The following is a 72,089-nucleotide window of genomic DNA, read 5'->3' as shown; positions in this document are numbered from 1 at the left end:
CACTTTAATTCTTGAACCTACTAGAACCATTGTTGAGAGTCACCCACTCTGACATGATCCTGAATATAACCAACCTCCAATGCTCTGTTAGCACATGAACACTCCCAAAGAAGCAACCCGGTGAATTCTTTTCCTTGTACATCATATCCACAATAAGCATAAACTCTGAGTCTTCCCAAAACCTGTACATGAATCGATAAGGCAAAATGTAGCATGCATTCCTCAAGTCCTTTGCTTGAATTACCCCCGATGCTTTCTTTACTTAGTCATAATTAATCTGCCAATGCACCGATAACCAGAAAATAGCACAGGCATGCAACCACGTGACCCAATCGTAGGTTGTGGGCTCCCCTACATAACTTTAAGCTACAATCACATAAATCTAGAACCCACAATGATTCCTCCTTCTCAATTACCATGATCTCGCACCATTAACTCGCCGAATTTCTTGTAATCTCTTGTTAAACTTTTCCTGAATATTCAGAATTATCAGCCACAATCGCACATTCGATCTCATGTTGGGCAGTAAGTAGGACTCTTCATAGAAACTTCATCAAAATCACGCAACTGCTAACATGCTCATAGGAGATAGCCCACATGTGGAATTCCATACCGACATCTTCCAACGACATTGCTCTGGGTACAACTACCACAAAATTAGTAAACCCTCATGAGCCCATGCTCGCTCGCCAACTGTAAGAGTCTGTTCATTCCCCATTAATGTCAACTGAAAGTCCAACAATACGTTCCTAACTTGAAGTCACGTTGCATCCCATAACGATAATCAAGCTTTTACACCCCTCTTCATTCCAAGAAAACTCCTTTTCGTCATATTTAACCTTCCTCAGTACAGTAGCCACTATCCCAAATAAAATCCATAGACCTAGTCGTTGTCCACCATGATCCCCAAATCACTCTAAACTTTCTCAAGGCATGTGTCTATCCTACCATAGAATTCATACGCTACTCTGTCACGCCCATTTCGGCTAAACCATCTCCTTAAGCAACTACTCGACCTCTGTTGTTCATACTTGACCTGCTAGTTATTCAACCACCGCGAGACATCTCTCACCATGTCCTTCCTCCTCCTTTGCTGCCAAAATACTGCCTCAAATTATAATCCATCTTTGTAGCACCCGAACGGATAAATTGCCACCAACTTTGAGCCTCAACAAAGATCATCTCCCTCGAGTCACCAATATTAGAAGCACTGATTTAACTCTAAAGCTGCCATACGTCGCCATCTCTGATAATCGCCGATTAGGCACTGTTCTACAACACCCTGCCCGAAGGCAAATCAAAGGATACCCTAACACCGATGGACCTTAATGCGTTCCAACAAGGACAACGACACCATACCACAAATGAAAAATCCACCACATTCGAAAATACCAAGTCTCGCTACTCCGTCAACAAAGGCCTGAATATCCATAATTCGATTGCCTTTACCCGCCAAAATTAAATGCCGAACCTCTAAACCATGACCCGAGAAATTCTCCTTTCGAGTCATTCACTGTCGCGACAGATAAATGAGCAACCTACCATCCACACCAACACCGCACGATAACAACACATGAACCTCATAATAGACTATACATAACCTCAAAACCGTAGGCAACACTAACATTGGGCAGAAACAACAGAGCGCCCTTCCACAAGGCGACGACAATAGCCCACTCGAATATGCAAGGAGAAACCTACTGCACCACATATGTAGTACAATTACAACTCCTCGATGCCCAATTGATAACAAGCTCTCCGCGTCGTATAAGATTGAGTAGGAAGGAAATGAAGGCATAAGTTGCAATAGAATCAAATAGCACGATGAGGAATCAATAAAGGAGGTGTTCCTAACAGTCTTTCAGCCTCTCGAAGATGAGTACATGTGTCTCTGTACCAATCCACAAGACTCTACTAGACTTGCTCATGGCTCGTGAGACCTAAGTGAACCTAGAACTCTGATACCAAGTTGTCATGACCAAAACCTACTATAGGCCGTGATGATGCCCGACGTCGCCGTTAGGCAAGCCAATGTTGAACTATCATGCTAATTGTTCATTTTATCACTTTTGAAATCATAACTTTTATTAAGTAAAGAAATTTACACATTTAAAATCATGGGTACATACAGAATTAGTAAGGCATAAAAATAAAAGGTAGTGATAATATGCAAATTCGTATACGTTAACTAGAATATCTCAAAACCAAGTGTCATAAGTGCATGAGCATTCACTAAAGAGTAAAATAATAATACAACATCTGTCTAGAATGTAAGTTAGACAGGATAAAGTAAATAATACGATGGGGACTCTGTGGGCTGCAATATGTAGCCTGGAATGCAACTCACCATAAAGTCTCCTGGACAGTTGCGCCTACGCGCCAAGATGACCACCAAATGAACCTGTCAAATCCTGCACATTTAGTGCAGAAGTGTAGCATGAGTACGTAAATCAATGCGTACCCAGTAAGTATCTAGCCTAACCCCGGAGAAGTAGTGACGAGGGGTCGACATCAACACTTACTAGTGATCCAATAAATCAGTATGATAAATCATAAACATATATGAAGCACAACAGTAATAATAGGGTAAAACGGTAACTAACATAATCCTCCAACATTTCTTTTGATGATATCACGTACGACATCACGTACGATTATGACAAGGTCGTACGGCCCGATCTATAATGGTGTGTACACTGTCGAGGGTCGACTGGTGCAAACCAGAGATGCATCTCAATATACTATCGAGGAGTTTGGCCCGATCCACAGGAAAGGAAAAAACTTATCGAATTACGAGTCACGTTCTTACAACACAGGTGCAGGTGCATAAAATAAACATGATTTTTACCGTTTATCAAATATCTTGCCAAACAACTCAAGATAATAAAGCTCGGCCTAATATATTCCCAAATCAAAATTCAATTATAAATTCACTTAATTAAGCTAACATAATGAGTTCAAATAATTCAAATATTTCATGATTAAGTCCTAAGTCTACCCGTACATAAACGTGTTTTTAGCTACATACGGACTCTCGTCACCTCGTGTATACGTAGCACCCATAACTAACAGCACATAACAATTTTAATATTTACGGGGTAGTTTGCCCCTCACAAAGTTAGACAAAAGACTTACCTCGCTCCGAAGTTTCAATAACCGACTTCAATAACTCTCTAACACCTCAACCAATGGCCACCAATCTGAAACTAGTCAAACAACATGCAAATCAATCAAAGTATACTCCAACACTCATAATTAATTAATTTATAACAATTCTCAACTCCGCTCGAAAAGTCAACAAAGTCAACCCTCTAGCTCACGTGCCCGGATTCCAAAAATTCTTGAAGATAATCACTACCCATGACACCACGATCTCAAATATATAATTTATTCCTTATTCCATGTCTAATTTCGTGGTCAAAATCTAAAAATATCATTTCTAGGTTTTCTTCCAAAGATTCCACAATTTCTATCAAATTCCATGTTGAAATCCATATAAAATCCAAGTATTTAACTCACAGCGTGTAGAAATCACTTATCTCATGGTTGATGATGAAAATGGTGCTCCAATGTCATCTCACATGGAAGAAATGAAGTGAAAATGAGCCAAACCCCCATTTTAAAATAACACTACCCAGCCCGACCATCTTTACGAATGCGGCAAGGCCCTCGAGTTCGCGAAGCACTACCAGCTTATGCTCCCAGTTATTCTATGTGAACGCGAGACAAGGCCCGTGAATGCGAAGCTTTATCACCCAACCTATCACGAACGCGATTGTATATTTGCGAACGCGGAGAACAAATTCCTTTACCATGCCAACTTCTCTTACGCGAACACGACCAGGCGATCGCGAATGCGGAGCACCACTGCCCAACACTTCGTGACGTAACTTCCCTATTGCGAACGCGTAGAACAAAAATCCCCCAGCTCAATTCCTTCGTTGTGACTGCGTGAAACCCTTTGTGTTCGCAAAATACAAAACCAGCAACTCATCCAAACTTGGTCCAAAACCATCCCAAAGCACACCCGAGGCCCCCATCCAATCACACCAACAAGTCTCAAAACATAACACGAACCTACTCGAGGCCTCAAATCACACCCAACAATATCAAAAATATGAATCGACAATCAAGATCCTTCTTTCAACTTTCAAACTTTGCCGAGCACATCCAAATTACACTTAAACATTCCGAAATGACGCCAAACTTTACTTGCAAGTCACAAATCATGATACGAACCTATTTAAAGGCTTGAAACCCTAAACGGACATCGATAACATCAAAGTCTACTTCAAATCAAACTTAGGAATTTCTAGAACTCTAAAAATACCAATTTTCCATAATAAGCGCTGAAATGCTCCTGGACCACCCGATACTCCATCCAAAAACACGTTCAAGTCCAAAATCATTATACGAACCTATTGTAATCTTCAAGTCCCAATTCCAAGGTCATTTACTCAAAACGTCAAACCTTAGTCAACTCTTCCAACTTAAAGCTTCCGAATTGGGAATTTTCCTTCTGAATCAACTCCGAACTTCCCGAAATTCAATTCCAACTATGCGTACAAGTCATAAAACATGAAGTGAAGATACTCAAGGCCTCAAACTATCGAACGACGCACTAGATATCAAAGCGATCGGTCAGGCGTTACAGTAATGCTACTGGTACGCTGACCCTCCCCGGCTTGAGTTGTCCGTTAGAGTAAGCTAGTCTAGATACCTTATCCACCAGGAATTAAACTTAGAAAAACAAAATCTCATGCAGGATATCCCTAGTAGGTTCGCTTTATTTACATTATGTGCATTTGACTTAGTGGGGCTCGGCACAGGGGTCGAGTTCTATTTAGGACAGGTAGCTTGTCGAGACCATTATGTTCATGTTATGTGCTACCTCTTATATAATTTAAGAGGCTTGCATGTTGACCGTATTTAAGGTAGATCAGTTGAATGAACAGAGAACATGCTCCCGATTTTTGTACAAATGTAAAAACAAAAAAAAATAGAAAACAACGTGGTCTAGTGCGTATGGCGCTAAAGATTAATTTTCATAAAAATCAAAAAGAGAAAACTTGGTCGATCTTATCGAACTATGCAGGTCTGATTCCCACTACCCGGTGAGATACGTATGCAACTTCCATCGGGTTCGACCCACATTTTTCTATAAAAAAAAAAGCATCAGAATTTGATTGTTTGCGGTAGTCTCATTTTTGCAAAGTAGCAAAGATCATACCATTCTTTCCATGATTCTGGGAGATATTTTTCGAGCTTTGACACGCTTCCAAGAGGGTGAAAATTACTTCAAAGGATGCAACATTTTGTTGCAGATGTGGTTCATAGAGCACCTTTATTATCACCCTATAGTAGTAAATTTCAGTGATCATTGGCAAAATTACATTGGATGTCTGGGGTCGCGAGTTGTAATCTTCCAAAGGGGGTGAAGGCCTGGCGGACATTATTTGGTTCATTGACTGCTGATGGAATCACTTGGAATAATTATTGGTTCCCTTCTGCGTCGTGCATATGTCGACGTATCGCCCACTTTTATACTCATGGGCTTTAGAGGTTTCCAGCCCTACGCTCCCCTACATGTCATGCGCCAATTAGGGAGAGATCAAAAGAGGCCCCACGTTGAGGGCATGCGTCCGTTTGTGTGGGAATTCAAGCGAAATGAACTTCCAAGGGAGTCATATACAAAAAGGTTTGGTTCAGATAGTCGATTTTCCAACTTAGACGAGATGGTAGCCGATCGCTGATCGTGAATGTGGGAAGGTAAGCCTCGCGTACCTTGAGTGGTTTCACAATCAGGTTATCCTAGAGTAAAGGCCAAAAAAACTCCATACAAAATTCATTTGATTGAAAGGAGTAGATTGAGACCAGCGTTAGAGAAACCAGAAGGGAAGTGGCCCAAGAGTACCAATCCTATATTGACATTTTACAAGAAGATAAAAGCATTCTGGAGACAGACATGGACATACAACATGATGATTTCAAGCGGGAAAAGGCTCAGTGGGCACAAGAGAGGAAAGCACTCAAAGCTCAAATTAGACAGAAAAAAGTGATCACGGTAGCTCAACAGTAAGAACAAAGAGAAGCCCAATTCAAGGTGGTCTGTGATCATGAGCAAAGAGGTTTTTCTCCATTAATCCAAGGTCTAATGGATAATATAGGGAGAGTTGATTCAAGTAAGGAGCGCCAGATCACCGAGTTTGAAATAGAAAGGCGTCACTACCAAAAGGTGATTGATAGGTTAGAGGGGGAGTCACTAGAAGTTCGGTGCCAAAGATATATGGCCTTGGAGCGCGAGCATATTGCGCTGGATCTAACCGAAACCCATGGTCAAATTTGGCTCAGGAGCACATTAAGGGAAAGATCCTCGAGGTAGCCACATATACCTCCCGAGCATGCAGGAGTTGCCAGGGAATGATGCCTGAACGATTTCCAGAAGTATCATTGAATGCCGCTCGTCACATATCTGCAAACTTAGAGAGAATATACTACGATATTGGGGGTCAGTCGTAGGAATAAGTGCCTTGACTACAGTGATGCCGGTGGATTCTCCTGCAAAAATCAGAGTCTTCCTTTTAGTTGGCAGTCCACTTTGATTGTTCTTTTGTTGTATTTGAGTCTATAAGGGTATTTTGGTATTTTGAGTCTTGTTGTTTTTCCTTTTTTCTTAAAAAGTCTATTTGAGTCGAATCTAGTCTTGTTTAAATGTTTGTCTTTATGTATTTTTTGTTTTTTAGTCTTGTATCAAAAAAATGAAAATCAATGAAAAAAGATTTTTGTTTTTGTAAATATTAAAAAAAAGAAAAAAAAAATCGGGCATGTCCCTGAACTACGTAAAGATCTGATTCATGTGGCGACATGATACGTAAGCAACCCCAAAAAGGTTCGATCAAAATATTCTTCAATGACTCTTAAATGAGGGATCAAAATGAGGAGAGTGAAAAGAAAAGCAAAAAAAAGACAGAAGAAAACAAGAGCGTAAATAAGCAGCAACCTTATAAACTGGAATGAAACATGAAGCCTTCCAAAAGCATATTAGAGGCGGTGATAATGATAGGAGCATGGCATATTACGTGTGATTCATATCTGCAAAATGCTTAATCCTAACAAATTTGTTGTCTCTCATATAGTAAGCTTAAGGTGGTTGGTTTGTGGTAAAACTGGAAACACATCATTATATCACCAGATCTAAGAGAAAGGTAGCAATGGCTAACAATGATGAAATCGAGTTGGTCAGTAACGACCCCCACGGCCAATCAGTTGAGCAAGAGTCTGAGGAAGTAAGAAGATTGAAACAATAACTATCTGACGTGTATCAGGCTTGGGTCTCCCGTCAGCATCCGCCTCAAGGTCCCTCAGAGGGAACTTCCACTGTACCCCTAACTACTTGATAAAAGTGGAATTTTACCACTTAAACCTTTTTACTTTTGTTTTAGTCCGAAAGTGTTGATTTATGTTCCCAAAAACTAATAAAAGTATGCAAATTGCAGGAATGTTGGATATGTGGGCTCAAATGAAGAAATCCAACTCAAAAAAGAGTGTTCCGACTCACAAGGCAAGAGGGGGTGCAGAAAACTAGAAGTGCGGTCTGCAGAAGTATTTCTACGGCCGCAGAAGCAAGTGTGGATCGCAGAATTCTCTCTGAGGCCGCAAATTTGATGTAGAAGCCCAGAAGTAATTGAAGCAGAAGTGCGGACCGCACACAATATGTGCGGACGCAGAACATGGTTGCACTAACAATAATTCAAAAGGTTCAGAGAGTGCAAAATGGCCAAGACTGAAGCCTTGCCTGAAGGGTGGATAGCACATGAATTGTGCGGTCACAAAAGCTAAATTGCAGCCGTAGATCAAATTGTGCGGCTGGAGAATCCATCCCCTTGTAGACTCAAGCAATTTGCGGACCATACATGAAATTGTGCGGCCGTAGAACCTCCCGAGGGGCATTTTTGTTAGCGAATTTTGAGCCACTATAAATAGATGGGAATCACATTTTAGGTCAAGTTATGAAATTTTCTCAATTGTAGCCATTGTAGTTTACCATTTTAGGAAATGTGTGATCATTTTGGGATAAAAACATCATTGTTTATAATTTAATTTTATATTATGGCTTTAATTAGTGTTTCTTCTTTGTTTTCTTCATTTTCTACTATGAGTATCTGGACATTTATTAGGGTTGTGACCCAACCCTAGGGTGTAAACCTTATGGGTATTTAATATGCTTGTTTATGATTGGGTGTTTGTTATTTAGCCTTGTTCATGCTTTAATTTTAGAATTAATGATTGCAAACATTGATTCATGCCTTTTTGACTTGGTCTTTACTTGAGAAAGAGGGACTTAGTCTTAGAAAACTTGGCTAACAAGAAATTGGGTTGGTTAAGGATTTGACTAGCCTAATTAAAGGGTTTTGAACTAGAGATAGGGAAAATCCGACTTGAGCTCATATCAACTATTTACCTTGATACCCATTTGGGCTTGAAAAAGTCAAATTGGGCAAAATCACTCTATGACCGAGAGGTATTGAGTGGGTAACTTAGAGTTGAGAGCTACAATACACCTCAATCAATAAAACAAGTGTTAATATAATTAACTCATTAGGCGAACACCTAGGCGAAGGTTACATCCCTAGGCTTTTTACCTATTTGAAAACAACCAAAAACAATTAGTCAATCTAGTTTCATTTCTCCAATTGAGCATTGATAATGTAGTTTATAGAAGTAATTTTCAAACCCAACATGATTGGAAGTGTATTTAAGTTGTTCGTCTTCACGCATCAAGTATACACTCTAACACCCATTGTTAGCTCCCTAAGGAAGTCGACCCCGACTCATAGTTGGGTACTATTCTTCCAATGACCTTTTTCACTCATTGTTGAGTGTGGATTTTGACTGGATCACTACTCAACCACTGCTCCCTGCAACGAGCGATCATATTCTACCACCAGGGTATGTTCCAAACTACAGCTTCTCTGCTTCCCCGGGTACCTCTAATGTGCGACCTCCAACAGCACCGGTCAGGAACACCCCTCTCGTCGTGTCTGGCATGTCAGTATATACAATCCTACCACCACGTCTTATGATGAGGAAAAAAAATGAGCCACCATCTCAAGATTATGATGGCCAATGCTACTCTCCAAATATGGCTTTTAGGGTCTCGACTCCATATAACCGGACTCCTCAATACGAGTCACCAGTGGAAATTAAAAAGGCTGCCAAGACGGGTGAGCCGGATGAGATGGCCAGAAAAATAAAAAATCTCGAGCAAAACATAAAGAACATACAAGGACTAGGTGGTCATAAAAGTGTTTCATTCAGTGATCTATGGATGTTCCCTCACATCCATTTACCACCAGGGTTCAAGACCCCTAAATTTGAGAAATATGATGGACACGGAGACTCTATCGCCCACTTGAAAATGTACTGCAACCAGCTGAGGGGTGCAGGAGGGAAAGAAGAGTTGTTGATGGCTTATTTTGGGGATATTCTGGTGGGGGTAGCCTCTGAATGGTTCATTGACCAAGATATCTCCCACTGGCATATTTAGAATGACATGGCCCAGGCCTTCGTCAAACAATTTCAGTATAACTTTTAATTTTGTGACAGATCAAAATTCCTTGTCTAGTATGAAGAAAAAGCCAACTGAAAGCTTTAGAGAGTATGCCATCAAGTTGAGGGAGCAAGAAGCTAGAGTTAAGCCACCCATGGATAACCACGAGTTGATCACTATATTTTTGGAGGCTCAAGATCCTGATTACATCCAAAACATGATGTCTACAATGGGTAGACCTTTTGCAGAAGCGATCAAGATAGGGGAAATGGTCAAAAATGGCCTCAAGACCAGCAGAATTGTAAGTCAGGCTACCTTCAAAGCTACCACCCAAGCAATCCAAAATGGGTCGGGTAGTTTCGCAAATAGAAAGAAGAGAGATGAAGGGTCCATGATGACTTCAGGGTCCAGAGAAGTTCAAAGAGGGGCATCACACCCTTATATGCAAGTTCAGCAGGGGCAGTCCAGCTACCCTCAACATTACTATCCCCCACCAAGTCCTCAATACTCTATGGGCACACCATAGTATATAGTGTTAATGCCTAATCTTATGCTTGGCCTCCCAATAAACAAGTACGGGCACAAGCTCCAAGGATCCCCCGACCTCAGTAGCAAAATTTTTGGACACCCTACAATGCTCGTCCCAGGCAGGATTATGGTCGAGAGCAGAGGCCGGTGGAAAAATTCACTCCATTGGCTGAATAAAACTCTAGTCTATTCCAGAAGTTGAAGCAGATGGGCGTAATTGGACCCATTTTAGACAGGAATCACATTTTTAGGTCAAGTTACAAAGTTTTCTCAGCTGTAGCCGTTGTAGTTTACCATCTGAGGATATGTGTGATCATTTTGGGATAAAAACATCATTGTTTATCATTTTAATTTTATATTATGGCTTTAATTAGTATTTCTTCTTTGTTTTCTTCATTTTCTACTATGAGTATCTAGACATTTATTAGGGTTGTGATCTAACCCTAGGGTGTAAACCTTATGGGTATTTTATATGCTTATTTATGATTGGGTGTTTGTTATTTAGCCTTGTTCATGCTTTAATTTTAGAATTAATGGTTGCAAACATTGATTCATGCCTTTTTGACTTGGTCTTTACTTGACAAAGAGGGACCTAATCTTGGAAAACTTGGCTAACAAGAAATTGGGCTGGTTAAGGATTTGACTAGCCTAATTAAAGGGTTTGAACTAGAGATAGGGAAAATCCGACTTGAACTCATATCAACGATTTAGCTTGATACCCATTTGGTCTTGAGAAAGCCAAATTGAGCAAAATTACTCTATGAACGAGAGTTATTGAGTAGGTACCTTAGAGTTGAGAGCTATAATATACCCCAATCAATAAAATAAGTGTTAATGTAATTAACACATTCGGCGAACACCTAGGTAAAGGTTACATCCCCAGGCTTTCTAAATATTTGAAAACAACCAAAAATAATTAGTCAATCTCTAGTTTTATTTCTCTAATTGAGCATTGATAGTGTAGTTTGTAGAAGTAATCTGCAAAACCAAGGTGATTGGAAGTGTATTTAAGTTGTTTCGTCTTCACGCATCAAGCATATACTCTAACACCCATTGTTAGCTCCCTGAGAAAATCGACCCCAACTCATAGTTGGGTATTATTCTTCCAACGAACTCTTCCACTCATTGTTGAGTGTGGATTGGGAGTGGATCAATTGGTGGCATTGTTGCCGGGGAGTTAAAACGGGTTTAGCTATATATTTGAGTGTGATTTTGGAATATCTTTTTCCCTTCCGTGTTACTAATTTTCTTAAGAAATTGTACGTACAAACATGGAAAACAATGAGCTCGGAAATTTGACTTTGGGGGAATTAGACGGTGAGGAGGAACAAGTAGATGAGGTACCTCAAGTGCCACAAAGAAGAGGCTGGGGACCACAAAACCCCCACCTTCCAACCCCACCTCTACCATATCCACCACAAGCATCTCCACACCGGATATTACCCAATGAAGGTTATGCTAGTGCAATAGTCCTCCCCCGTATTAGGGCAAACAACTTTCAAATCACTAATGTGATGCTCACTTTGCTTGAGCAACGAGATTTCTTTACCGGTGCTCCAACTCAAAATGCTTACAAACATTTGATAGTCTTTGTGGATACATGTTGAGAGAGCAAGCAAACTAATGTATCTGAGGATGAATTGAGGCTGAGGATTTTTCCCTTCTCTATACGGGGAAAAGCTTTAGATTGGTTGAAATGATTGTCGAACCATGCAATTCACACTTAGGATGAGTTGGCGGCCAAGTTCATTGCTAAGTTTTTCTCTCCCGGGAACATGGATACACTTCGAGATGAGTTCTTAGCATTCAAACAAGAGCCGAATGAAACACTACACAAAATATGGGAGCGCTATAGAACAACGGTTAAAGAATGTCCCAACAACGATATGACAAAAAACATATTGCAACAAACCTTTTATCTCGGGATTAACACAACCAAACAATGTGTAGTTAATCAACTAGTCGGTGGAAACTTTATGACTATGCCTTATGCGGAGGCGTGTGAAATATTAGATTAGATGGAGGAAACATTGTCGGCTTGGCAATCCCGGGCCAATATCCCACAAGGTGATCCAAATATGATCCACCTCCACAAAGAATTGCAAGACCATAAGTAAGCCATTGCCGAATTGACCACTATTATGACTCAACTAACAAAGGCTCAACTAAATCAAGTGCAAGCCCCTAAGCAAGTTCATGCTATGGAGGGAGTGAATGTTTTGGTGAAAAGTAAAAGGACTAAGGGTCCAAAAGTGCAAACTCGTGGAGAACTATGTGCAAGATGATGACGGTTTTGACCAAGATGATTCTTACAATGAGCAAGAGGAGGAAGTGCAATATGTGAAATATTTTCAAAGTCAAAGAAACAACTTTCAAGGCCCAAATCAACAACAATGAGCACAAAATAATCATGGCAACTAGAGTTCTAACAATCAAGGGAATTGGCATAACAACAAAAATCAAGGAAATTGGAGTGGAAACAACCAAGGAAATTGGGAGGCAACAACCAAGGAAATTGGGGTAATAATCAAGGCAACCGGGGGTCGGGTTTTCAAAGCCCCCAATGTATCAACAACCAATCAACCGACCTCTTTATTCTTCCCATGGTTCAAGTTCTTCAAACAATGAGATGAGACGTACTGAGAATATGTCCAAAAAAATGATGAAAAAGAATGCCGATTCGGATGCCCAACTTGCCTCACACAACACATTAATCTGCAACCAAGAAGTTCAAATGGGGCAAATCTCTCAAACTCTAAATTCTCATCCCAAGGGTGCACTACCAAGTAACACGGTGGTAAACCCAAAGGGTGGTAACAATACGGTGTATGCTATAGCGGTTATTACAAAAAGTGGAAGAGGTGAGAATGCACCCACCTCAAGTGGATGGCGACTTATTGATGATGACCAAGCAATTTAAGAGGAAGAGATCCCGAACAATATTGTTCAACCAAATGAGGAAATACGGATTGACTTTGATGATAGTGTGGAAGAGACTCAAGAGGGGGTGAACCCGTATAGGAAACACATCATTGACATAACGGAGCTCTTGTGCAAAAGGCAAAGGCACCATTTCCTAAGCCTCCAACTTTGTGCCGAGTTTGATAAACCTCTTTGTGATCTTGGGGAAAGTATAAATTTGATGTGCTATTCGGTTTTCAAGACTTTGGGGATTGGCCAACCAAGATCCACTTCTATGAGATTGCAAATGGCCGATCGTACCATGAAAGGTCGTTGGGTGTGATTGAAGATGTTTTGGTCCGGAGTGATAAATTCATTCTTCCGGTGGATTTTGTCATTCTAGATTGTGAATTTGATTATAAAGTGCCAATTATTTTTGGGAGACCTTTCCTTGCTACGGGTAAGGCTCGTTGTGATGTTGAAGCCGGAGAACTCACTTTTCGGTTTGGTAATGAAAATATGGTATTCCATGTGTGCAAGTCCATGCGGCAACCAAATAACAATGATGTGTGTTATTTTGTGGATTTGGTGACTAATGTCATTATTGATGATACAAGTGCTACTATCAATGTTGGTGATATGTTGGAAGTCGTCTTGCTCAACTTTGATGATGACAAGATGGATGGTTTCATGAAATGTTTGAACTCTTTGCAAGGAATTGGGTCGTACAACTATGAACCTCAAAAATTATCTTTGGATCTTGAAAATAGGAAGACTCCTCCTACAAAGCCTTCTATTGAAGATCCACCTACCTTGGAGTTAAGGTCATTGCCTCCACACCTTAGGTATGAATTTCTTGTCCCTTGTTCTACTTTACCAGTTATTTTTTCCTCTTGTTTGACTAACGTGTAGATAGATTCCGCATTGGCGGTGTCACAAAAGAGGAAGAAGGCTATTGGGTGGACCTTGGCGGATATTCGGTGTATAAGCCCCACCTTTTGAATGCATAAGATCAAGTTGGAGGATGGATCTAAACCATCTATTGTACATCAAAGAAGACTCAATGAGTCTATGCAAGAAGTTGTCAAGAAGGAGATTATCAAGTGGTGGGATGCCGGGGTTGTCTACCCCATCTCCGATAGTTCATGGACTTCTCCGGTTCAATGTGTACCAAAGAAGGGAGCATGACGATGGTTACCAATGATAAGAATTAATTGATTCCTACGTGAACAGTGACCGGTTGGAGGGTGTGTATGGATTATCGCAAGCTCAACAAAGTAACAAGGAAGGATCACTTTCCACTTCCTTTCATAGATCAAATGCTTGATAGATTGGCCGTCCCTATTGTCTATTTCTTTCTTGATGGGTACTCGGGCTACAACCAAATTCCCATTACCCCAGAAGATCAAGAGAAAAAAACCTTTACATGTCCCTATGGTACGTTTGCTTTCAAGTGGATGCCATTTGGTTTGTGCAATGCACCGGCGACTTTTCAACGGTGTATGATGGCTATTTTCACGGACATGGTGGAGAACTACCTTGAAGTTTTCATGGATGACTTCTCAGTTGTTGGGGATTCTTTTGATGATTGTCTTGAATATTTGGACAAAGTGCTGGGTAGATATGACGAAACCAACTTGGTACTCAATAGGGAGAAATGCCATTTCATGATTGAGGGAGGTATTTCCCTTGGCCATAAAATCTCAAGAAATGGAACTGAAGTTGACAAGGAAAAGATTGAGGTGATTTCTAAGCTTCCACCCCAACTTCGGTGAAGGGTATTTGGAGTTTCCTAGGCTATGCGGATTTTTACCGGTGCTTTATTAAAGATTTCTCTAAAGTGGTGAACCCGTTGGGCAAGCTCCTTGAGAAGGTTTCCAAGTTCAATTTCAATGATGATTTCATAATATCTTTTGAATTGTTGAAGCTCAAGTTGACAACTACTCCCATAATCACCGCTCCAAATTGGAGTGTGCCTTTTGAACTCACGGGTGATGCAAGTGACGTAGAGGTTGGGGCTGTTTTGGAGAAACATATCAATAAGATTTTTCATCCGATCTACTATGCTAGTAAGACCATAAATAGTGGACAAGTCTACTATACCGTTATGGAGAAAGATCTCCTTGCTATTGTGTTTGCAATTAAGAAGTTCCGCCCGTACTTGATAGGTGCAAAAGTTATTGTCCATACGGACCATGCGGCACTTCGATATCTTATGAGCAAAAAGGACTCCAAAGCTCGGTTGATGATATGGATACTCTTGTTACAAGAATTTGATATTGACATCCAAGATAGTAAAGGTAGTGAAAACCAAGTGGCAGACCACTTGTCTCGTTTAGAGGAGGAGGGAGGCCACATGATGGCCTTGAAATTAATGACTCAATTCCCGATGAGCAAATTTTGGCAATTTCAATGAAAGAGGTACCATGGTTCACGGACTTGGCAAATTTTCTTGTGTGTGAAATCATTCCGGATGAGTTCTGTTCAAGCCAAAGGAAGAAGCTCAAAAGGGATTGTCAAGATTATTATTGGGATGAACCATACCTTTTTCGGATTTGTACGTATGGGGTGATTAGGAGGTGTGTACCGGAAGAAGAACAAGGTGATATACTTGGGGCTTCTTATTTTTCGCCATATGGTGGTCATCATGGTGGAGCAAGAACGGCGGCCAAAGTGCTTAGTTGTGGTTTCTATTGGCCTACTACTTACAAGTATGCTAATGAGTTGGGGAAAATATTTGATGAATGTCAACGGGCCAGTGGAATCTCAAATAAAAATGAAATGCCTCTCACAACCATTTTGGAGATTGATATTTTTTATGTTTGGGACATTGACTCCATTGTCCCTTTTGTGAGTTCTTGTGGAAATACCTACATCTTGGTCACGGTGGATTATGTGTCCAAATGGGTTGAGGCCTGCTTTATCCAACAATGACACGAGAAGTGTAGTGGCCTTATTGAAGAAGAATATTTTCACAAGATTTGGCACTCCACGTGCAATCATAAGCGATGGGGGGTCACACTATTGCAACAAAGCCTTTGACACTTTACTTAACAAGTATGGTATTACTTACAAGGTCACGACTCTCTATCACCCACAATCTAGTAGGCAAGTGGAAGTCTCCAACGGAGAGATAAAGAGCATCTTGCCTAAAAAGGTGAATGCTAATCGGACGGATTGGTCCAAGAAGCTTGATGATGCGTTATGGGCTTATCGGACGGCTTACAAAACACCTATCGAAATGTCTCCATACCGGTTGGTGTTCAAGAAATCTTGTCATCTTCCAGTGGAACTATAGCACAAGGCAATGTGGGCTCTAAATAAATTGAATCTTAATTGGTATATAGACGTTAACTTGAGGGTTTCACTTTTGAATGAATTGGATGAGTTCCGGTACCATGCATATGCGAGTTCGTTCTTGTACAAAGAAAAGAATAAATATCTTCATGACAAATACATTTGGAACAAAGATTTCAAGGTGGGCGATCTTATATTGTTGTTCAACTCAAGGTTGAGAATGTTTTCCGGGAAGCTAAAATCCAAGTGGAGTGGTCCATTTGAAAATTATTGGTGTGACACTTTTTGGTGTATTAGACTTAAAGAACAAAAACAATGAAGTATTCTGAGTCAATGATCACCAGGTGAAGCACTACTTGGGCAAGGTTGGAGATAGCCACGTGGTGGCGGTCATTTACATCACTTGAGGGTATTTTGCATCGTGTCGCGATGTTAAATCAAACGTATCTTAGGAGGCAACCCAAGTTCTTTTCCTTTTCTTTTGTAGTTAGGTGTTATTTGTGCTCTAACTTGATTTGAAGTGTGCTACAGGGTTGAGTGTGACTTGCAAGAAAGGTGAACTAAAAAATGGCTAAGTATTCAACGATCTGCGAACCTCACTTTATTTGTGTGGACCGCACATTTTTGTGTGCCACGGAATGAGGGCATTCGCGGCCGCACATTTCTCATGCGGACTGCACAATTGGATTCTTGCAAAAGTGTAAAAATGTTAACTCTCTGAAGTTTGATCCTGTCAGTGTGGAGGCTAATGTGAGACTGCAAGAGAAAATTTGCGGCCGCACCCAAAAATGTGTCGACCACACATTTTGATCAGAGACGGCTGACCCAGGTGACAGAGTGCAGACCGCACATGGAAATCTGCGGTCGCACTCGTCCCTTTTCCTTCTTAGGATTTTTAGTATAAATAAGAAACTTGAGTTTATTTTACACTTTTCCCTCTCCTAAAAATCATATCTGCAAGTTTCTTGAAAATATTTCACTGCCCTCACTCACAACCACCTGCGCTTATATACCCAATGCACTCACTCTATCGAGTATGCTTCATTTCATATTAAATTTTTGTGTTAGTTTAATTTTTAAAATTTTAGTTTCTTTATAGGCCATTTGTTATTAGAATTCATCTATGTGTCCATGTGGGTTAGATTTGAACTAGGCAGTTGATAATACAGGCTATCATGGTACATTTACTTTCAAGCGGATGCCATTTGGTTTGTGCAATGCACCGGTAAATTTTCAACGGTGTATGATGGCTATTTTTGCGGACATGGTGGAGGACTACCTTGAAGTTTTCATGGATGACTTCTCGGTGGTTGGGTATTCTTTTGATGATTTTCTGGAAAATTTGGATAAAGTGTTGGGTAGATGTGACAAAACCAACTTGGTACTCAATTGTGAGAAATGCCATTTCATGGTTGAGGAAGGTATTTCGCTTGGCCATAAAATCTCAAGAAATGGAATTGAAGTTGATAAGGAAAATATTGAGGTGATTTCTAAGCTTCCACCCCCAACTTCGGTGAAGGGTATTCGGAGTTTCCTAGGCCACGCGGGTTTTTACCAGTGCTTTATCAAAGATTTCTCTAAAGTGGTGAACCCGTTGGGCAAGATGCTTGATAAGGATGCCAAGTTCAATTTCAATGATGATTGCATGAGAGCTTTTGAATTGTTGAAGCTCAAGTTGAAAACTACTCCCATCATCACCGCTCCAAATTGGAGTGTGCCTTTTGAACTCGTGGGTAATGCAAGTGACGTAGCGGGTGGGGCTGTTTTGGGGCAACGTATCAACAAGATTTTCCATCCGGTCTACTATGCTAGTAAGACCATGAATAGTGCCCAAGTCAAATAAAGTCAAATTGGGCAAAATCACTCTATAACCGAGAGGTATTGAGTGGGTAACTTAGAGTTGAGAGCTATAATACACCTCAATCAATAAAACAAGTGTTAACATAATTAACCCATTAGGTGAATACCTAGGCGAAGGTTACATCCCTAGGCTTTTTACCTATTAGAAAACAACCAAAAATAATTAGTTAATCTCTAGTTTCATTTCTCTAATTGAGCATTGATAATGTAGTTTATAGAAGTAATTTGCAAAACTAACATGATTGGAAGTGTATTTAAGTTTTTCATCTTCACGCATCAAGTATACACTCTAGCACCCATTGTTAGCTCCCTGAGGAAATTGACCCCGACTCATAGTTGGGTACTATTCTACCAATGACCTTTTCCACTCATTGTTGAGTGTGGATTGGGAGTGGATCACTACTCAACCACTACTCCCTGCAACGAGCGATCATATTCTACCACCAGGGTATGTGCCAAACTACAGCTTCTCTGCTGCCCCTAGTACCTCAAATGTGTGACCTCCAACAGCACCGGTCAGGAACACCCCTCTCGTCGTGTCTAGCATGTCAGTATATATAATATCGCCACCACCTCCTATGACGAGGCCAAACAACGAGCCACCATCTCAAGATTATGATGTCCAATACTACTCTTCAAATATGGCTTTCAGGGTCTCGGGTCCATACAATCGGACTCCTCAGTACGAGTCACCAGTGGAAATTGAAAAGGCTGCCAAGACGGGTGTTCCAGATAAGATGGCCAAAAAAATGAGAAGTCTCTAGCAAAACATAAAGAACATACAAGGACTAGTGGTCACAAAAGTGTTTCATTCAGTGATCTATAGATGTTCCTTCACATCCATTTACCACCAGGGTTTAAGACCCCAAAATTTGAGAAATATGATGGACACGGCGACTCTATCACCCACTTGAAAAGGTACTACAACCAGTTAAGGGGTGCAGGAGGAAAAGAAGAGTTTCTAATGGCTTATTTTGGGGATAGTCTTGTGGGGGTAGCCTCTAAATGGTTCATTGACCAAGATATCTCCCACTGGCATGTTTAGGACGACATGGCTCAGGCCTTCATCAAACAATTTTAGTATAACTATTAATTTTGTGCCAGATCAAAATTCCCTGTCTAATATGAAGAAAAAGCAGACTGAAAGCTTTAGAGTGTATGCCATCAAGTTAAGGGAGCAAGTAGCTAGAGTTAAGCCACCCATGGATAACCACGAGTTGATCACTATTTTTTTGGAGGCTCAAGATATTACATCTAAAACATGATGTCTGCAATGGGTAAACCTTTTACAGAAGCGATCAACATAGGGGAAATGATCGAAAATTGCCTCAAGACTGGCAGAATTGTAAGTCATGCTGCCTTCAAAGCTACCACCAAAGCAATCCAAAATGGGTCGGGAAGTTTCACAAATAGAAAGAAGAAAGATGAAGGGTCCATGATGACTTCAGGGTCCAGAGAAGTTTAGAGAGGGGCATCACACCCTTATATGCAAGTTCAGTATGGGCAGTCCAGCTACCCTCAACATTACTATCCCTCACCAATTCCTCAATACTCTATGGGCCCACCATAGTACATAGTGTTTAATTCCCAATCTTATGCTCGACCTCCCAATCAACAAGTACGAGCGCCAGCTCCAAGGATCCCCAAACCTCAGCAGCAAAATTTCTGGGCACCCTACAATGCTCGTCCCAGGAAGGATTATGGTCGAGAGCAGAGGCGAGTGGAAAAATTCACTCCATTGGCTAAATCATACTCTAGTCTGCTCTAGAAGTTGAAGCAGATGGGCGTGATTGGACCCATCGCTCCCCACCATATGCATCTCGATTCACATGGATTTCAAGAAAATGCTAGATGTAAATATCATTCAGGTGCCCTGGGGCATATCACTGATGACTGTTGGACTTTGAAAAGAGCCATAGAAAGACTCATTGCTAAAACATTGATTGTAGTGATAAATACCCTCCTAATATAACAAACAACCCGTTACCAGCACACAATGATGTTCATTTTATGGGAATAATTGGCCGAGATCAAGAATAAAAGTCGGTTGGTCGAGTAGAAATGATAGTGGGAATGATTCAAGAAGTTACAGGACTGGAAGTAAGTCCAAGCCGAGATCTGCCGTTAATTGTGAAAGGCGCATAGAGCTCATAGAAAGCAACTTTATTTGTTTCAAAAATCTTAAGGTTGGAAGTCTGCTCCAGTGTTCCAAGCACAAGGTTGTATGTCCTGGGAGGCTACCTCGTCATGAGGCAGAATCAAGGTGGTACAAAAGGTATAACAAGGTCGATCATAATCAAACCCATCGTGCAACCCCGTGTGACAAACACAAAAACCATTCCTTGGAACTACAACAAAACTATGGTGACCTACAAAGGCAAGGAAATCATAGAAGAAGTGGGGGAAACTAGAGGTTTGGCTAGATCGGGGAGGTGTTACTCTACAGAAGAGTTGAGGAAGGTCAAGCAAATCAAAGAAGGCCAAATGCCAATAAAGAAATCAGTCATTGAAGAAGAGGCGGAAGAGTTATTGAACAAGATAAAAGTTCAGGATTACTCAATCATTGATCAGTTGAGAAAGACTCACGCTCAAATCTCTCTGCAATCTTTGCTCATACGTTCAGAAAATCATGCTCATGTACTAATCAAGATCCTTAACGAGGCACATGTCTCAGAGAAGACCACAATGAATCATTTAGAGAAGATGGCCAATAAATTTTTAAGGTAAACAGAATCTCCATTACTAATGATGAACTCCCCGAGGAGGGGGCCGGGAACAATAGGGCTTTGCACCTGACTGTCAAATGTGAGGAGCACTATGTAAAGAAAGTCATGGTTGATGGAGGCTCAAGTGTAGATGTATGCCCTCTCTCTACTTATCAAAGCATGAAAATCAATACAGACAGAATCCGACCCAGCAATTTCCGCATCCTATCTTTTGATGGCTCAGCGAGAGATACCACTGGGGAGATCCACCTCACCATGACAATTGGGACGGTTGATTTTGAAATTTTCTTCCAAGTAGTAGACATGAAAACTTCTTATAACTTTTTTCTTGGAAGGCCATGGATCCATATGGCTCAAGCTGTGCCATCCACCTTGCATCAGATGCTCAAGTTCGAACATCACAGGCAATAAATTATTGTTCACGGAGAAGGCAAGTCATCCATTTATAAAGACCCGTTAATCCTGTGTATTGAGGCCAATGAAGGGTATGAGTCCATTGTCTATCAGGCTTTTGAAGTGGTTGATATGGACCATGTTGAGGAAGGAAATCCCATTCTGCATCCTCGTCTTTCCGCCATATCTTTAATGGTGGCTGCACTTAAGCTGAGACAAGGTTATGAGCTAGGAAAAGGCTTGGGGGCATCATTGTAAGGAATTTCAAAACCCATTTCTCCATTCAGTAACACGGGTACTTTTGGTTGAGGCTTCAGGCCAACACAAGCGGACAAAGACAAAGCTAATCACCGCAAAAGGCATGGGTGGGCCTTGAAGAAACCGATCCCTCGCATTTTTACACTTTTGTCCAACCACCACTCCAAGAGGGTCAAAATTCCTCGGCGCAGGAAAACATTGATAAAATTCACCATGGCCTCAGCAAGATGTTTTCTGAAGTGAATATGATCCAGTCTGGTAAAGGCACTAGTCGTGCCGATATGCAACTAATTGGACCAGACACCATGCTCAACAATTGGGAAGCAACTCCTCTCCCCACAAGGAAGGAATCTTGGTAGTTTGCTTTTACGGCTTCTTTTTATATTTGGATTACTTCCAGGGTTGTAATCCAAACATCTCAGTATGGTTGCTTTGTTTGATTTTAACCCTTCTATCCTTTCAAATTCAATAAAAATGCAGTTCAGTTCCTTATGTAGTTCTCTATCTTTTCCTTTTTTCCTTTTTCTAATTCCTGCCATTTTGTTTCCATATTAGTTTTATTAATGTCGGCTTTAATAACATGACATGCATGCGGAATTCACGCCTAGATCTTAAAAAATTATTTAATTTCAAAATAATGCATCAAGAGGTTGAATATGATAAAGATGAGGTTATTGAGGAAATAAAAAAGAATTGGAACAATTTGAAAATAAGCCTAAGCTCAACCTCAATGAAACTTAGATGATTAATATCGGAAGTCATAAAGAAGTTAGAGAAATAAAGATAAGCATTCACACTGAATAAAAAATCAGAGATGCCTTGATTTAACTTTTATTTGAATATAGAGATGTGTTGGGTTGGTCTTATCATGATATGCCGGGTTTAAGTACTGATCTAGTGGTTCATAAGCTTCTCGCGTATTCTGATTTTCTACCAATTTAACAGAAGCAACGAAAATTATAAAACGGACATGAGTGATAAAATCAAAGAGGAAATAATAAAGCAATTGAGCTCCAATGTAGTCACAGAGTCGTCTGATACACCACTTAGGTGGCAAATGATGTGCCTGTGCCAAAGAAGGATGGAAACATAAGAGTATGTGTTGACATAGAGACTTGAATGAAGCAAGTCCAAAGGATAATTTTCCTCTACCAAATATCCACATACTTGTAGATAATTGCGCTAAGCACGAGATACAATCTTTCGTAGATTGCTATGCTGGGTACCACCAGATTCTAATGGATGAGGATGATGCATAAAAGATCGCTTTCACCACTCCATAGGGTACATATTGTTATAGGGTCATGATATTTGGTTTGAAGAATGCAGGGGCAACTTACATGAGAGCCATGACCATCATTTTTCATGGCATGATGCATAAAGAGATTGAAGTATATGTCGATGATGTCATCATAAAGTCAAAGACACAGGTTGATCATGTGCGCGATTTGAAAAAGTTCTTTGAACGACTGCAAAGATACGACCTTAAGGTCAATCCAGCCAAATGTGTATTTGGGGCTTCGTCTGGGAAACTCCTCGATTTTATTGTCAGCTGGAGAGGCATCGAATTGGATCCATCTAAGATAAAGTCCATTTGAGATTTTCCACCCCCGAAGAACAAAATTGAAGTCATGAGATTGCTCAGTAGGTTGAACTACATTAGTAGGTTCATTGCTCAGCTCACAACCACATGCGAGCCCATCTTTAAGTTGCTGAAAAAAGATGTTGCTATCAAGTGGATGGAATATTGCTAAAAAGCTTTAACAAGATCAAAGACTATCTGTCCAAACCCCCTGTATTGGTCCCACTCGAGCCTGGTAGGCCTTTATTTTTATATCTATCAGTGATGGATAATTCCTTTGGATGTGTTCTGGGTCATCATGATGCGACATGCAAAAAGGAACAAGCAATCTAGTATTTGAGCAAGAAATTCACCAATTATGAGGTCAAGTATACCTTGTTGGAGAGAAAATGTTGTGCTCTGACTTGGGTTGCTCAGAATCTTAGCCATTATCTTTTGGCCTACACTAATTACCTCATATCCAAAATGGATCCTTTGAAGTACATCTTCCAAAAGCCAATGCCCACCGGCAAACTCGCAAAATGGCAAATTCTGCTAACACAGTTCGACATCGTCTATGTCACTCGCACCGCAATGAAAGCACAGGCTTTGGCAGATCATTTGGCAGAGAATCCAGTTGATGATGATTACAAGCCACTAAGCACGTACTTCCCAGATGAAGAGGTCAACTTAATAGAGGAAGTAGTTCCGGACGACAGTCATGTATGGAAAATGTATGTTGATGGGATTGTCAATATCAAAGGAGTTAGGATCGGGGCAATCCTTATCTCACATATTGGACAACATTACCCTGCAACGGCGCCCGTCTTTGATTTTTCTGTACCAATAATATGGCAGAATATGAGGCTTGTATCATGGGTATGACAATGTCCCTCGATCTGGACGTGAATGAGCTATTGGTTATGGGAGATTCTAACTTGCTTATCCGGCAATCCCAAGGCAAATGGGAGACTAGAGATATCAAGCTTATTCCATATAGACAATGTGTGCAAGACCTTAGCAAAAGATTCAAATCCACTAAGTTCAGGTACATTCCCAGGTTTCACAACGAGCTAATCAATGCCTTGGATACTTTAGCCTCGATGCTTCCTTATCCAAGCAACACTCATATTGATCCACTAGAAATCCATGTTCAGAATCAACACGGTTACTGCAATATAATTGATATAGAACCAGATGGTGAACCATCGTATCATAACATAAAATGATTCCTGAAAACAAGGGAATACCCACAACATGCCAAAGGATATCAAAAAAGAACTATAAGGCGGCTTGCCGGTGGTTTCTTCCTGAATGGGGAAATTTTGTATAAAAGGACCCCAGATTTGAACTTGTTGAGATGCGTAGATTCCATAGAAACTGAACGGATCATGAGTGAAGTGCATTCGGGAGTATGTGGACCTCACACGAATGGATATGTTTTGGCGAAGAAGATTCTACGGGCAGGATACTATTGGCTTACTATGGAGCGAGATTGCTTTAGTTTTGTTCGCAAGTGTCACCAATGCCATATTCATAGAGAACTGATTCACTCGCCTTCGTCGGAGTTGTACCCCATGTCTTCTCCTTGGCCTTTCGTTGCTTGGGGAATGGATGTTATTGGGCGAATCGAGCCAAAGGCTTCAAATAGGCATAGATTCATTTTTGTCGCCATTGATTGCTTCACCAAGTGGGTAGAGGCTGTCACTTTCAGAGCAGTCACCAAGAAAGCGGTGGTAGAGTTTGTTCATTCCAAAATCATCTATCGCTTTAGTATCCCGAAGACCATTATCATTAACAACACAACCAATCTAGATAGTCATTTGATGAAGGAGGTATGCGTGTAATTTAAAATTTTACATTGCCATTCTACCCCTTATCGACAAAAAGCCAATGGAGTCATTGAAACGACAAACAAGAACATCAAGAAGATTCTCAGGAAGATGATCCAAGGGTCCAGGCAGCGGCATGAAAAGTTACCTTTTGCTCTTTTTGGGATACCGCACGACTGCTCACACATCTTTTGGTGCAACTCCTTATCTGTTGGTATATAGAACGGAAGTTATAATATCGGCTAAAGTCAAAATTCCCTCTCTCTCCGAATCATGGTGGAATCAGAGATTGAAGACACTGAGTGGGTCAAGACCCGATTAGAACAACTAATGTTGATTGATGAAAAATGGCTAGCAGTAGTGTGTTTTGACCAGTTATACCAGCAAAGAATGGCACGCGCTTATAACAAGAAAGTACGCCCAAGGAATTTTGAGGTATACCAAATCGTTTTGAAAAACATCCTTTCGCACCAGGTAGAAGCTAAACGAAAGTTCGCCCTGAACTGCCAAGGACCCTATATCATCAAGAAAGTGTTACCAAAAGGGGCCTTGCACTTGGTAGAAGAAGAAGGACGGTTACCGGACATGACTGTTAATGCAGATGCAGTCAAAAAATATTATGTTTAATATATACCCACAGCGGAACTTTCATGCATGGTTTTCTTGGATCGAGATGACGAAGGCTATAATTACTCACTATCCCAAATAGATGTCACCCTTTTGTTAACCCTTTTGACCCGTATTTGTCTTTTTTGTTTTTCCTCTTTATGGAACTTGTGTCCTTGTAAAAGCAAAAACAAAAAAAAACAAAACAAAACAAAAAAAATATCAAACAACAAGTCTTCTGAGTCAGTGAACTACATTTGACCTGATTTCAAAAAGGATACGTAGGCAACCCTACCCTGGGTTCAGTCCCATCATAACAAAAAACCAATATCCCCGATACTCCAAAACTGGGGCAGAAGTTTGTTTTATTAGTTACGGTCTCTCTGTAAAAATTGTTCCCAAAAGTTATAATTCAGTTCAAGTTTCTTTTTACCTTTTTCCGTTAAGACCTTCTAATCGATCTACGAAAATGTTGAAGTCACCATGCTAAGGTTTTGGACAACCTACCGCACGCAGTATATTAGTCAAAAAAAAAAAGAAATGAGAGAGTCTTATCAGTGAAAACCCATATGGGCACCATAAGGCGAAGGTGAGTAGAGAAATGAGAGAGGTCAGTTAGCGAAAAAATGCAAAGGGCGCTACTGGCCGAACAAGGGTCTTCAATGATCCGGCATGAGCACAACCAAGAACTCGGTTTCAAGATGAACGTTTGCAATAGATTTTGAGAATTAGAGAGCTCAGATGGATCACGCGTACATTCCAAAATGCATGTTATGATTCATTAAAGTCGGCATATACCTCCAGATAAGTCTCCTTATTCCTCTCCCCGAAAGGAACATCTTTTGTTTGAACACAGTTCTTTTTCACTTTCAATTATTCTACTATTTTTACCCATTATTGCTTTAAGTCCCTTTTGGTATAATCTTGCATCAAAATAAAAGCAAAGAAATGGCTACAAAACTAGCTACAATTTTCCCATAATACCGAGCACAATTTGGAGCATATACAGCATTGACAAAAGCATGAATCCATATGTGATCTCTTTTGATAAGCCGAACAAAGTGTCTCAAAGAAACCGAAATGTCGCCCAAGCAAGACTTGCTTCATTGGGAGAAGTTGATAAGCACTACGGACACAAACTTGTACTAAGTGCAGGACAACTAAGCTTGATTTTAAAGGACAAATTGCCCTGCCTTAGGGACAAGAGTTTGCGATACCATGTACATCCGAGTATGAAACAGCCGGGGGCAACGTCGGAAAGTCAAGGTCTCCAGAAAGCGATACAGAGTATCTGAGCACCTAGGTACCACACTGACAGAATTAGTTCTTCGACAGTGGAGTTGTCGTGAATTCAAACTACTCAGGGCATCAAGGCCATAAACCGACCTCCACTTTGAAAACTCATAATTTTTTCTTCGTTTGAAGTAGAAACAAAGCAGTGCAGAATGGCAATTCTTAAAGGATGAATATAACCAAAAGTAAGTTCCTCAAAATCTCCTTTTTTTTAGCATGCATCACTATTGTTCATACCTCCCATTTTCGTAGCTTAACTAAGGTAGAACTTTTTCGCCTGGAAGGCTCCAAATCATATTTTCGGATAGAAGTACTCTTTGTTCAAGTTGTTTTACGTAGTTTAACTCAGGTAGAACATTTTTGCCTAGGGGGATCTAGCTCATATTTCTGGGTAGAAGTACTCTTCGCTCAAGCTGTTTTACGTAGCGTTACTAAGGTAGAACCTTTTCGCCGGGATCCAGCTCATATTTCCGGGTAGAAGTACTCTTCACTCAGGTTGTTTTACGTAGCTTAACTCATGTAGAACCTTTTTGCCTAGGGGGATCCAGCTCATATTTTCGGATAGAAGTACTCTTCACTCAGGTTGTTTTACGTAGTTTACCTCAAGTAGAACCTTTTTGCCTAGAGGGATTCAGCACTTTATCAATAATACAGAGCGCCAACCTCTGATTATGTTTTCTTTCAGTAATACTGGGTACCAACCCCTGGTTACATTTTCTTTCAGTAATACAGAGTACCAACCCCTGGTTATATTTTCTTTCAATAATACAGGGTACCAACACCTGGTTACAATTTCTTTCAGTAATACAGGGTACCAACCCATGGTTACATTTTCTTTGAGTAATACAGGATACTAACCCCTGGTTACATTTTCTTTCAGTAATATAGTGTACCAACCCCTGGTTATATTCCTCTCAGTGGTATAGGGCGCCAATTCCTGGTTACATTTTTCTTCAGTAATACAAGGTACCATCCTCGAGTTGTGTTCTCTCTCTTTAATACAGGGTACCACCCACTGGTTGCATATCATCTTGGTAACATAAGGTACACAACCCCTTTTTATAAATTTTCTCTCTCTTAGCTAGTTTTTACTATTGTCTTTTCCTTTCTTTCATTAAATTAGATAGTTTATAACTTTCTCTAATATCTCACAAATTTTCCTAGTGCATACTGGGCAGAAAATTTTATTTGTTTTGTGCGTCTTTGATGGTTTTGCATCCCCCCCCCCCCCCCGCCTCTGTATAGCACATGTGACGATTAAAGCTTACAATTTCAATCCTCATCAGAAGACAGAAGTCTTTCAATCACAAACTAGTTGGAGTTAACTTTGATAATATGTCGACAACCCAGCTTATCAAGATTCATCTTCTCAATTTCGGATCAAGAAAGCAAGTGACTGAGATTGAGTCATAATCTTTTCTTCAAAGAGAAATCAAGATCCAATCTTCAGGCCGACATAAGCGAGCAAGTCAAGAATCAAGACTTGACTCCATAAGGCACGTAAATAGAAATTTTGTAACCCTTAGTTTTCAGAAATATGAAGTTCTCTTCTCTTTTCCTTTTGATGTAATAAAAAAGCAGCAAATAACGGTAACAGCAACAACAACAGTCTTAACTCTAGTGTTAGTAGTCCTAGCTACCAATTGTTTCCAGAACTACACTGACATGATTCCTTTATAGCCAAGGATATGTAGGCAACCTCGGAGGCAAGGTTCGATCACCTTTTTCAAAAATGCATTCGTTAGAGTCATATGTGAGCAAAATAAGTCATGACATTCACTATCTTTGCACGAAAACTCTCTATGTTCTCGAACAAAGAGGGGCAGCTGTAAATGCCTAATTTTTTTTTTCTTTTTATTCTCTTAGATTATGACTTTAATTCTATTGTGTGTGTATTTGTGTGTTTTAGGATTAGATTATAGTTAATAATTTGATAAGGGGGTTATGGGGATTTGGTCTTGTCATTTTAAGGCAAAAATTGGCATAAAATCGATAGCCCAAAGAATCAGACCCACCCAGCTCAAGGCCCCAACTGGACGCCTCAAAATGATGTCATTTTAGTTAGTTTACTAAGATTCAATCTCAGTCATTCAAGCATCGTTGATCCAACGGCTCAAGATCAATAAACACCTAGATACCCGAATTTCTCCCCATTTCCATTATTACTCTCCCAATTTCTCCTCTCTCCCCACTTTCTTTCTATCTGTTGCCTCCTCTCATCTCCACGGTGGCGCCTCCGCGGGAAATCTCCACACGATGATGGCACGCGTCCAAACACCATAAAATTTACATCGTTCTCTTTCTCTCTTTATCCTCTATACCAATCTGAACCCCAAATCCCCATAACCACTCTCAATCTCCATAAATGTAAGCCTAACCTAAACCCTAGCCGCCGCACACCACCTCAAAACTCCAAAAATTTTACACCCCACTCTCCGCTTACTTTCCTCTACCCGATTTCACGACCCAAGCTCTGCACCACACCAGCCAGCCACCCCACTGCCGCTACCTCACCACCGCTGAGCCTCTGTTTCAGCATGAACATGACCCCGTAGCCTCTCTTTCTCTTTGACATAGTGCTGGAATCAACTTTGTTTCGCCAAAGTTTGTGTTTTTCGGCAATTGTCATCAAGAAAAAAAGGCGTGGAGCTCGATTCACCATCTAGTTATGTTGTACTACTTCTTTGAAGCTCGAGCATTTCGGTAAAACCCTAATCTTTTCCTCCGTATTTTTGATTTACTGTTTCAATGGTATTTGATTGTAGTTTTCTGTTTAATTTAAATTATGTTAGTGGTCATCTTAGTGTAACGCTTAATGTAGTTTTTATTTTGATTAGCAATAAAGATAAGGTTTCAATTTATGTTATATGTTTATGCTTTTTCCTAATTATGTAATTCGTGTTTTTGATTTTGTTAAATTATGATAGTTGTTCTAGTTTAGTTTCAACAAACACTAACTCATATCGATTCTTGTTGTTTAAAGTTTAGCTAGTATCGGTTAATTACTGTTTGTTCGGTCTTGATTATCACTTTGGTTTAGTTACTATGAGTTTAGTTAGTTTGATATTCTGATCAGTTCATAACCAATTCCTTGTTAAGTTGTTACTTATAATTGAGTTTATGTTTTCAAATGGGTCGTTTGATTTCAAATTGCTTTTTGAGTTGAAGTGTAGTTAATCTAGTTGTTACTTAGCAAATTATGTTTGTCTGTTTGGTTTATAACTTAAGTCTAGTCATATGGTTGCTTGTGTTTTGCTTTAAAAACATAGGGTGGTACTGTTATTTGGTTAAAAGCTGAAGATTAGTTAGTTTAATAATGTATTTGGATACATTAGCAGCTTACCTTTTAGTGCTAGAGTGGCTAAAAGTACCCATTCATCCCATGCTTCTGCCACAATTGTTGAGAAGACTGCCCTTTTCCCTTTTGGACAGTCCTTGAACAGTCTTTTAGCACACAAAAGTAAGTCTTTTGGGCAGGTATTTGGTAACAAAGTTAGTCCTTTTGGACATACTTTTGGTAAACCAAAATTTTTTCAAAAGGTGCTTTTATTTCTTACTTAAGAGCTCATTCTCACACACTCTGACAGACGGAGAGAACATCTTTACACTCTAAGAAAGACACAACTAAATAGAGTAAAAAGGCATCAGTTGAACATCAAAGAAAGCTGAAAAACTGAAAGCTTTGGGAGTGATCTTCTAAGTGTATAATCTTTGAGAAAACAAAAGATCTTTTTTTTATCTTCTGGAATTACATAGTTACTAGCCTCCAGTGCTTCTTGCTGGGTTTTCTAGGAAATTCTTGGGTTCTGCTACTGCTGAATTGTTGTTGCTTCCACTGTTAGTTCTGCTTGTTGGTTCCAAGTAGCTTTGATATCAAAAGATTTTCTTGTTGTTTCTTTCTCGAAATTATGCAACAAGGTATTTTGTTAACCTCTATATGACCGTTGTGATAAAAATGAATGAGAATCGTGATGTTTTGGATGTTTACTTTCACCGTGTGACATGTTCTTTAGCTTAATGTATGCAAATATGGTTGTCCGTATGTTTGGAATCTAAGTTGTGGAAGTTTTAGATAACTGTTATTGTTTCAAAGCTTAGAGACGTACATGATATATCTCTTTTGATCATGAATATTGATGCTTATCAAATCTGACCATCCTCAATCGGCTTAATAATTTCGATCCATAGACAAAAGTGGTTATGCTTGTCGAATATAGCTGTTCAAATAATCAAAATGGAACTATTTTCAGCTATGCCTTAAACTAAGTTTTGTCCAAATGTGTGAAAGTTTTAAGTAATTTTTGTTTCATTTAAGTTCATTCTTCTTTACTGTCATCTCGCTTCGACAGTGTTCGAAGCCGCGTTTCAATTTTTCATGTTTTGTTATTTTCTCTTTGGATTACTTCATTTATTCTCGTGAAGGTATAGTTTTGATTTAGGCATTTTGTGAGTTTGAAGTGATGCCTTCAATGATTAGGTGTTCTTATTTGATTGTTTCTTGCTAGGTTATAGGTTAATTAACAAATTGATAGGACATAATTTCAATTCACTTAAATGTCAAGTAGTTGAAAGAAGATCCATGTTTGCCTTGTTAATTAGGACTTAAATCTAGGAAATAGGACTTGTTAATTAAGAGTTGAATCTGAAAACTGGAAGAATTTAAAGTTTGTGGGCCCATATGATTCTTAATTGACTTTTGTCTTTAGTTTGTGTCCTTTCAATATTATTAATTAATTTAATTTTAGTACCAATAATTGATTGTTTGTTTGTGCTCTTAGTCTCTCGTGAGACTTACAATGGGGGCAAGTACTGGGCAAAATAAAATGTTAGGCCCAAAAACAATAACCAGCAGTTGGCCCAATGGCCATTTAATTTTAAAAGGGGCCAACAGCCTAGTACCAAAACGGGTCAGCTTTTCCAAAACAAGTGAGCTGGCCCATCATTGATTCTCCATATCCTTTTTAATAATAAAAATCCAAAAACTTAGTTTATTGTTTAATTAATTTTAAACGCTAGGCAACTAGTAGGCGTGCTTTAACTTTTTCATTCACGGACTCGCTTGCGTAGCGTGATGGTTAACATTCAATTAATTCAATAATCTTATACCATATCCAATAACTTTAATTAATATCTAATTTAATTAATCCCTAGTTATAATCGCAGATTCACTTGCGTAGCGCGATAGTAACATTTTTTCAAAATTAATTTTCTCAAGCACAAATATAGTAATTTCTCAAAACTACTACAAATAATTGATTCATGATTTCGGATTTGCTTGCGAGGCGGGATTATGATAAGTTAATTATTTTTATTTTTGATCACGCATTCGCTTGCGTAGCGTGGTGATGACAATATAATATTGTCCAAATAATTCTTTAATATTTCTAATAATCGACACTAAAAAAGGACATAGGTAAAACATGAAAAATTAAATAAATTACAGTTTATCCAAAATTAACTCAAGCCAAGTTTAAGTCAATCAAGCGACCGTGTTAGAACCACGGGATTCGGGGAGTGCCTCACACCTTCTCCCTGGTCAATAGAATCCTTACCCAGTCTCATGTTCTCTCAAACCAATAATAATAATAATAAGTCAAATCTTCCTTTGAATAGAGATTCAAATAAAATGTGACTTGGAATACCCAAAAATCAATTCCAAGTGGCGACTCTAAACATTAAAACAATCTCTATTTCAAAAAATGACACTTCAATTGAAAAAACTCTTTAACCCACAACAATCCATAATATATATCTTTTGGGGGTAAAAAGGGGTGTGACACTCATCAAGAATCACACGCAAAGAACTCGTTCCATATATTTTAAGCATGATTAGCAACATTAGAGGCAAGACGGAAAGAAAATTTCTTGGATGATGTAGCAAACAAGGTGATGAAATATAAAAAAGAAAAAAAATTATATACACACACACACACACACACACACACACACACACACACACACAAGATTCCAAAAATCTAAGCAAAAGGGACCATTTTCAAAGGGTATGGTCGAAATTCATTAAAATCAAATAGATCAGTCAATATACAAAATTTGAGGAAGATTGGAGGTGATTTGGACTTATTTGGTATCAAAATTCGTAATTAAATCAAGTTTAGAAAATTCTTCTGCGACACTTGTATCAAACACGTATCACGCATGTATCTCACACACATGTATACATGGATATATATGTGATACATATTTGATACAAATATGATACATATGTGATACACAAATGATACACAATGTGATACACATATCATCTTTTTCCATGTTCATCTTCTACTTCGGATTTTCAATTCAAACCACCTCAAAACTCTACCAAATCATCCCAAAACTGAGATTTAAACTCCTTATGATGTATCCAATCTATTTCAACATCACTCACTCAAAAAAAATTGATATTGTTTTGGCTACAAATAGCTAATTGCTAATATTGATAATATTTTATGAATTGGCTAATTTTTATATTAGCTTACTTGTGAGACGACATAACTGATAATTTTTCTAAGAAGTACTATAAATTATAACTCTGATCATGTTATTGTGAAAAAAATATATTTTAGAATACTAATCAAAACTCAAGTAATTTAAATTTTGAGAACCGTAAAGGGAAAGACAACTTGGGACAGAGGGAGAGAAGTAGATTAAAACAATTAAATGGGTCGTAGCATATGTAATTGGCTAATTGGGTTGGCCTTGTCTGGAAGTAGCTATAAATAGACTTTAGATATGAAAATTTGTATTTATACGAAGAGGTCAAGCAAGATCTGCTGCTAGGGCTTGTTTTGTTTCAACGAAGATTGTTGTGCGCTAATGGCTTTCCGTCTTGGAGGGTGGGTAGGTTTCAGCCTAAATTTTTTATCTATTTGAGGACTTATTCTTAAAATATAAATTATTATTTTTTTGCTTTTTAATGGTTTGGACAGAAGACAATTCGTTGCTGGTACTGGTAGGGTTTTTCTCGGAGCACCAACACAGATAAGGTATATGGGCGGCGTGGTCAGAATTTTTATTGTTATTATTATTACGGAGAAGTACCAAATATTTCCCTGTACTATTGAAAAATGGCTAAATATACTCTTTGTTATACTTTGGGTCTAAATATACCCCTGCTGTTATACTTTGACACAAATATACCCCTCATTTTAACAAAAAGGCCACATGCCATCATCTTATTAGTCTATTTTAAACTATCCCCTAATTAATTAAAATTCAACCTATAATATGATATTCAATTAAAAGACCCATACCTGATACCCAAAAATTACTCTACTTTATTGACATAAACATTCAACACAAAAAAAAAATTGGAGTACTAAGTGTATGGGTCAAAATCTGCTTCCATTAAGATTTAACACGAAGCGGTACCGTGGAAAGCGATATGGACGAGGTCGATTAGTAGAAAATGAGACTCGTAGCCGAAGAGTTAATAACGGCCGAGGTCGAGTATGAAGGGTAGTACTAACAACTAGTTTTCGTAGTAGAATATTCTCTTGAATATTCTATGGTGTATGTACTTTTAGGGTTGATTGAAGAATGTCTCATATAAATAGAAAAGGAGATAGGGAAGAAAGGGGGATTTTTTGGGCGCTGAGAAAAACACCATTTGTAAGACATACACTCTCTCTAAATAAAAGACAACTATTACCTTTCTAAAGAGATTGAATGATCTATTATTCCACACTTTTTCTGTTAGATCTGAGAAAAGTCCCAACATTCTAGTACTGGTCTTTCATTCATTATTGTCAGAAAGAAGAATCACCCACTTTTAGCAATATTGGGTGAATCATTCTCCTTATTTACTTTAATGTCATTTATTGCTATTGATTACTCAATATTCCCCCATCATCAAGGATCTTGGAACATTAAACGCACACTACATTTACTCTTCTCCCAATACTGTTCTTGCGTTATCTGTGTCAATCAATTATAGATCTGAAGTTATTATCATCAACTAGGTTTAAGTCCTTAATTTTATTAAATTAATTAGTTTAATCAAACGTCTACTTTTCTTGGTTAAACAATTTGGCGTCGTCTGTGGGGATTCTCTAGTTAAATCTTTAGTTTCTTCTAGATCTATAACTGGCACAATTCAAAAAAAAATCCTACTTCCTTGTACACCCAGATCTGACATGGCAGGTAAGGGAGAAGAAAGGATGAAGGCAGTGGCCGATCTCACTACCAACCTCTTAAACGCCATCAATGAGGTCTCCGAAACATAAGGCGAAGACATAACGCCTAACACCTCTCCCCGACGAAGTGGATCACCCCTCCCTCACGGCAGGATCACAGCATCCCATGGTAAAGGAGTTTCCACGTCCATAGCGGAAGAGGCGGTGAAGAAGCTACTCAAGGCCTGGCTGACAAACACGCTGACCGGCATCCTCAACAAGCCCACTCAAGAGGCAGTTAAAGAAAATGCAAGGACTTGCATTGCACCAGCAACGACCAAGAAACACGGCCCTCCCCCTTCAGTAACAGGTATCACTCATAATATCAATAATGCATGTAACAACACCCTCACGGCCATTCTGAGAAAAATGGAAGAAATGGAAAATGAAACCAAAATGCTTCGGGATCAAATGAGAGAACACCAAGAAAGAGTTGACAAAATACCGGGTGCCCCAAAACTCTTGCCAAAAAGAGACGCCGGTCGGTTCGTCGAGCAACCCTACAGTGATGAAGTTGCCCCACATGCCATACCTAAGACTAAGACGTTCAAGATGTTACCTTATCGGAAAATTTGTGACGGTACGACCAACCCCGAAAATCATGTAACTCACTATGTCACTGCGGTAAAAGGCAATAATCTCGCCAAATAACAAGTCTCCTCCATCTTGTTGAAAAAGTTCAGCGAGACACTTATCGGAGGAGCATTAACTTGATATTCACAGTTGCTCGCGTGCTCCATTGAAATATTCAAAGATATGGACGAAAGTTCATAACGGCCCATGCTGGGGCTAAAAAGGCTGAGGCAAGAGTGAACGATATATTTGCCATCAAACAATCACCCGGAGAGATATTGAGGGACTTCCTCGCTCGATTCAACATAGTAAGGATGACCTTACCGAATGTATCGGAAGGAATGGTTGTAGCAGCTTTCCAGAACGGGCTGAACAGGAATGGCTCAAGGGCGAACAGAAAACTACTAAGTCGGCTTATGAAATATTCTCCAACCACCTGGGATTAAATACACAGCGCCTATTGTGCTGAGGTCTGTGCCGACGAGGACAACCTGAATGGACCAACCCATCGATTGACCTCGGTACAAGTCGAAACCAGAAATTATCGAAGAAATGATGCCAGGAGAGACCTTGCAGCTCCACGATCCAACCGAGAAAGGCATTAGCCATATGTCAGAAGCGCCATTATACCCCTCCCCCCTCCCCGGCCACAAAGAGGGCCCATCTAGGCCAAGGACAGGGTCTCACTGGAACGAGAAAGGTATGCCCCCTTTACTATCCACTCACAATTTTTGTGTGTCACCCTCAGAAATAGTCTATGTATTGGAGAAGCTCGGACCAAAAGTAAAGTGGCCACAAAAGATGAGGTCAGATCCAAGCACTAGAAAATCAAACGCCCTCTGCGAGTTCCACCAAGAGCGAGGTCACAAAACTGAGGACTGCATCGCCCTAAGACAGGAGGTCGTGAACATGCTTCATCAAGGACACCTCAAAGAATTGTTGAGCGGCCGAGGAAGGACAAACTTTGCCCGAAGACGTGAACAACACCATGGACCGCCGAAACTACTTTCACTGACGCGCACCATTCAAATGAGCATCGGGGGCGGCGACGACGTTTTGATCAACAGCGTAAAGCTCGCCACAACCCACAAGCTCAAATGGTCAATCACTCATGAACGGTACGACGAACTCAAAGAAAGTATCATCTTCGTTAAGTTAGATGCCCACGGTTTGGTTTTCCCTCACTATGATGTCCTTGTAATCACTTTAAAAATATTAGATACATATGTAAGATGCATTATGGTGGACGATGGGAGCGGCGCATGCATTGTCCATCCTCGAGTACTTGCACAAATAAGACTCAAGGATAAGATAGTACCGTGCTACATCACGCTAACAGGTTTTAATAATGCAGTTGAACGAACATCCGGGGAAATCACACTCCCCGTCCTGACAGGCGACGTCACTCTGGAAACCACATTCCACATCATGGACCATGATACGGCGTACAACACCATAATAGGTCGACCTTGGATACACTCCATGAGAGTTATCCCCTCCAGCTTGTACTAAGTTATCAAATTTCCAACCCCATGGGGAGTATTCAGCATACGAGGAGAACAACGCACATCTCGAGAATGCTATCGCATCACCCAGGATTGTGCATATACCCGACAAATGAAGGGAAAAGCAGAGGATGCATAGCAATTAACAATGTCGAGGTCGAGCTGTGATGAAAAAACGGACGTCATCAGAGATCCCAAAATAATAGACGCCATAGGATCAACTGTAGAAGACCTCGACCCCGCTCAACTTGATGATAACGGCCACAGCAAGATAGCCTACGTCGGCCGCAAGCTTCAAGAACTAGGTAAATTCCATAAATTCTTAACTACTAATGCGGACTTGTTCGCTTTTTCCCATGCAGACATGCTAGGTATCCCGAAGGAGGTCGCCATACACAGGTTGAATGTCAACTCGTTCCACCCCTGGTAAGGCAGGTTAGGCGGAAGTTCAATTTCATAATAAACGATGCAGTCCGTGAGGAGGTCGAAAAATTGTTAAAAAACGGCTCCATCAGGGAATCAAAATATCCCCAATGGGTTGCCAATGTGGTCATGGTAAAAAAGAAGAACGGAAAGTGGCGGATGTGCGTAGACTTTACGGATTTAAACAAAGCGTGCCCCAAAGATTCATTCTCGCTACCTTACATTGACCAGCTAATTGACGCAACAGTCGGACATGAACTGCTGAGCTTCTTAGATTCCTACTCGGGCTACAATCAGATCCTTATGGAAGAGGAGGACCAGGAGAATACCACCTTCATCACCCATCAAGGAACGTACTGTTACAGGGTGATGCCCTTCAGACTAAAAAATGCGGGGGCAACATATCAAAGGTTGGTGACCAAAATGTTCAAAAACCAACTCAGCAAGACCATGGAAGTCTACATAGACGACATTTTGGTCAAGTCCAAAAAGAAAGAAGATCACATCGACCACCTGAAAGAGGCCTTTGACATACTCAGGTGGTATGGGATGAAATTGAACCCTGAGAAGTGTTCGTTCGGCGTAACTTCAGGAAACTTCCTGAGCTTCCTAGTATCACAAAGAGGCATCGAGGTCAATCCCGACCAAATCAAACCCATTGAGGAAATACCAGAACACTTAACCAGCAAAAAACAGGTTTAGAAACTAACCGGTCGCATCGCCGCATTGTCGAGATTCATCTCACGATCATCTGATAGATGTCACAAGTTTTTCGGCATGCTTAAGAAGGACAACGGGCTCGTATGGATATCCGAGTGCGTCCAAGCCTTAAAGGAGTTAAAAGCCTACCTATCATCGCCATCTTTGCTTGCCAAAGCAAAACCATAGGAACGTCTGCTCGTCTACCTTGTCGTATCTGAAGTAGCGGTGAATGCAGTCCTCGTATGAGAAGACAAAGGTACGCAATCCCGCATCTACTACATTAGAAAAACCTTAATCGACGCCGATATGCGGTACCCCCACCTCGAAAAACTGGCACTGACTTTGGTCATAGCTTCGCGAAAGCTTAGGCCCTACTTCCAGTGCCACCCCATCTTAGTAGTCACAACTTCCCCCTTGAGAAGTATTCTACATAAGCTCAAGCTATCGGGAAGATTGGCTAAATGGGCTATAGAATTGAGTGAGCATGATATCACGTATCAACCACGGACTACGATAAAATCACAAGTCCTTGCTGACTTCAGCGCAAAAATAATGCATGATGTAGAAAAAGAAGCCACCCACGCTTCCCAGCAAACACAAGATCAATGGATTTTGTACACTGATGGCACCTCCAATGCGTCAGGGTCCGGACTGGGACTCGTACTCAAGGTCCCGACAGGCGAAGTAATTTGCCAATCCATAAGGTGCCCATAGATGACTAACAATGAGGCCAAGCATAAGGCCGTGATTGCAGGATTAAGGCTAGCGCTCAAGTACGGAGCAAAGCGGGTCATCCTACGTTGTGACTCGCAGCTCGTCGTCAACCAAGTCACAGGGACTTTCCAGATAAAAGAACAAAGGATGCAAAAGTACCAAGCCGAAATTTGCAAATTACTGTCCGAATTTGATGAATGTCAGTTCGACCAAATCCCTCGAGCACAAAACAACGAAGCTGATGGCCTCGCCAAATTAGCGGCAGCAACTAAAAGCATAATCGGAGAAGGAAATGTGGTCACCCTCCTCCACTCATCGATAGATTAAATTTGAGGTAAGGACTATAAATCTAACATGGGACTGGCGCAACCGTATTGTTACATACTTGCAGGATGGCGTACTCCCATATGATAAAAAGGAAGCCAAGAAGCTCTGGATGCAAGCGGCCAGGTACATCATCATTCACAATAACCTATACAAAAGGACGTATGGGGGCCCCTAGCGAAATGCTTAGGCCCGAATCAGATGCGGCGCGTCCTAGAATAAGTCTACGAAGGCCACTGCGGAGCTCACTCAAGCAATTGAGCTCTGATCAGATGTCTCATACGGGTAAGTTACTACTGGCCTACCATGAAAAAAGAGGCCACAGACTTCGTAAAAAAATGCGAACAATGCCAAAAATACGCCCCAATGATCCATCAAGTGGGCGAACATATCCACTCAGTCACCTCCCATTGGCCTTTCATCAAATGGGGAATGGACATCGTCGGCCCCCTCCCTGCGAAGCGAGGTAACGTACGATTTCTTTTGGTTTTAACATACTATTTTTCACAATGGGTAGAAGCAGGAGCATTCGCCCAAATACGCGAACAGGAAGTAATCGCCTTCATATGGAATAACATTGTGTGCCGCTGCGGCCTCCCCGAAGAGATCAGTTGCGACAACGGACCCCAATTTACTGGAAAAAAGGTCGCCAAATTTTTCTAGAAGTGGCATATCAAAAGAATACTCTCCACACCATACCACCCCATGGGCAACGAGCAAGCAAAATCCTCTAATAAATCAATACTGAACATCATGAAGAAAAAACTTGAGGACGCCAAGGGATTATGGTCGGATTTGTTACCAGAAGTGCTTTGGGCCTATCGTACAACGCCAAAGACAAGTACAGGAGAGACACCCTACTCTTTAGTCTATGAGACTAATGCGGTAATACCAGTCAAAGTCGGAGAACCCAGTTTGCGATACTCCCATGAGAGCGGGCCAAGGAACGATGAAAGCAGAAGGCAAGAGCTCGATGAAGTCGAAGAGTGGAGAGATATGGCCTACATAAGGATGGTAGCCCAAAAGCAATAGGCAGAGCTCTATTATAACAAAAGGCCAAGATCATACTACTCAAAGTCGGGGACTACGTGCTCAAGGCCAAAGCACAAGCAAGTAAAGACCCGCGGGAAGGCAAACTAGGGACGACTTGGGACGGCCCATACAAAATCATGGTAGCAGCAAATAAAGGGTCATTACAACTAGAAACAATGGAAGGAATACTACTGCTAAACAACTGGAATGTCGCCCGCCTCAAGTACTTCAACTTTAAAGAAAAAGCGTCCTCCAAGCCGCACTCTTTTTCCCTCACTTGAGTTTTGTCCCAATTGGGTTTTCTCTAGGAGGTTTTTAACGAGGCGACAAGGGAGACACTTCCAAGTCGAAATGCGAACGGAAAGAGACACCGGATGGTTAGTTTATTGCCCAACCTCTCAACACGTCTCCAGGTCACCCAATGAAGGGACTAGATAGACTGGGACTAGAATGTCAGCCCGAAAAACATGTAAATTTCTCCAAGTATGAGCAAAACACTAATGTATGAAGTCCGCCCATGTTCTCGCTAGAGCAACATCGCCTCAATATCTACCCGGCCTCTGGCCACAATTAAGTAAATCACATTCTACCTCGTTCGAATTACATTCAACCTCGTTCGAATTAACTTACATTCGACCTCGTTTGAATTAACTCACATTCGACCTCGTTCCAATTAACTTGCATTTGACCTCGTTCGAATTACATTTGACCTCGTTCGAATTAACTTACATTCGACCTCATTCGAATTAACTTGCATTTGACCTCGCTCGAATTACATTTGACCTCGTTCGAATTAACTTACATTCGACCTCATTCGAATTAACTTGCATTTGACCTCGCTCAAACCAACTCACAATCGACCTCGCTCGAACCAACTCAATACTGGTTACATTCGACCTCGCTCAAATTAACACCTACTAATCTACGACCATGGCCAAAACCAAATTTTTATGATTAAAACGACATCTCTTACTTCAAATATATTCCTTACAAAGGCTAAAACAGAAGCCAGCAAAAGTATGTACAAGAATTACAAGCAAAAGAAAGAAAAACAACTACGTGCTACCTAACTTAGCAGCACCATCTCCCCCTGTTTCTCCATCTTCGCCGTCGGGATACTCATCGTCGTACCAGGCATCCTGCTCAATCCTTTTCCACGCCTTCCTCAGTATCACCATCTTGTGGTGTGGCGGGGCTATAGCCACAAGCAAACAGAGCTTTACGTGCCTTAGCACGTGCATTTGCTAAGTCGGCTTCTGAAATACCCCGTCCCCATAAGATCCATGAATATGTCCAGCTGGGCCTCAGCGTGAATCCATTCCTCATATAGATCCCGAGGAACATCAAGAAAAGCAGTACGGGAGGAGGACGGATGCGCAAATAACTGTGCCTTTTCGGCCTCGAGGGCAACAACTTGATCACTAAGGTCCGCAGTCTCCTTTTCTAACTCCCCAATCCTCTCATCAAGTCGCTCCTCTCTGAGCCTAGCCGTCTCCATGGCGCAATCACGTTCAGAATGAATAACGCGGATTGCGTCCTCTAAAGTTGTAGCTCTACGCGTAGCTGATAACTGGGCTGACTCTGCCTTTTCCAGATTCGCTGCCTTCTCGATGACCTCACCACTCAAAATGGCCGCTCAAAGTTGACACTCCTCCAGCTCGGCACGCAGCAAGACCACTTGGGCCTAAAGGTCGGCGCACTGGGCCTCAACCACCCTACTCACCTCGAGCTCCTCCTCTTGTCCTTCAACGCCCCCTCGAGCTCACTACATTTTCCGATGACCCTCACCAATTCATCATCCTTCTCCTTTAGCTCGTTTTGGAGGTCCCGGAAGTTGCTACTACCACCAAGTCGCCGGCAAAGCTCACGGTGCTTATCATGATATTTGCAATATTTTCGCTCCATCTTTTGGAAGATAGCCTTATGCCTCTCCTCTCGGTGGGAACTTTCAATCTCCAGGATCACGGTCTGAAAAGAAAGCCAGGGCGAGTAAGAACAAAGTCAAAATCAACATAAAATGAACTAAGGAAACAGAATACCAAACATACCCTAAGAGCAAGGCCGGCTATGCTCTTCGACAAAGTGGAATCCTTCAGCTTCTCGAGGGTCCTACCCTCCACATCGGAATAGAGTAGACCAAAAGAAGGGACCACGTCCTCTGTATCAACTAATAGGTCCCGGTCCAAAGAGGTCGTAATGGTCTGCGTGCACCCTTCCTACCTCACCTCAAGCCGGGTAAGTCCTTCCCCCATCATCCTAACTTCTTCAGCGTCCATATCGGAGCCCGTCTCATAATTCTCTTCGGCAACACTTTTGCCCTTGTTGTCAACCCGAGAGGAAGGGTCCTCAGATTGTAAAGAGATCGATGTCTCACCCCCTTGTAAGGCATCGGGTATTCGCGCCGACGATCCTTTAAAACCCGTTCCGGCCTCAATGAGCAACATACATCCCTCGGCCCCCGACTGCGGCGGGATCGTGGACGGCTTCTCGGCATCAACTCTGAGATTTATGGTCGTCGTTTCTCTGATGACGAAGTTGTCCATCACCGAACTTCCCATGCGGACACTTCTTTTTTCGATACCGACAGATCGCCTCTTGGCGAAATAGATTATCATCAGTTGACGACGATCCTTCCTCATCGTCCTCGCCAACTAGATGATGTAGAGGCGAAGTTGAAACAGCCATCGCAGTAGTCGACGACCAAGCAGGTCTCACCGCATCAATAGGAACAGAAATGGCCTTCCTCTTATGGAATACCGGAGCATGAGCTTTTCGCCTCTTCGAAGACCCTCCTCCTGAAAAAGTGATTAGAACGGCAACTATCAAATCCATGGCGAACACTCGACCATAAATCCAGGATGGCATAAGTAAAAAGTCACTATATGAACGGACAAACTCACTGGTCGCTAAAAGCTTAGGCCCGAACTTCTGGAAAAAGGCTGGCCACCCATGAATCCCCACTGTGTGGGGCAAGATCTGGCTAACCCATTCGTGAATATCCACGACCAAAGGAGGGGGATTGGTCTCAGTTGAAGGTGAAAAAGACAGAACGGTTAGACTATGACTAGAACGAGCAAAATGAGCACTTGGTGAAAATACTTACGAGCATAATTCCACACCTCAGAAAATCCATTTGCATTCTCCACCACGTCCTCAGTCTTGACAAAGAAGTAATTAAACCTAAATCGACGATTTGATTTATCGTTCATCTTTACTACCAAGCTTTTGCCTCCACAGTGACGAAGGTGCAATATCGTCCCTCTATAGAAACTCAGAATGAAAAGGTGCATCAGGTGGTAAAGAGAGACCCTGCGGCCAGCCAATTCCGCATACTTTGTCACCATGAGGATGAGCTTGTAGATATAAGGAGAAAGTTGAGCCGGGCAGACGCTGTAGTAGTGGCAGAACTCCTTTGCCAGTGGGAGAATGGGAAAAGAGTAACCCACATAGAATGGATATGCATAGAACGCACAATATCCAGGGCGATGAATCTGCACCACATCATGTCCTGCCGGGACCAGATCGATATGTACCGGAATTTTGAACTTCGCCCTGAAATTAGCAAGGGCAGTCACGTCCATCTGAGACTCTACGGCCTCAGGGTCATCCTCGGGTAGTTTTGAGAAGTCAGTTCTAGACTTATCGATACGGGCAAAGGAGTAGGGTTAGGTATCTCCCCAGAACTGGAAGACACATTAACCATTTTTGTTTATAAATAGAGAGGGTGCAAATGCAGAAGAGTCGAGTAGCAGGAACCACCAAAATCGGTGAAGGCACAAGTATGAAGTAAGGTCAAGAAAGCAGATATTCTGATTGAGGAAGAAGAGGATATGAAAATCTGATTTATAAAAAGCAAAGAGTGAACCTAAGGGCTGAATATCCCTATTTATAAGAGTTAGGTCTTCAATATCGAGGAAGCAAACCGCAATTGCCCAGCTCAAAAATCAAAGCGGTAGAGGCACGGGAAACGATACAAGGTATCGGGAAGACGCGTAATAATAACGCATGATGACATGACGTCACTATGAAACGACGTGACCCTAGGTTGTGGATCATAAAAGGCCACGTTTCCATCCCGTCTGAAGTGCTACTACTCGACTTGCTCGCATAAAACTTCTCAACCCTAATAGACAGAACCCGCTCATCGACGTCGCCCAGGGCCGACATCAATAAGCGGAGGGACTAACTGTATGGGTCAAAATCTGCTTCCATTAAGATTTGACACGAAGCGGTACTGTGAAAAGCTATATGGACGAGGTCGATTAGTAGAAAATGAGACTCGTAGCCGAAGAGTTAATAACGGCCGAAGTCGAGTATGAAGGGTAGTACTAACAACTAGTTTTCGTAGTAGAATATTCTCTTGAATATTCTATGGTGTATGTACTTTTAGGGTTGATTGAAGAATGTCTCATATAAATAGAAAAAGAGATAGGGAAGAAAGGGGGATTTTTTGGGCGCTGAAAAAAACACCATTTGTAAGACATACACTCTCTCTAAATAAAAGACAACTATTACCTTTCTAAAGAGATTGAATGATCTATTATTCCACACTTTTTCTGTTAGATCTGAGAAAAGTCCCAACATTCTAGTACTGGTCTTTCATTCATTATTGTCAGAAAGAAGAATCACCCACTTCAAGCAATATTGGGTGAATCATTCTCCTTATTTACTTTAATGTCATTTATTGCTATTTATTATTCAATATTCCCCCATCATCAAGGATCTTGGAACATTGAACGCACACAACATTTATTCTTCTCCCAATACTGCTCTTGCATTATCTGTGTTAATCAATTATAAATCTGAAGTTATTATCATCAACTAGGTTTAGCCCCTTCATTTTATTAATTTAATTAGTTTAATCAAACGTCTACTTTTCTTGGTTAAACACTAAGCTGCCACCATAACAGCAAGTAATTGACATATGTTGGATTATAAATGCACAGTAATTAAAAGTCGACATTGATTGATTTCCTTCTTTGCTCTGAATCGTAAGCTGAACTTTCTTTCATATGTTTATAGCATGCAAGTTCAGTTAAAAGGACACATGTTAGCCATTTTGATGGCTTTCGTTTACTACAACCAAAAAGATTCAAAATTAAACTAATGTTTCTTTGGTTTCTATTATGGAGTATTCTTTAGACGTGAAAGAGGAAGAGGGGAAAAAAGAATAAAAAAAGGAAGGAGCGAAGTTGCCCAGAGGAAAAAAAAAATGGGAGGAGTGTGCGAAGAAGAAGAAGAAGAAGGGAGCAAAACGTTCATTTTAATTGGATTTATGAGTATGGATCTTTAATTGGATATCAGGTTATGAGTTGGATTTTAATAAATTATGGATAGTTAAAAATAAACGAATATGGTGATTACAGGTGTCCCTACGTTAAAATGAGGGGTATATTTAGGCAAAAGTATAACGGAAGGTGTATATTTGAACCCAAAATTTAACGAGGAATATATTTGACCATTTTTCTATAATACATGGGTATATTTGACCCTTTTTCGTTATTATTATTATTATTCCTTTGACACAATTGAACGTTTCGTGTCTTGTTGATTCCGAATTAGGGGATACTGCCAGCAAGTTTCTCCCACTCGCAGTCGCAGAGGTGGTTATCCCCTTGAGGGTAAATTTTGTGAACCTACTTTGTTTAATTTTCCCTTCAAATTTCAGATCCCACACTCTCATGTCTCTGGCCCTTTCAGTTAAAGCTTTCTGTAACGGGATTATCGCAGTTGCGTTTCCATGTAGGTCGGCCGGTTTATTTTAAATTTATATCATATTAATTTTTCGGTTATTCTATTATGTATTATGTATAAACAAAATTAAATTTTTCGAAACCATCCCGATCATGTCGGTTTCTCTTCGGTATCGGTATCGATACGGTTCGGTTAATTTTCGGGGTTTTTTAGTATCATGTAAAAGTCACTAGTAGAAGAAGAATGCAATAACATACGTACTTTTATAGGACTTATCAAAACTCTCTAAATATTTTTTAATATGAAAGAAGACCAAAATATAGATTCATCAACTATTCTAAAGCAGCGTAAAAGAAACTAAGCAAATACAAAAAATATAAATCACACGAGTGAAAAGATATTAACGAAGTTGAGACATAGATTAAATATTCAAAAAGATAAATCTGAATCATATGAAAGGAAACATATTCAATAAATTGTAGTTTGCTACTCATAATCGCTAAAATACCTTGTGTCTTGCTAGTAATATGCTGGAAATAATTTAATTTCGATAGGAGTAGCATAGTAAGTTTGTGAATTAGGATTTTGAGTTTAATTACTTGTTGGCTTGTAACTATTTTCATAGTTCGAAAGCCTAAGAAAAAATGATGCATTATTATTTTTAAACTTAATATATAAATATATTTTTCACATGTAAATTTATTCGATAAGGTTCGGTATTTTTTCGATTTATTTCATAAAATAAAAAATCTACCCTAATTATCGGTACGGTTATAAATTTATATAAAAACCTACGTGTCACGACCCCAAATTCCCTCCGTAGGATGTCGTGATGGCACCTAGTCTCTAAGACTAGGTAAGCCTATCAATGTGGAATAACAATAGAAATCTAAAATAAATAAATTTGTAAATTCACATAATTACAACTCCCAAAATCCGGTAGAAATAAGTCACAAGCTTCTAAGGATTTATCCTCATTATCTCTATATATCAGAGTCTAAAGAAAATAAGGAAGCAACATAATAAGGATAGAAGGGGACTCCGGAGTCTGCAGACGTTGGGATATACCTCAAAGTCTCCTCGTACGGCTAATTCACTGACGCCTGGTCTGATAAGATGTACCTGGATCTGCACAAAAAGATGTACAGAAGCGTAGTATGAGTACACCACAGCGGTACCCAGTAAGTGTCAAGCCTAACCTCGGTAAAATAGTGACGGGGTCAGATCAGGCCCTACTGGAATAATAAAAGATAGGGAGAAAAGTTTAACAATATAATAACAATAATGACAATGGGGATAAATCAAGTAAGTAGTATGTCACAATTTAATTACACAGAATAAGGGCAATTAACACCTCGCGGAAGGAAAACAGAAATTTACAACTTTAAGAAAAATACCAAAAATAATCAAAGACAATGCAGCCATAAAGAAATATCAACAAGGGCACTCCCGAGGTACCGCCTCGTAGTCCCAAATCATAAATAAATTCACAATATCTCATTTCCTTATATCACCGCGGGAGCCTTCACATTAAATTTTAAAGAAAATATTTTTTCCGAAATAGCATCCCGCGTCCTTATCACAATGCATGACTTCTAGTAGTTCCTCTACTAGCCACGCGTATCAAGCAATCCTTATTTCACCGCATGCGTTTCAACACCATGACCTTATACCACCGCATGCGTATCAATATCACAATATATCACAATTTACACCTCAAGTGCCCAAATATTTCAACTTGCCAAAATAAATCAACAACAATATTTTTCCACAATAAAGAGCTCACGGCTCATGCCAAAATAAATCAACAACAATATTTTTCATAATAAAGAGCTCACGACTCCATCACAATGAGTACGAAAATCTCACAAAATATTCAGCAAAATAATATTTCATAAATTTAACACCTTGTCTAAATATCAAATTTTTAAATGTAAAATACTTTATTTTTAATAATATTTAAATTAAGAAATTCATCCTTCAAGTAATGCACAGAACAAAAGAAATAGAATTTCAACTAAACAGGTAAAACACTTAGCAGGAACAGGTCAGTCAAATTTAAAATACGAAAATATATTAATGATGATAAATATAACATAATAAAATAATATAATTAATATGCAACACTGCTCTATACAATTTAAAGACATAATCTTCCATATTTAGCCAGTGTACACACTCGTCACCTCGTGTACACGACTTTTAACACATTAATATTTTCATATCAATACCAATCCTAAGGGAAATTTCCCTCACATAAGGTTAGACAAGTCACTTACCTCAAACCACGCTCAATCAATCAAGTAGTATGTATTTTCCTCAATTTTTTGACTCCGATCGGCTCGAATCTAGTCATAATTAATTCGATTAAATCAATACAAATTATAGGAATAAATTCCATATGAAAATATAATTTTTCTAACAAAATTCAAAATTTAACCCAAAAATCGCTCGTGGGGCCCACATCTCGGAATCCGATGAAACTCACAAAATTCGATAACTCATTCAATTATGAATCCAACCATACTAGTTTCACTCAAATCCAATTTCGAATCGACATCGAAATCTCAAAAATTCGTTTTATGAGACTTCTACAATTTTCTCTAAATTTCCATCTCAAAAACACTAATTAAATGATGAAAACAATAATATATTCGTGTATATTGACCAAATCCGAGTTAGAATCACTTGCCCCAATATTTATCCTTGAAAATCTCTCAAAATTCGCCTCTTCCCAAGCTCCAAATTGTCAAAAATGGAAAATGGGACAAAGACCCCGTTTTATAACTTAAAGTCTATGTCGAGGCGCTACCCTAGATTTTCTGCCCTCGATTTCCTGACCTCGATTTCCTGCCTTCGATTTCCTCACCTCGATTTTCTGACTTCGATTTCCTGCCCTCGATTTTTTGACCTCGATTTTTGACATATGAAGGAAACCAGATCAACCAAAAAAAACCCAGCAAACTCAACTTCAATAGTCTCCCAATTTCAATTCTTGATCCGTTAACCATCTGAAACTCATCCGAGGCCCTCGGGACCTCAACCAAATATATCAACAAGTCCCAAAATATCATACGAACTTAGTTGAAACCTCAAATCACATAAAACAACGCTAAAACCACGAATCATACCCCAATTCAAGCTTAAGGAACTTAAGAATTTCCAACATTTCACATTCGATGCCGAAACCTACCAAATCAAGTCTGATTGACCTCAAATTTTGCACACGAGTCATAAATGACATAACGGAGCTATAAAAATTTTCAGAACTGGACTTCGACCCCGATATCCAAAAGTCAACTCCTCGGTCAAACTTCCCAAAAATTCAACTTTCGTCATTTCAAGCCAAATTCCACTACGGACTTAAAAAAAAATTCGAACACGTTCCTAAGTCCAAAATCACCATACGGAGCTATTGGAATCATCAAAACTCTATTACGGGGTCGTTTACACATAAGTTGACATTCGGTCACTATTTCAACTTAAACTTTAAACCTTGGAACTAAGTGTTCCAATTCATTCCTAAAACCTCACCGGACCCAAACTAATCACCCCGGCAAGTCACATAACAAATGTAAAGCATAAATTGAGCAGTAAATGGGGTTATAAGTCTCAAAACGACCGGTCGGGTCGTTACATTCTCCCCCTCTAAAACAAACATTCGTCCTCGAACTATTCGGTCGGTTTAGTCGTTTTTAAATATTCATTGACACCCCTACCTACATGTACTGGTGCGTATCTCAACCTTGCATGGATTTTGTCAAAAAAGATTTTAAAAAAACGTGAAAATCAAAATATATGCGATTTTTTGTTTACCTTGATTCTCTTGTTATAGTAAGTGGTTATCAAACTTGGAAGATTTTTTCACTGACTGTCTTTCCTACAAGGAGTCTTTTCTCTTCTGAAACACTTATTCTTACTTTTTTTGCAGGGCACAATGGGAGATGATGAATATCAATGAGTAAGTTATACCTTCTCAGTTTGTTTTTTTTTAAATGTAATAAGTACGTACTTATTAATCACAAAACAGCAGTAAGAGGAGCTGAGGTTGCTGTATGTGAAAGCAAAAAAAGAACAGAATTGTATAACTTGAAGTAACTCTATGAGATATGAAATAGTGTTCTGCCGCTTTTGTCCAGTCCAGATCTATACCAACTTCTCAAAAGATCGTGTTGCCCCTAATGTTCACAAAATTCATGAAAAGCTTCCACAGTTGAGCTGTGAAGTGCAAACTCTAGGAGAAATCCTGAGTGATTTCCACAAATTCTGGATCAAACATGCATTCTTGACTGCAATCCAAGCAATAAGATTTGGAAATTGATCTTTTAAGTACTATGTCCGTTCAAACTTTCATTCCAAACTAAAACCTTTTTTTCAATTCCAAAATTTGATGTCTGAGTGTACCCGGAAATTGAACTGCCACCATGTCTGATGTATCTCCCGAAGTTTTTTCAGGAGCAATAATATTCAAACGCGTAGGCACTGAATATCCACTTCCTGAAGATATAACCTTCCATCTTTGTCACTGCTAGAGGTTGCCGAGAACCAAAGGAGTACCTTCTTGATGAAATGTTTTTGTCCCTCCAACCATTCATAATGTTCTTCTAAATCTTAAAAAAGGTCACTAGTGTTATAAGTTTTGTTACCAACAATGAAGAAAATATATCTATGCATGTTTTCATCAATTACTTAAAGAAATGGTTGAATGGAAAATCCTAGAGAACTTAGTATTTATCTTGGTTCTAGTGCTCCCTAATCTGATAGTTTTATGCTGGGAAACTAGTAGTTTTGCCTGCTTTTCAATGTCTGCTGAGTAGGTCTTGTTTTAATATGAACTTAGTATTTATCCTACCCGTATTGACTCTTTAATTCACTTTGATCTTTTTCTCTAGCTCTTATATTGAGCCTCCTTAAAGTCCATGGAGATTGAAGAGGAGATGAAGCAGACTTGCAAATGATTGGTTCAGTACTTTGGGATGTAGGCTTGTCTCGTACGAAAATATTTTCTTGTATTTATGCCTACTTGGTTATGGTCATCACTCATCACTGAGATACTTGCTGTAATTTAAACTTATAATATACCCTACTTGGTTCATCGATAGAGATCTACTTCTTGTTGTCCCTTTTTAAGTTTAAACTTTAAGTTGAACCTATCAAAAGAAAGTTTGAACTTTAGATGATTTCTAAAAGCACAAAGAAGCACTAGGGTCTTGGCGGCATGAAGCGAGAAGTGAAATGAACATTTTCTCGAAGTGAAGCCTACAATTGCACCAAATTAGAAAATGCAAAAAACATGTACCATAATAATTAAATGGTAGTTAGAGTAGCTAGTTTTAAACATGTAATATATGATAATGTTGTTATTATGTTTACTCTTCAAAGTTGGAAGGAGTTTGGATTTCATTGCTTAAAGCAATGAATCAGTTTTTTCTAATTACCCCGAGCTTTCCAAGAAAAAGAGCATGGAATTTCACACGTTGCAAGTTGCATTGAGAACAAGGGACTGATCCAGTACTGTGCTACTGCTTTGACCTAGGATTCTTTCCCTCACATGGAATTCTGAATTGAAAAACTGAAACTTTCAAGAAAGGAGATTATAAGACATCACATTTTGTGGCAAAGAGCCCATTCGATGGCATCCGCGCCCGCTCGTGTTGGGTTGAGAAAAGATATACATAAAGTTTTTAGTAGCTTGAGTTATACTTTGGTCAGTATTGAGGTGAAAATGTGAAAATGGGATAGGCATGAATGTGTCCTAGAGGTCGGTTGGAATTTATGTTTGCCTTGTTCTTCTACATAAACAGATTGTAGGAAGGGATCTCAAATTACGGAATCAACAAGTAATCAAACTAGATAGACAACTAGGAATTTAGATTGGATCAGAGATACGTAAGTCCTCAGTTCCGCTGCTGCTATTACTATCACTAGCCTCATTAGCCTTTGAAATTAACTGCTTTTTTCCCTTCCTTTATGTCATCTCTGTTTTTCTTTTTTTAATTAAAGTTGTAGTAGACAAGTTTGTATGTAAGGGGTCAGAAAAATGAAAAGAAACTCCTTTTATTTCCTAGTATGGGGAGGATAAATTTCACTAATAATCATACTTACTTTTTTTCACCAAAGTCATATAACTTTATTTTTTCACACAAAAAATCATATTTTTTCCACAAAAGTCATATAACTTTGTTTTCTCACACAAAAATTATAAAACTTTCACTAACTCACATAAAAATCATAGAGGTCGGAAAACAAAATTTTCCGGCACTATTTTCTTACTTTACGTTTTTTTATTTTTTATTTTCAGTCTAATTAATAATTACCCAATTAAAATATAAAAAATATGAGTATATTTTTAGCCCTCCCAAAAATAATAGCCGATAAAATATTTTATATATATGTGTGTATTATGTACATATAACATACACATTCTATATATATTTTGTCTAGCAAATGCAATTAGTTTCGACCGGTCAGTTAATTTTATATTTTTTCCTTAAAATAGGAATGACCCAACCCAGCCTGACCCAATAACCATATACGCAAGTTAAAATAATACGAAAAGTTAATTCTTCCCCCACAAAAAACTTAGTTCGGAATGCATGAGATTTTAACATAAAAATAAAGAAATAAAACGTATAATTAGAGAGCACTTGAAATAAAAATGCTATCAATTTGAATAAAAATCTTGAAAAAAGAAGAAGATAGAAGTATCATGTTTTGAAGAATTTACTATTCACTTTTAGTATTATTTTAATTTTTATATATGAGTATTGGGTCGGGTGGGCCAGGTCGAGTTGGGTACTATTAAAACATGGCAATGAGTCGCTACTTGGTACTATTAATAATATTTTCTATGTTTAATGCTTTGTAAATGTGAAGTTTGCAATCTATAGATCTAATTAGGGAACGTCTTGTTAAGAGTATAATTCGCGGAAAATAACGATTTTTTCCATTGCGATGTATTCAACCAATTCCAAATTTCTTTTCATCTAAATTTTCTGTCATCTCACATCGTTCTCAATCTTCATGAAAGATAGGTAGAATACTATGTAAGAGCATTTTATTTATCATACTCTAGTTATATTAAAAGCACGAAAACTTTTAGAAAAAATATTGTTCACCTTTTTTATTCCTTACAAATGTATTTTATATTGGATAAAATTATAATTTATGTTACTTTTCTAATATTTAGGGGTTTGAAATCAACTAAAATTTTGATTATTAAATTTTTTCTTATTTAAATTATGTAAAAAATCCTAATATTTAGAATTTAAAACTTATAAAAATTTAACTTAAATAGATCTTGTGTCCTCCAACAAGGGTTTTGCATCCAAGGTACGAAATTTTCATACTAAAATCGGTTCCCCAACAAGGGGTTTAGCATCCTAGGTATGACCAAATGAATAGTTAGAATGTTTTATCTCCCAACTAAATTAGTAAATTCTCAAATTTTCTCGCCTAATCCGAAATGATCCAAACTGTTAAAAACTAATATAAATAAATATAGGTATAAATATATATTTAAAAAAAATCATTCAACAATTAGAACAAACAACTACGAAAATATTTACTTACAACTTGTTTGGATGGTTGTTAACTATTATATTGTATCGTATTATTACTTTAAATACAATATTTGTTTTGATTGTTACTTAAATTTTATTGTATCGTATCGTTAAATTCGTCGTTACGTAACGACGAAATGTGTCACTATATGTCACGACCCCAATTTTTCTCCGTAGGATGTCGTGACGGCACCCAGTCTCTAAGACTAGGTAAGCCTAATACTTACTAAATAATTTGAATAATTCAACCATCAAATGAAAAATACAAGATAAAAATCTTATACAAATTACAAATCCCAAAACCGGTGGTACAAGTCATAAGCTCTACTGAGTTTGCTAGAAAATCCCTAAATACAACTGTTCAGATGGAATTAAACAGTATAATAAAACTATCAGAAGGTGATTCTGAGGCCTGCGAACGCGACGACAGGTTTACCTTGAGTCTCCACAGCTCGACCAGCCAGCTAATAATCAACAACAACCGAGGCACCTGGATCTGCACAAAAATGTGCAGAAGTGTAGTATGAGTACACCACAGCGGTACCCAATAAGTATCAAGACTAACCTCGGTAGAGTAGTGACGAGGGACAGTCAAGACACCTATCGGAATAAACAACCTAAACAAGTATATAGATGAACTAACAGAGAAACAATATTGATATAAAGCTAAGCAGGATAAGGAATACAAGACAATACTTGCAATGATACACTAGTAACAACAATATTCAACAGGAAGCAGTCAGGTAATAATGTTGTAGAGTAACTAATCACAGTCTAAGTTCGGGGAAACCAAATAAAGGGAAAACCAACAACAACTCAATAAGGACAACCACTTTCATAATAGATTTGTCCAAGGATTTCCACGAAGTACCGAACCTCATAATCACAGCTCACGGGTCCCAATTCATGAACCCTAATCACTTGGCATCTTGTGCCCATATTTCAACTCATAACCACACGGACGACTCACGTGTCAATAGAACAATTCTCACACAGAAGGCAAGAAGACGAGAGTACGTATAATGGTTAATGTCGTCAGGGTTTATCTTTTAAAATCGATATGGGTGATTTAACTACGTGTATGCTTGTGCAAGTGTTCTACCATAATTCTAGTCAACAAATATGAGTGAAGTCAATGAATGGCACATAACTAACGATCACCACAAAATGTACGGTGTAACAGAAGTACCAATGAAGTTTGAAGCAGCAACCAGCACAACAAGATTAACTACACAGAGTTGAACAAATAGTGCAACACGGAGGAAAATAATTAATAGTATGCTAAGAAAAATAATAATCAAAGATAAGCACACAGAAAAGGAGAAATGACAATAATAGCACTCCGGAGGTACCACCTCGTAGTCTCAAATTGTAAAATGAATCACAACTTTCCTTATATCACTGCGGGAGCCTTTATATATAGTTTTTAAAAATTATTTTTCCGAAATAGTATCCCGCATTTTAGCCCACCTTATCACACGGCATGGCTTCTGGTAGTTTCCCTACTAGCCACACGTTTCAAGCCCACCTTATCTCACTGCATGCGTTTCAACACCCAGACCTTATACCACCGCATGCGTATCAATAACAACAGCACGGCAGAAACCTCGTGCAACACAATAACAACCGCACGACAGAAACCTCATCCAACACAATAACAATTCTCTCAACAAAACACGTAGGCCAAAAACATAATAACTCAAATAAATGACTTTCACCATATGTGCCCACATGCCACAACATTTTCTCAAAACAGTTTCAATATCACAACCACGTATAGCCCTCGGCTCAACAATACTGAATACAACAACAACAACAACAACAATAACACAAGAATACGGCAAGTAAATCAACACAAGAACTTCAGAACACAAAGAAACGGAAGAACAAATTCACAGAGAAAGACACAACAGGGAAATAATAGTCTCAACAAGAATAATTCAACAAGGGAGAAGTAATGTGTAATAATGATTCCACGAAAGTACAATTCGACAACAAGAGAGATAGCATGAATCAATGACCCCAAATAAGAATATGTCAACAATGAAAAGGGTAACAAACTTCCATTAAGGCTAAGCAATTACGTAAGAGATAATAATGATTTCAATTAAGGTTTAAGCAATTACGGAAAGATAACAATGATTTAAATTAAGGTTAAGTAATTATGAAAAGATAGCATGACGATAAAAGAGGTAAAAACTTCAGTTAAGGCACATAAGAGTTTAATCGACAATAAGGGTAGAACATGAAGCAATTAATTCCAATTAAGACATGTAAGGGTGAATTTAGTGAATGAGGAATTTAACATGACAAAACAACTTCATATTTAATGGACATAAGAACCTAAGAGCACTAGACGGTCAAATTTCAATAAATAAGTCTGGGCACGTATTCGTCACCTCGCGTACTCGGCCATCACATGACACAATTAGCACAAAAGACTTGAATCATAAAGGGTAGTTCCCCCACACAAAGTTAGGCAAGATACTTGCCTCAACCCACGCTCAATCAATCAATTAGAAGGACTTTCCCTCGATTATCCAACTCTAAACGGCTCGAATCTAGCCAAAATAATTTCATACTTTAAATATAACTATAGGAAACTAATTTAAATAATGAAATAGTGATCTTAGCTAAGAATTAAAAAAATGCTCTAAAAAGTCGACCTGGTCCCGCGTCTCGGAACCCGACCAAAAATTACAAAAATCGAACACCCATTTGATATTGATTCCAACCATACAAGAATTACACAAATCCGATACCAAAATCTCGCTCAAATCCCCAAAATTCGGCCTAAGAACTTTTCTCCATTTTCCCCAATTTTTCAACCCAAATCACTAATTAAATGATGAAATCAAAGACATAAACATGGAATTTAACCAAAACTAAGTAAGAATCACTTACCCTAATTATTTCTTTGAAAATCTCTCCAAGAATCGCCTCCAGCCGAGCTCCCAAAATCAGATTTGTGAAATAAACTCAAACCCCCGTCTTGAAATATTTAAGTTCTGTCCAGACGACCCTTCATCGCGATCGCGAAAATTGCCTCGCGATCGCGAAGCACAGCTCAGTTGCCCAGAAATTTAAGCCTACACGAACGTGTAAATACACATGCAAACGCGGACCATTGCCTCCTCAGACCTATGCGATCACGTCCCTCTTCACGCGGTCGCGAAGAACAACGGGTGAACTCAACTGCTGCTTCACTTCTTCTACGCAAGCGACCTTTCCCACGCGTTCGCGATGCTCAGACTCCTCTAGCTTACGCGTTGCATGCCCTAACTGGCGATCGCATAGAAAAAGCTTCCCAATTGCCCCAAATAGCCTACACGATCGCGGACCTTCCCTCGCGATCGCGGACAAGGAAATAAGATACGGGCACCAAAAAAACTTCTGCACATCCCCAAGTCCAAAAATCGATCTGTTAACCATCTGAAAATCACCCAAGGCCCCCCGGGACCTCAACCAAGTATACCAACAAGTCCTAAAACACGATACAAACTTAGTCGAGCCTTCAAATCACATCAAACAACACTAAAATCATGAATCGTGCATCGATTCAAGCCTAAAGAACTTAATAACTTTTAACTTCTACATTCGATGCCGAACCCTATCAACTTAAGTCTAATTGACCTCAAATTTTACATACAAGTCATAAATAACATAAAGGATCTAATCCAACTCTCGAAATCGAAATCTGACCCAATATCACCAAAGTCCACTCTCGATCAAACCTCTTAACCTTCCAAAATTTTAATTTTTTCAATGTTCGCCAAAATGCATCAAATTACCCCACGGACCTCCAAATCCAAATCCGGACGGACGTCTAAGTCCAAAATCACCATACAAAGCTATTTCAATCATCAAAATACTATTTCGGAGTCGTCTACACAAAAGTCAAATTCCGGTCAACTCTTTTCATTTAAGTTTCAAAATATAAGAATTATTTTTTCAATTAAATCATGAATCATCTAAAAACCAATCTCGACCACGTACGCAAGTCATAATACACATTATGAAGCTTCTCGAGACCTTAAGCCGCCGAACGGGGCGCTAATTCCCAAAACGACCGATCGAGTCGTTACATTTTATGTAACGACCGATTTGGTACAGTGGTCGGTTACCTTGTCTTTTTCTCTCAATCTCACCCTTCATTATTATTAAATAATATTATTTTATCATTTACCCTACCTTTTTATATAATAATTTTACCCTGTATCATAAATTTTCTTTATAATATTGCAAGTTTATTTTTCATATTGTTGGTGCGTGATATCATGAAACAACAGCAAACGATACAATCTATCCAAACATTATATTCATCAAACGATACAGTACAGTATAATACAATATAATATGATACATTATGAAATAATATGTAGCAACCATCCAAACAAGCTGTTAAAGTAGTATAAAAGAAGAAGAAAAATATTCTTGTTCTTCTTATTCTTCTTCCCTTATTTCCCTCCTCCTCCTCCTCTTCTTCTTCCTTTCTCTTTGATCTTCACCATTTGAAACTAGAATTCTTTAAAATTTGCATAAGCTTATATTAAGAAAATTAATCAAAAATAAATAAATATTTTCTTTGATATTGAACATAAATAATTAAGTATTTGAATTAACGAATTAGTACAAGTATCCAATTTTATGCTCTTCCTAATTCATCGTATAAGTAAAATTATTTTTTAAGTTGACACAAATCTTAGATTAGAGTACATAAATTTATTAGACTATTGGCGATCAAAGAAATGAGAAGATAGAGCAAAATCGATTAATGTATTTCTATTTCTATTATATAGAAAAAGGAAGATGGTCGACCAAGGGCATATATGTTATTTCATTAAAGCTGTTACACCCGACCCCTAAATAACGACTGGTAAGTTTGGATATAGTACAGCCAATCTGCCGCCGACGCGGATGAGGGCAAGGGGTGGCTACACGTTTCAGCAGACTTGCGCCATGTGTCTCACCGGGTGCAGTGACCGGGGCAGGCGACCCATTTTACATGTGGAATGACGAAATTTTCTATGCTTGGTATATTATAAAAAGGGCAGTGAGACTCTTTCTCTTTCATTATAAAAGTTATCACCAATCTTAGCTCCCCCAAAATGCTCTTAGCACCCCTTTAGAATCTCCAAGCAATTTAAAGCAAAGTCGAAGGTGAATCTAAATCTAGCAGGATCTAACGTAAAAGGGCTTGGAATCACCACTGTAATATTTATTATTGTAACAACCTGACTGATTATTTTGCTTTCTAGATCTCTGTTTCCCTAAATAAGACTCCCCGTATATGCTTTTACTGTTTTATGACTTGGGGGATGGTTAGTTCAGGTTTGGAAGAGTTCGGGTTGAAATCGGAACACTTAGTTCCTTAATATTGGCTTTAAAGGGTTAAGTTTGACTTGGGTCAACAATTCTAGTAAAATACCTTGGAACCAGGATTTGACGATCCCAATAGGTTCGTATGATGATTTTGGACTTAGGCGTGTGTCCGGATTGGATTTTGGATGACCCGGGAGCGTTTTGGTGCCTAAAGTTGAAAGTTAGCTTATTGAAAGTTTAAAAGTTCTTTAAATTTGGTTTGGAGTAGGTTTTGGTGTTATCGAGGTCCGTTTTAGATTTCAAGCCTAGGAATAGCTCTGTATGGTAATTTAAGACTTGCACGCAAAATTTGGTGTAATTCCTAGTAGTTTAAGTATGATTCGGCGTGTTCGGAGCAAATTGGAAGAACTTGAAGTTCATAAGTTTATTCAATTTGGTTTGGAGTGTGATTCTTAGTTTTGGTATTGTTTTTCGTGTTTTGTGAGGTCGAGTAGGTCCGTTTTATGATTTCGAACTTATTGGTATGTTTGGAGGGGCACGGGGACCCCAGATGCCATTCGGACGAGGCACGAAACTCATTTGGACTTGGAAAGAATAGCTGAAGCATCAGAGTTCTAGTGCAACCACACCTGCGGAGGACCAGCCACAGGTACGAGCCCACAGAAGAGGCCTAGTGTGGGTTGCCTAGTGATCGCAGAAGCGAGAAATGAGTCGCATATGCGAAGGCGCAGATGTGAGGAAGAGATCGCAGAAGCGGACTGGTGTGTAGGTGCGGTGCTCGTGCCATAGAAGCGGGCTCTAAGAAGCGAGACTTTTCCAGCAGAAGCGGGAAGGGAAGACCTGGGCATGGTTTGCATATGTGAGGCTATGTTCGTAGAAGCGGAGAGCCGTAGATGCGGCCAGTGCTCCGCAGAAGCGGAAGTCGCTGGGCAGTGAGGTCCATTTATTACAGGACTTAGGCCATTTTTGGTTCATTTATTTCACTTCTTGGGCGATTTTGGAACTTATTTGAATAGGGATTTTCACCTAGCACTTTGAACGTAAGTAATTCCTACCCAATGTAAGTTAAATACATAGATTATGGGTAGATTTTAACATGTAAAATTGTGAGAATTTTGGGTTTAGATGAAAAACCTATGTTTTGATAAAAATGGGATTTAACAACGAAAATGGTTATGGAATTGAGTGAAAAATATATATTTGAGTTCGTGAGGTTATGAGTAACAATTATTTTCGAATATTTCCCGAATCCGGGCACGTGGGCCCGAGGATGAATTTTAGGAATCTTCCAATTGGGGTTGGATAATCACTCTAATAGTTATATTATGAACTTTTGAACATGTATTGATTAATTTACACATTATTTGACTAGTTTCGGATTGTTCGGCACTGAGTTGAGTCTTTAGAGTGAATTTGATACTGAAAAGCGAGCTTTGAGACAAGGTAAGTCTCTTGCTTAACCTTGTAAGAGGGAATTTACCCCCATAACTGATTTCAATTACTATTTGCTCCTAATTGTGGGGGCTACGTACGCACGAGGTGATGATGGCCGTACGACCTCGGCATAATCGTGCGTGATAATACTCGGAGCTTAATTATATTTGATATTATTTTATGGCTTAAGAGGTTATAATTGTTTAATGATAGAAGTTGGCTTGGGATTTACTATTCGTGAAAGAATTATCTATTCACTACTTGTTATTGAGTTATTATTATTATTTACATAATCCATGCTTATTTAGAATTTCTTTATTTTGTTGTTAGCCTGTAATAAGTGTTGAAGTCGACCCCTCGTCACTACTTCTTCGAGGTTAGACTAGATACTTACTGGGTACATGTTATTTATGTACTCACGCTACACTTTTGCACTAATCATGCAGGATCTGAGGCAGGTGCATTTGGCAATCATACCGGCACGCACCCCCGTTACCTTGAGGCCTAGTGGTGAGCTGCTTTCTGAGCCGTCCTGCAGCACCAAGAGTCTCTATTTTGCACTTATTTTCTATCTACTTTTATTTCAGACAGTAGTTAGATTTTTGTATATTTGACTAGTTGCTCTTGCTCATACACTTATGACACCGGGTATTGGCACACATACTAGTAGACTTTATGGTTTTGGAGTATTTATGTCACTATATTTGCCCACTCAGTTGCCTTCATTTTATTTTGTTAAATTTCTACTCCTTAATCTCTTAATAAATGAAAATTAATTACTTGGAAACTTATTAAAAGAGTAATCACATGGTCAGTTCACCGTTGGCTTGTCTAGCGATGACGTTGGGCGCCATCACGGCCTATAGGAGAAATTGGATCGTGACAACATGGTATTAGAGTCAGGTTCACGTAGGTCTCATAAGTTATCAGCAGGCCTAATAGAGTCTTGCGGATCGGTGCGAAGACGTCTGTACTTATCTTCGATAGGCTATAAGGTGTTAGGAAACTACTATTTCTTCATCTCATATCGTGCAGTTGATGTTGTGCTAAGTATCCTTCTCTTATTCTCTCACAGATGGTTAGAACGCGCATGACAGATGTACCCGATCATGGAGGAGTTGCTCCCCCTGTTGCTAGAGGCCGAGGCAAATGCCGATGGAGGGCCCCAGCTCGTAGTAGAGGACAAGGACATCCCAGAGTTGCCCCAGTTATAGCCCTAGTGGATCCAACGGAGGATCCTATTATTGAGAAGACAGAGAGAGGTGCCTGCAGCAGAGCCAGCCCCAGTAGATTTCATGTCCGCACCGGGATTCCAGGAGGTCATGGGTCGTATGTTGCGGTTCATGGATTCTATGACTCAGGCTTGTTTATTTCCAGCAGACCCAGCCATATCTCAGGCAAGAGGGAGAGCACAGAGCCCTACCGCTCAGGCTCCAGGACATGCAACTATCGTATATCAGACCCCGAGCGCACTACCCGTCGACGGAGTTCAGCCAGTTATAGCAGCCATACTTGAGCCCAAACCAGCTACGGCCGGCGATCCGCAGAAGCTATTGGACAGATGGACCATGCTTCATCCTCCTGTCTTTGGGGGTGAGTGGCATGAGGACCCCCAGGACTTTATTGATCGGTGCAAGGATAGACTGCACAACATGAGGATATTGGAGTCCCATGGGGTGGACTTTACCAGCTTTCAGCAGGAGGGCAGAGCCCGTAGATGGTGGCAGTCTTATCTTCTCGGCAGACCAGCAGGTTCTCCTCCCATGACTTGGGATTAGTTAACATGCCACTTCTTGGATAGATACATTCCACCCTCTCAGAGGGAAGAGTTGCGATTTCAGTTCGAGTAGCTCCAGCAAAGTTAGATGTCGATGACCAACTATGAGGCGAGGTTCTCTAAGTTGTCTCCCCTTGAACTTATGATACTTTCTACCGATGCAGAGAGAGTACAGAGGTTTGTTGTCAGTTTGCACTCTGGTATCTAGGCCACCATGGCTCGAGAGGTTGAGATGGGGATTTCTTACGGGCTAGTTGTGGAGATAGCTCGGAGGATCGAGGGTGTCCGTCAGCAGAGCCGAGAGCAGGCGACAAGGGATAAGCGGTTTCGATATTCCGGAGAGTTCAGTAGTACCCCGGTTGGGGGCAAGGGTCAGTTTGTGAGGGGTCAGTCTAGCAATCCCCACATATCCAGCACCGCCTCCTCCTCGGGGTGCTCTAGTGCGGCCTTATTTCAGTGCCATGCCAAAGTGTTCATACCGCCCACCAGCTATTCAGGTCCCTCCAATGGGTATTCAGGCCATCAGGGTCAGACTTCAGGTCAGCAGTCGCCCGTACCAAGAGGTTGTTTCGAGTGCGAGGATCTTGGTCATATGAGTAGGTTCTGCCCCAGGATTCAGGGCAAGGTAGTGCAGCAGGGTCAGCAACATATGATTACAGCACCAGCTGCCATACCAACAGTCCAGCCGCCCAGAGGCGAAGGGCAGGTGGGTAGGGACCGTCCTAGAGGTGGAGGCCAGCCAGGTGGCGCTCCATCCAGGTTCTATGCTTTCTCGGCCAGACCAGATGCAGTTGCCTCAAATGCCAGGATCACAAGTATTATTTATATCTGCGGTATGGATGCTTCAGTACTATTTGATCCAGGGTCCACATATTTATATGTTTCATCTCTGTTTTCTCATTTCCTGGTGTTCCTTGTGAGTCCTTGGGTACTCTTGTTTATGTGTCCACTCTAGTGGGCGATTCAGTTGTTGTGGATCGGGTTTATCGATCCTGTATCGTGACTTTCTATGGTTATGAGACTAGAGCAGATCTTCTGTTGCTTGATATGACCGACTTTGAGGTCATCGTGCGCATGGATTGGTTGTCCCCCATATCACGCCATCCTTGATTGCCATGCCAAGACTATTACCTTGGCAATGTCAGAGCTTCCTAGATTGGAGTGGAAAGGTTCGTCTGTCAGTGCATCTAGTTGGGTTATCTCTTTTTTGAAGGCTCGACACATGGTCGAGAAGGGTTGTTTAGCTTATCTAGCTTATGTTCGGGATACTACTGCAGAGGCTCCGGCGATTGATTCAGTGCCCGTGGTTCGGTAGTTCTCCGATGTGTTTCCTTTTGATCTTCCAAGCATGCCACCAGATCGTGATATCGATTTTTGTATTGATTTGGCTCCAAGTACCCAGCTGATAAGTAGGGATTTTAACCTATTATTTTCTCTCTTTTACTTGAGTTTAGGGCCAAAAATGCGTGAAGGTATTCCCGAAAACTAACGTAATATGTTTGCTTGCAGGGATTGTTCAAAATGAGACAAAGGAGTCATAATCAACTCATAAAGGAGTCAAAACTTGAACAAAAACTAAGACTGAGCCAAAAGATGTGAAATGCGGACTGCACAAATATTGTGCGGCCGCGAAAGCTATAATGCGGTCGCGAGCACTATTTCGAGGTCCGCGAAAGGAAGATTCAGAGATGGATTTTTGGGCTAAAACATGAACGCGGGCCGCATCAGAAAGGTGCGGCCACTAAAGTACCTGCACGGCCGCGATTGGAATTACGCGGACCACGGTTGCTGAGGTTCAGAGATCTTACATTTTAAGCAAAAATAAGAAATGCGGTCTGTGTCAAGATTATGCAGCCGCAGAAGTCTCCTACGCGACCGTGATGGAAATTATGCGGTCCGCGAAACCAAGCTCAATCCAGATCCAGAAGTGAAGAATGCGGACCGCGATTAGAATTACGCGGCCGCTAAAGCAAGAGTGCAGCCGCGGTCAGAATTACGCGGCCGCGTAATCTTCGCAGGGGTATTTTTGTCCGAAAATTTTAGTTTAGTATAAATAGAACTTTTTGTTATTTTTAGGTTATGTTGTGTATTTGCTGAGCACGTGAGACGGTCGGGACTTCCCTTTTGGGAAATTTTGTATTAGATTCACCTTATGGCATTAGATTTTCATCTTTTAATCTAGTATTATGAATTTTATCTTCTTTTCATCTTTGATTTCTGTTATTTCTATGAGTAGCTAGACCCATAGCTAGAGTTGTATCCCAACCCTAGTGTGGGTATTTAATGGGTACTGAATTTTAGGGCTTGAATATTTATGGGTTAGTGATATTTAGCCTAGTTCTTGCTAGAATTATAGAATTAGTGGTTGCAAATACTGATTCATGCCTTTATGACTTAGTCTCTTCTTGAGAAAGAGGGACTAAGTCTAGGAAAACTAGGCTAACAAAGAATTGGGGTGAACTCAAGAAATTGATAGCCCCAATTAAAGGGTTAAACCTAGAGATAGTAATACCTGACTTAAGCTAATATCACGTGACTTACATGAATACCTATTTGGACTTGAGAAAGCCAAATTGGGTAAAATCACTCAAACTATCGAGAGGTATAGAGTGAGTACTTGGGTGTGATATCTATATTACGACCCCAAATTAATCAAGCTTGCCCTAGATTCTTACTACCCGTGAGATGTCCACCTAGGCGGAAGTCACTACCCTAGTCCTTTTAAACACTTGAAAACCAACATAAAAAATATTGTACTTAGCTTTAATCATTGCATGCAATAGAATAAAATTAGAAGTAGAATCAAAACCAAAATGTGTGGAAGTGTAATTAGGAACAAAACACGCATCTAAACTTAGATATAAACCTAATTCCAAATCAATTAACTCCCTGTGGATTCGATCCCGACCTTGTTGGGTAAAATTGCATCGACCATTCTCGTTACTCAATAGTAATGCAGGATTGGACCCGATCAATTTTTGGCGTCGTTGTCGGGGCTTGAACCCGGGTCTCTCGGGTGAGAGTCGAGTATCCTGACCAACTAGACTACAACGGACCGCTATATATCTAATTATTTGTGTGTTTTGTTTTTCTTTCCTTCCATTTTTTTAATTTTTGTGTGTCAATTGCTTTTAGGTACCAAATGGCTCTTAATGAGGTCCTCGGACATATTCCTCAGGGGGAGGAGGTAGATGAAAATGAAGTGGATGAGGTTCATCTTGAACCTCAAGTACAAAGAAGAGGCCACCCGCCTCATGACAACGTTCCAAACACTCCCCCACCTCCTCCAAGGGCAGCACATCGGGTGTTGCCCAATGAAGGCTACGCAAGTGCAATTGTCCCGCCCCAGATTCGGGCGGGCAATTTTCAAATAACCAATGTCATGCTTACTATATTGAAACAAAGGTGTTTCTTCACCGGAGCTCCACATCAGAACACATATAAGTATCTCACAGGTTTTGTAGACACATGCTGGGGGAGCAAGCAGACGAATGTATCTGAGGACGCTTTGAGGTTAAGGCTTTTCCCTTTCTCACTTAGAGGGAAGGCTTTGGATTGGCTTGATAGGCTACCCAACCATTCCATCACCACTTGGGATGAGTTGGCCGAGAAGTTCATAGCAAAGTTTTTTTCTCCGGGACATATGGCAACATTGAGAGATAAAATCCTTGTTTTTAAACAAGAGCCAAATGAACCGCTACATGAGATTTGGGAACGGTACTGGACAATGGTCAAATAATGCCCCAACAACGATATGACTGAAGCAATGATCCCGCAAACCTTTTATAGGGGTATCAGCAAAACTAACCAGTGTGTGGTGAATCAGCTCGCAGGGGGGTAACTTCATGAACACGCCATATTCAAAAGCATGTGAAATATTAGATGAGATAGCGGACACCTCTTCAGCTTGGCAAAGTCGGGCCAACGTTCCTCAGGGTGACCCTAATGTTATCCACCTTCGCAGGGAACTTCATGATCACGGACAAGCCATAGCAGAGTTGACAACTACCATGAATCAGTTAGCCAAGGCACAACTTCAGCAGGTTCAGGGGCTAAAGCAAGTAAATTACATGGAAGGAGTGGATGTAATGGTTAACAAGAGGAGACAAAGAGGTCAACAAGTTCAACAAAATCAGGATCAATTTGAGCAAAGTGGTAGTGGGTACAACCAAGATGACTCTTATGACGATCAAAGTGAAGAGATTCAATATGTGAACAATTACCAAGGTCAACGAATCAATGCTCCAAATCAACAACAGTGGAGATCACAGGGAAACAATCAAAATTGGGGCAACCAAAGCCAAGGGAATTGGAATAGTGGCAACAACAACAATCCAAACAATTGGGGGAACAACAATCAAAATTGGGGGAATCAAGGAAATAACCAAGGAAATTGGGGTGGCAACAATAATAGTAATTGGGGAGGCAATGGAAACCAAGGGGGTTGGAATAACAATAATCAAGGGAACTGGGGGTCAGGCCTTCAAAGGCCTCCGATGTATCAACAACCCAACAACTCGCCTCCATATCCGTCACAAGGGCAAAGTTCATCCAACAATGAGATGGGACGGATAGAAAGTATGTTCAAGCAAAATGATGGAAAGAAACGCCGACTTTGATGCCCAAATAGCCTCCCACAACACTTTTATCAGCAACTTGGAAGTCCAAATGGGTCAAATTTCTCAAGCCTTGAATACTCTCCCTAATGGGGCACTACCAAGTGATACGGTAGTAAACCCGAAGGGTGGAAACAATACGGGCCATGCTATGGCGGTGACTACAAGAAGTGGTAGAGGCGGAGTTGCTAGTACCTCCAATCCAAGAAAGATCGTGAATGATGATGTGGTTGTGCAAGAAGAGGATAAGCCAAGAAATAATGAGAATGTGAACGATGAAGTGAGGATAGACATTGATGAAAATGTGGAGGAGACACAAGATAATGTGAACCCGTCTAGGGAACACATGATAGACATACCGGATCCAGTAGTGCCCAAAGCCAAGGCTCCTTTGCCAAGGCCTTCTCCACCATATCCTTAAAGGCTCGCAAAGCAAAACAACGAGAACCAATTCAAGAAATTCATTGATATGATGAAAAGTTTGTCCATAAATGTGCCTTTTGTTGAAGCTCTAGAACAAATGTCGGGATATGCCAAGTTCATGAAGGACTTGGTAATGAAGAAGAGGTGAATGAACTGTGAGATGATCAAAATGACACATCAAGTGAGTGCCATTGTGCATTCCATGTCTCCAAAGCTAGAAGGTCCCGGTGCCTTTACAATTCTATGCACTATTGACAGTGCCGATTTCGCCAAAGCCTTGTATGATTTGGGAGCGAGCAGTAATTTGATGCCATATTCTGTGTTCAAGACATTGGGGATTGGGAAACCAAGACCTACTTCCATGAGGTTACAAATGGCGGACCGAACAATGAAGAAGCCATTGGGGATAATTGATGATGTGCTAGTTCGGGTCGACAAGTTCATACTTCCCGCAGATTTTGTGATACTCGACTGTGAGGTTGACTATGAGGTGCCAATCATATTGGGGAGACATTTCCTAGCTACAGTAAAGGCCTTAGTTGATGTGGAAGCTGGGGAGCTCACCTTCCGGGTGGGCGATGAAAAAGTTGTGTTCCATGTGTGCAAGTCAATGAGGCAGCCTAATAGCGACAAAGTATGTTCGTTTGTGGATCTTGTGACTGAGGTGATTGTTGATGACACAAGTGCTATGATTAATGTGGAAGACCCTTTGGAAGCTGTGTTGTTGAATCATGACGAGGATGAGAAGGAAGGCTTGGTAGAATGTGCAAATGCTTTGCAAGGAATGGGATCCTACACATATGGACCCCGAAAACTTTTCTTGGACCTTGAGAACCGGAAGACTCCACCAACAAAGCCCTCAATCGAGGAGCCACCCACATTGGAGTTGAAGCCCTTGCCTTCACACCCCAGGTATGAGTTCTTAGGCCCTTGTTCCACATTACCTGTTATTCTTTCTTCGTGCTTAACTAACGTGCAGGTAGATTCCACCCTTGCGGTGCTTCAAAGAAGGAAGAAGGCAATAGGTTGGACATTGGCGGATATTCGGGGTATAAGCCCCGCCTTTTGCATACACAAAATCATATTGGAAGAAGATGCCAAACCCTCCGTGGAACATCAAAGGAGGTTGAACGAGGCCATGCAAAAGGTAGTCAAGAAAGAGATCATCAAGTGGCTAGATGCAGGGGTTGTGTACCCCATTTCTGATAGTTCATGAACTTCGCTGGTACAATGTGTCCCAAAGAAGGGGGGCATGACTGTGATCACAAATGATAGAAATGAATTGATCCCCACAAGAACTATCAACGGTTGGAGGGTATGCATGGATTATAGGAAGCGGAACAAAGTGACCCGGAAAGACCATTTTCTATTGCCATTTCTTGACCAAATGTTGGATAGACTTGCCGGACGTGCTTATTATTGCTTTTTGGATGGGTATTCCGAATATAACCAGATTCTCATTACACCTGAAGACCAAGAGAAAGCCACCTTCACTTGTCTGTATGGCACATTTGCGTTCTCAAGGATGTCGTTTGGTTTGTGTAATGCACCGGCTACTTTTCAACGGTGTATGATGGAAATATTTACGGATATGGTAGAGGACTTCCTCGAGGTGTTCAGGGATGATTTTAGTGTTATGGGGGATTCCTTTGAAGAATGCTTGGATAATCTTGATAAAGTGTTGGCCCGATGTGAAGAGACCAACTTAGTGCTTAATTGGGAGAAATGCCACTTTATGGTCGAGGAGGACATTGTCCTCAGCCATAAGATCTCCAAGAACGGTATTGAAGTGGACAAAGCAAAAATTGAAGTGATATAAAAACTCCCTCCTCCGACTTCCATCAAAGGAGTGAGGAACTTTATTGGTCACGCGGGGTTTTACCGTAGGTTCATCAAGGATTTATCAAAAGTGGTGAACCCCTTGTGCAAGTTGTTGGAAAAAATGCCAAGTTTGTGTTCAATGATGATTACATGAAAGCTTTTGAGCTACTCAAGTATAGGTTGACTCCATCATTACCACACCCAATTGGAGCTTACCATTTGAGCTCATGTGCGATGCTAGCGACGTTGCGGTAGGAGCGGTATTGGGGTAAAGAAGCAACAAGATATTTCATCCGATCTATTATGCAAGCAAAACAATGAACGACACCCAAGTCAACTATGCGGTGACTGAGAAATAGCTATTAGTCATTGTCTTCGCCATGGAAAAGTTCCGCCCGTACCTCATGGGTACCAAAGTGATTGTGCACACCGATCACGCGGCACTTCATTATTTGATGAGTAAAAAGGACTCTAAGGCTAGGTTGATGAGATGGGTTCTTCTTCTACAAGAGTTTGACCTTGAAATCATAGACCGAAAAGGGAGTGAGAATCAAGTGGCGGACCACTTGTCCCGCTTGGAAGAGGAGGGGAGGTACCATGATGGCCTCGAAATTAATGATTCATTTCCATATGAATAACTCCTCTCTGTGTCTTTGACTGGGATACCTTGGTTCACTGATGTGGCTAACTTTCTTATGACCGGCATTGTCTCGAATGAGCTCTCTTCTAACCAAAGGAAGAAGCTCAAATGGGACTGCTTGGATTATTATTGGGACGAGCCATATCTTTTTAAAAATTTCAATGATGGTGTTATCTGGAGATGTGTTCCGGAAGAAGAGCAATTTAGTATTCTTGAAGCTTGCCATTCCTCGCCCTATGGTGGTCACCATGGTGGGGCGAGAACTGCTATAAAGGTCCTAAGCTATGGATTCTATTGGCCTACCTTGTACAAAGACGCTAGCGAGCTCGTTAGGCATTGTGATGAGTGCCAAAGAGCCTGTGGAATTTCCAAAAAGAATGAAATGCCTCTCACCACCATCCTTGAGATTGATATTTTCGACGTGTGGGGCATCGACTTTATGGGACCATTTGTGAGTTCATGTGGGAACACTTATATTCTTGCTGATGTGGATTATGTTTCCAAATGGGTTGAAGTTGTGGCTTTGTCCAATAATGAGGCACGGAGTGTGGTGACTTTCTTAAAGAAAAATATCTTCACAAGGTTCGGCACCCCAAGGGCTATCATTAGTGATGGGGGTTCTCATTTTTGCAACAAAGCCTTTGACACTTTACTTTCCAAGTATGGTGTCAATCATAAGGTGTCAACCCCCTATAATCCCCAGGAAAGTGGATGGGTTGAAGTCTCCAATAGGGAGATCAAGAGCATTCTATCCAAGACTGTCAGTGCAAACTGGACTGATTGGTCAAGGAAACTTGGCGATGCTTTATGGGCCTATAGAACAGCTTATAAGACTCCAATTGGTATGTCTCCATACCGGTTGGTATTTGGGAAAGCATGTCATCTTCCGGTTGAATTAGAGCACAAGGCCATGTGGGCGCTGAAGAAATTAAACCTTGAATAGGATGTAGCTACCAATCTCCGGGTAGAGCAACTAAATGAACTTGATGAGTTCCGGTTCCATGCTTATTCTAGCTCGTCCTTGTATAAGGACAAGATGAAGTACTTACATGATAAGTATATCCGGAACAAAGAATTCAAGGAAGGCGACTTGGTTCTTCTATTCAACTCTCGGTTACGGATGTTTCCGGGAAAGCTCAAGTTGAAATGTAGTTGTCTTTTCGAAGTGGTACATGTAACTCCTTTCGGTGCTTTAGATTTGAAAAACAAGAATGGTGAGATCTTTAGAGTTAATGGGCACCGAGTGAAGCACTACCTTGGCAAGATTGATGATAGACACGTTGTGGCGTTGATCTATTTCAAATGATGATGGTAACATGCGTCATGCCGCGACATTAAATCAGGCGTTTCTTGGGAGGCAACCCATATATTTTTCTTTCTTTTGATTTTCTTTGTAGATTAGACATTGTTTTGGACTAACTGGTTGTAAAGTGTATGTAGGAATTAGTTGTGCAGTTCAAGAAATTGGCAAAATAAAATAAAAAATTGGCTAAGTGGTGAACTTTCGCGGACCGCATGAGCACTTCGCGACCGCATAATTCAGCGCACGATCGCATAGCTAAAATGGTCAAAATGCCAACTCTCTGAAGTTGGCCTGTCAAAATTCCTTCAGAGTTCGCGACCGCGTTCAAAATTTTACGGTCCGCACAAATTGTGCGACCGCAACCAGTTTTTCGCGGACCGCGCCCGTGCATCTGAGGCATATCTACAGAAAGGTAAAGAGTGCAGACCGCGACAAAATTTTGCGGCCGCACTTAGGTAAGGCGGTGAGGTCACTGGGTTCCGAGTATAAATAGGAGTTATTAAAACTTTTCACACGCTACGAACCCTAACCTCTCAAACTCATCTAAAGCACTGTGCCTCCTTACTTGGTTTCAAACTCATCCTATTCTTATCAATTGTCGATTTACTACCACATTTTACAACTGGTATGTTCATTTCAATAATTTAAGTTTATCATTTTCTTTTCTTTTCTCTTTGTTTTAATTTTTCTTTTTAGATAGGGTTAGAATTATTCCAAACTGCCAAATTAATGCTTAATTTTTGATTAACAACATATGGGTAGTGTTTGTATGCATAATGGGGGTTGGGGTTAGTAACTTTTCATGTTTATTGCTACAATTCTTGGGTAATTAATGAAAATCTTAGTTTTAAGTGTTCATCAGTGCCGATTTATTTTTAATTCTGCGGTCGCGGTCATTTTTCTGCGGTCCGCGATAGGGTATGCGGCCGCGTCCAAAATTTACGCGGTCCGCGATACCCTAGTTTCACGGCACTGATGGTTGTTTAGAATTCACGGTCGCGGTCACTTTTGCGCGGTCCGCGATTGGTCTTTCGCGACCGCACTCAACTTTTTACGGTCCGCGCATTTGAACTTCAGAGACTCTAGCATTTGCCTTCGCGGCCGTGCTCACTTTTACGCGGTCCGTGGTTGATCCTTCGCTGTCGCACTCATTTTTGTGTGGTCCGCGTTGATCAAGTTCAGGGAGCCAGTAGTCTGAGCTTGGCCTCTTCGCGGCCGCGTTCAATTTTATACGGTCCGCAATGG

At 40.2% G+C, this 72,089-nt stretch overlaps 1 long non-coding RNA gene and 1 other non-coding gene across 2 annotated transcripts; one reads left to right on the top strand and one right to left on the bottom strand.

The window, feature by feature from the left end:
- Positions 1 to 33,552: 33,552 nt before the first annotated feature.
- Positions 33,553 to 46,002, top strand: LOC107779025 (uncharacterized). The gene is made up of 4 exons (XR_001646516.2): positions 33,553 to 33,641; positions 33,735 to 33,791; positions 45,815 to 45,873; positions 45,953 to 46,002. It is a non-coding gene; the product is annotated as an uncharacterized LOC107779025 (long non-coding RNA).
- A 19,021-nt stretch (positions 46,003 to 65,023) lies between these two features.
- On the bottom strand, positions 65,024 to 65,097 carry TRNAE-CUC (transfer RNA glutamic acid (anticodon CUC)). Its single transcript has one exon. It is a non-coding gene; the product is annotated as a tRNA-Glu (tRNA).
- Between the last annotated feature and the right edge of the window lie 6,992 nt (positions 65,098 to 72,089).

This window comes from Nicotiana tabacum, chromosome 4, assembly GCF_000715075.1.
Source record: "Nicotiana tabacum cultivar K326 chromosome 4, ASM71507v2, whole genome shotgun sequence".
NCBI classification, from domain to species: Eukaryota; Viridiplantae; Streptophyta; class Magnoliopsida; order Solanales; family Solanaceae; genus Nicotiana; species Nicotiana tabacum.
Note: the sequence above shows the minus strand (reverse complement) of the source record. Positions and strands in the feature narration are given on the sequence as shown.